At 46.3% G+C, this 59,920-nt stretch overlaps 2 protein-coding genes across 3 annotated transcripts; both read left to right on the forward strand.

The window, feature by feature from the left end:
• Positions 1–1,707: 1,707 nt before the first annotated feature.
• HMOX1 (heme oxygenase 1) lies at positions 1,708–12,385 on the forward strand. Its single transcript, XM_081211034.1, has 5 exons — positions 1,708–1,997; positions 3,057–3,177; positions 7,865–8,356; positions 10,158–10,266; positions 11,576–12,385. Exons 1-5 carry the CDS (start codon positions 1,978–1,980, stop codon positions 11,701–11,703), a joined length of 870 nt encoding a protein of 289 aa, XP_081067160.1. The 5' UTR covers positions 1,708–1,977; the 3' UTR covers positions 11,704–12,385.
• Positions 12,386–20,981: 8,596 nt separating this feature from the next.
• MCM5 (minichromosome maintenance complex component 5) lies at positions 20,982–39,776 on the forward strand. 2 transcript variants are annotated; one of them, XM_081210987.1, is made up of 17 exons: positions 20,982–21,137; positions 21,762–21,954; positions 22,474–22,600; positions 23,579–23,707; positions 24,334–24,506; positions 26,999–27,154; positions 28,496–28,662; positions 29,594–29,765; positions 30,309–30,420; positions 31,152–31,295; positions 32,100–32,165; positions 32,519–32,695; positions 33,304–33,416; positions 34,476–34,604; positions 35,602–35,744; positions 36,501–36,628; positions 39,372–39,776. In XM_081210987.1, the coding sequence occupies exons 2-17, from the start codon at positions 21,788–21,790 to the stop codon at positions 39,471–39,473; spliced, it is 2,205 nt and encodes a 734-aa protein (XP_081067113.1). In that variant the 5' UTR covers positions 20,982–21,137; positions 21,762–21,787; the 3' UTR covers positions 39,474–39,776. The 2 variants fall into 2 exon arrangements, with proteins under 2 accessions (XP_081067113.1, XP_081067114.1); XM_081210988.1 differs by having other exon boundaries at positions 21,047–21,137; positions 21,782–21,954.
• The last annotated feature ends 20,144 nt before the right edge of the window (positions 39,777–59,920 follow it).

The following is a 59,920-nucleotide window of genomic DNA, read 5'->3' on the forward strand; positions in this document are numbered from 1 at the left end:
AGCTGCAGTGTCAACACATTTGCCTTTTCTGAACTTCCAGCCACTTGGCTCAAAATGCCTTCCTCTTAAGCCAAAACAAATGAAAATGCACATCCTCAGCTAGCCATTTTCTACATGTCAATATTGAAGAGGCCCTGCATCTACATTGGACCAATCAGTCAATGAACCACCTTATATTATGATGTTGCTTAGCATTCCATGGTTCCTGTCATTAATTTCTGCGAAGAGTTGCCACCTTTCTTATCTGGCCCTGCTCCTGTACTTTTTTGCAGCATCTCCTACTTATTTTCAAGAGCACAATACCCTTAGTCTTAGTGGAACAGACCAAAGGTCTTCTGCCTATCCCAGAGATGGGGAACCTGTGACCCTTCAGATGTTGTTATCAATTCCCAACTCCCAACAATCTCAGTCAGCATAGCCAGTGGTCAGAGGTGATGGGAGCTGGAGTCTAACAGCATCCAGAGAGCCACACAAGTTCCCCACCTCTGCGTTATCCAGATGCTTCAGGAAAGCCTACAAGCAGGACGAAGACAATGACCCATTGTTCGTCCCCAACATCTGATACGCAGAGGTTGTACTTCTTCTAAACATCATGGCTAATGTCTTATATTTCTATAGATAAAATTGTAGTGAAAGGAACAAGATTGAGTCAGGCTCATTTCCTCCCTGCCCCGCCCCGGCCAGTTGACAATGCACTATTCATTGCCTTTTCTGATTCAATTATACTTTATTTTCTGAAAATGGCTCATCAGCAGTAGTGCAGATTTTAGACTCCGGGGTTACTGGTCTTAAAAAGCAGGCCTCTATATTACCAAATATTTTAGGTTGTTAGTATTTTGTTTAAAAATGAATTTATTTATTTTTTTAAAAACCCTTTGGTTTCTCTATTTGCAAAGCTGAGATACAAGTACAGTGGTACCTCGGGTTAAGTACTTAATTCGTTCCGGAGGTCCGTTCTTAACCTGAAACTGTTCTTAACCTGAAGTACCACTTTAGCTAATGGGGCCTCCTGCTGCCGCTGCGCCGCCGGAGCCCAATTTCTGTTCTTATCCTGAAGCAAAGTTCTTAACCTGAAGCACTATTTCTGGGTTAGCTGAGTGTGTAACCTGAAGTGTATGGAACCCAAGGTATCACTGTATCTCCCCATCCATCTTCCTGGCGGGGTTGGTGTGATAGGAATCATCCCCATTGTACACATGGTCACTCTTGCTCCAAAGTAAACATCAGGGGGTTAATCAGGAAAAACTGAGGATCTCATTGTGTGCTGGAACAAAGAACATGGCATTTCCTGATGCTTCAGGGTTTTTTTTGGGGGGGGGGCATTCCCAGCTGTACCCAGAGATGCCAGGGACTGAACCTGAGGCTCCAAGGCAGATGCTCTGCTACTGAGCTATAGTTCTGAAGGGTGGGGAACACAATTAATAAATGAATCATCATATTGATTAAAAAAAAATACTTAATGCACCGAAAAGCTGTTTCTCCCCAGTGTTTGCATGAAAGCAGTGGCAGATATTCACGAGTCCTTGTACTAGTATTCCATACTTGAGAATATTCCAGGTTAACCTGACTTAGATGGAAGACAAGGAGTTAAAACCAGCCTGGGCAAAATGCCCAGGATTCTTGAGAGAGATGTCTCTCACTTGACATCCTGTTGTTGTGCTTAGTTGTCAAGCTGCGTCAGCTGACTCTCCCTCCTCCCTCCCTTTCCCAGAGGAGGAAGAAGAGGGACGGGTTCAGCTTCCTCATCGAGGGGAGTATGTGCGCGTGCATGTGCGTAGTGAAAGAGAAGTGTACAGTGAGGTCAGATGTTCCCCGGGCTGAGCACGTGACCTCGGAGCAAAAGTATAAAGAAAGATGCGGGGAGACCAGATGCCTAACTCAGTAGCTTCTCAAACTCTGGAGAGAAAGGGAGCAAGGAGCCGAGAGTGAAGAGGAAGGAAAGAAAGAGAGCGGCCGTAGGATAACAAAGCGAGGAGAATGGCACAGCGCTCTGAAAGGTGAGTGGCAATCCTGGGCTGGAGACAACCCTTCGAAGGAATTTACACAGACTCTCTCAGGTGTTACGATTAGCAGGGAGGAAGGGAGGGAGGCTCTTGGTAGGTCCAGCATCCTCGGAAGTGCGGTGTGTGTGTTGCCCAGGAGAGGGCATTCTCTGTGGCAGCACCCAGCACTGTTGGACGCCCTTCTCACCCAGATGTGTGCCGTCTGGCACCTTCATTGGTATGGCTTCCATCACATGCTGAGGATGCACCGCTTTACCTTGGCGTCTGGTTGCATATACACTGTACATCTTACACACATTATTTTTCCCGAGGAATCTCGGGAATCTGTACAGAACTACAGTTCCCAAGCAACAAACTATAGCTCCCAGGATTCTCTGTGGAGCAGTGTGTTTGAAATGTATGTCATTTTGTGGGACCTACCTCTGTTGTCAGATATTTTGATTTTGCTGTGGAATGGCTTCATTTTATTTTTCAAACTGGGACCGTGTGGTGAAGAGCAGAAGAAATCTCACGAATAGAGTACTTTTGCATTTGTACTTTTAGTGTTAAATGGCATCACTGTTTCTCTTGACGCCTGCATGCATGTAACAACTGACAACTGAGGCTAACGTTTAATGTGTATGAAGAATTAGACTACTCATGAAAGCTTATTATATCAATATACATTTCTTATTTGTTAAAGACTTTGTTGTTCAGAGGCATGCCACTTTTGGGGGGTGGTATCTGAATTGCATATTTCTAGTTGCATAGGCACCAAACATTCAGAATAGCTCCGCTCCCAAGAATCCTCGGAACCGTAGCTTGTTATAGATGTTGGGAAGTGTAGTTCTGTGGTGGGTAAACTACAGTTCCCAGGATTCTTGGAGGGGGGAAATGTGCTTTAATTATATGGTGCGTATGCAGCCCCTTGCTGAAGAACAAAGGGGTCCATTTTCTTGTCAGGATGTTAATTTATCCTGCTTTGCCACAGACTGCCAGTTTACTTCTGTGCAAAAGTGCTGGTATGTAAGATGCTTAAGTTAACACTGAATTCCCCCCCCCCTCTCCCACCAGAATGTCTCAGGACCTGTCAGAAGCCCTGAAAGAAAGCACCAAAGAGGTGCATGAGCAGGCAGAGACCACAGATTTCATGATGCGGTTCCAGAAGGGGACGATGTCACTTCATGAATTCAAGGTACTGTGCCTGAGTTTTTATTCCAGAGCGGGGGGTGGGGGGCGGGGAAGACTTTAAACACCTTGAAGAGTTTTGTTTTACAATCAAGTGGGATATACATTTTATGAAATCTGTCAATCAGTGACTTGCTGAACTACAACTCCCATCATCCCTAGCTAGCAAGGCCAGAGCTCAGGGATGATGGGAGTTGTAGTCCAACACTGGTCTAGAGAAAGCAATGGAAGGAAGAGGGGGAGGAGGAGAAAGAGGAACAGAAACCACCAGCAAATGATCCCTTCAGACCTCTGCCATGGCAAGAGCAATCTGAATTTCCCTTAGCAGTCCACTGGGGCAGGGGAAGGAAGTGGGGGGAAAGAGGGGAGAGGGAGAAGAGGAGGGGCAGAAAGAGAACAGAAGAGGGGGGCACACTGAGAGAGAAAAGGGGTGACAAAAAGAGAGAAGATTGGCTGTCCATCCCACTTTTTGCTCTAGCCCCCACTCACTACAGCTTTCCCCACTGCAACAGTGTGAGCCCTGACAGATCACTCCCAAGGGATTGTAGCTCTTGACAGAAAGATTTCCTAGCCCTTCTCTGACCTCACAGAAACTGCACTTTTTTCATTTCCTGGGCGTGTATTGCTGAACTGCTGTATTTTCATTCTGTTTCACGCCGCAGGCAAGGGCATAATTTTCTGGGTTCATTTCGGAACTTGAGCAAAATCTGCCTTCCAAGTGTGCCCATCTGAACTACTGGAACTAGCTTATTAAACAAATGCTAATGAGCTGAACCTTCTAGTATAACCAGTTAGAGGTAATTATTAGGCGTAAGTCCCAAATGAGGTGGCACGAAGCACAAACACAGATTGAGCAAAGCCGGGGGGGGGGGGCAGGAGGTAGCAGCAGCCATGGTGAAATTCTGGAGAGGTGACTTATACATTACCCAGCAAAAACACAGTTATAATTGCCATGAGATTTCCGTTCTTTGTCGATTGGCTGGTTTCTCTTACAACAGACCAATGCAGTGGGCAAGGAGAGCATAAAGATGGCAGGTCATAAAGAGTTGGTTCAACAATCCATTGCTTTCTGAAATTATACAGAGAGAGAGAGAGAGAGAGAGAGAGAGAGAGAGAGAGAGAGAGGTATTGAAGCAGAAGATACTGATCTCAACCATGAAAACCCAACCAATTTTGGTGCTTAGGAACATAGGGATGTGCCTTACACTGGGCCAGACCAAGCGCAGAACTGTTTACATTGACAGGCAGTCGTTCTCTATGGTTTCAGACGGGAAGTCTCTCTCAGCTCTATTTGCAGATGGCAGGGATTGAATCTGGCACTTCCTGTCCACAAGGCAATTCCTCTATCCCAAAGCTATGGCCCTCCATCAAGTTCTGAAAGATAATCAGTCATATAAATCCATGTCAAGGGAAGGCGATCACACAAATGTGGAATGAGAGAGAGAGAGAAACCATTTGACATGTGTCAAATTTTCCTCTTGATCACTTTGTGGAAGCTCACAATGGGCCTCTTAGAAGGCGACCGCTTCTCAGGTGTGTGGAAATCCAGGTCTTCAAGGGCTTTACCCAGTCGCCATCCGGGATGTGCAATAATAGCCTGCACTGCTGGTTGACTAAAGGGAAGTTTTGTGTGAAGGTATTTAGGGTGTGTTCATAAGGCAGTTGTGAACAGGCTCAGATGCACCATCTCTATTTGACCTTAGAATCATAGAATTGTAGAGTTGAAAGGGACCGTGAGAGTTATCTAGTCCAACCCCCTGCAATGCAGGAATCTTTTGCCCAGTGTGGGGCTCGAACTTACGACCTGGAGATTAAGAGTCTCATGCTCTACTGACTGAGCTATCCCAGCTCATACTCGTGGCTGCATCCCATTGTGCTGCTCTTTTGCCCAACTGTGCCATAATCATCACATAGAGTACAGGGATCCAGAATGGGACAGACAGTCCAGACAGCTAAACTAGTGCTTCTCACCCACAGTGCATGTCCTTTGCATTCTCCTTGCCTGCACAGATGCTGAACTGAGGTCAAAAGAAGCTGTAGAAGGGATGTGTTATTAGTCACAGTTACTATTGAGATGAATGGGAATCATGCAGCTATGAAACATAACTTCCATGTGAGAGACCTTTTGAGTGTGGGTCTCAAAATACTTTCCTCTAATGGTTGGCCAATGTGTTGCTGCACTGCCTTGCTTACTGTGTTTAGCTAGGCTAGGGTCACTTCCAGGCAACCTGTTCATCAAGCATTCATCTTGAATTGTTTGCACAAAGTTTGTGGGGTGGTTATATATTGGCTACAGTGAACATCTATTTGTGGAGTCGTTAGATGACCTTGCATCATGCAAATATTACTCCAGAATTTCCAGTTCATTTCTTCCCACCACTTACCTTGTGGCAAAATTATCGGATTTGGAGGAGGGAAGAGAGAGAATGGGCTTTGTTCCATATTGACTGTCATGGTGCAATCTGAATTTACTGGAATGTGTTTGAACCCACAACATATCAACAGTCTGGAAGCACCTCAAATCTTTCATGGAACTTGGTTAATGTTTAAAATGTATTTAGTTGTGTGTGCGTTTTGTATTTGCAACAGGGACAAAAAGTACTTTACCAGAGAGTTTGTAAAGCAGCAACGTAGAAATAAGTCCAATTGCTTCTATAAAAGGAAGGTGCTGGTGGATTTGACAGATTTGCTGTGTTGTATCCAGTGGTGGCTTTTTGCTGATGGAAAATTCACCTGCACAAGGTGGGGCCCTCATAAGAAGAGCCCAAATAGATCTGACCAATCTATTTCTCAACTAGTCCAGCTTCCTGTTCTCACAGTGATCAACTGGATGCCTATGAGACGCCTACAGTAAGGTTACCAGACGTTCCTGTTTCCCAGGGACAGTCCCTGGATTTACAAATCAGTCCCCATTCAAAATCCAATTAAATTGAAAAGTGTCCCTGGATTCATTGAAAAAAATCTGGTAACCTTAGCCTACAGGCAGCATCCAAGTGCAGCAACAACTTAGTTTTTATCATTCCCCCCTACCCACTGCGACCCAAAGTTAAGAGAGATCAGTGGAAACTGGGTGCCCCATCTTGTGCAAATGGAAATGTTTTCTGCTAAGGCAAAGCCAGCATTGGATGCAGTGGCGTAGCGTGGGGGGTGCCAGGAGTGCCGGCCGCACCGGGCACAACATTTGGGGGGGGCGCGTTTGGCTGGCCCTCCTCGAGGAAGCAGGAACCCCACTGTCCTCGGACCTCCTCCGAAGCCTGGCGGTGGGGCGGAGAGCAGTGGCGTAGCGTGGGGGGTGCAGGGGGTGCACGCCGCCTGCCATGCCGCCCTGGCTGCTTCAACCGCGTCCGACAGCCGGCTCGAGGCTCCTTCCGGCCGGGTCTCCCGACGGGGCGCTGCGGGCGGAGGCTCCGGCACCAAGCGCCACGCCGCCCAGGCTCGGGTCGCTGTCTGGACGCGCGCAGCCCGCCAAACGCGCCATCGGCGGCGCTCTAGTGCCTGCGTGCCAAGACCGCCCACCCGCCCCGACGGCCCCCCCCACCCGCGCCGGAGGCCGGCCGACGCACTGGCCCCAGAGCCGCCCCCTCCCCACGCCAGAAAGAAGCCCCCTCCCCGCGCCAGAAAGAAGCCGCGTCGGGACTAGCCGGGCCGGGGAGGGAGACCGAGAAGGCTGCGCCGCGACGCCCAAAGACGCGCGTCTTGGCGCAAAGGGGCCCGCGGCACCCAGACGCGGAAGGGACCCTCTCCCCCTGACCCGCCACTGAACTGCAATTTCCAGCTCCCTTGGCAAATCCCAGTCCCCAATCCCCAAGATGCTTTATTTGAGGCAGGGGTCCTTTAATTGCAAAAACAACACCACGGAGGGCAGTAGTCACCACGACGTTTGCCCCAGAGTAGAGCCGTCAGTATTAATGACCATGGTTAGGGGTTAGGGGGCGCAAATTACTTGCCTTGCCCCGGGTGCTGATAACCCACGCTACGCCACTGATTGGATGGTATGGCCAGCCCTGCACTCCATGTTTAAGCACATGGAACTACTGCCATCCCATCTAATTCACGTCTGAGGTGCCAAGGATTGAACACAATAGGTTCTCTGCATAGAAGTGTATACTCGATTCTGACCAAACTAAGCCTCCTGGAGCACAATATACATCAGAGCACAGTATACATCAGGAGGCTTAATTTGGTCAGAATCTAGTATATGCTTCCAGAGTTAATGCTAAATACATGAGAGCCAGTGTGGTGTAGTGGTTAAGAGCGGTAGGCTCGTAATCTGGGGAACCGGGTTTGCGTCTCCGCTCCTCCCCATGCAGCTGCTGGGTGACCTTGGGCCAGTCACACTTCTTTGAAGTCTCTCAGCCCCACTCACCTCACAGAGTGTTTGTTGTGGGGGAGGAAGGGAAAGGAGAATGTTAGCCGCTTTGAGACTCCTTAAAGGGAGTGAAAGGCGGGATATCAAATCCAAATCCAAACATGACTTCTGGTAAATGAGCCACCATAGCCACTAGAGGGCCGTGAAAATTTGTGTCCTGGGCTTTTTAGACTCTTCTACCCATGTACTATCTGAAACCAAAGGGGCACATTGGTTGCCAGATGCAAAATATATTGGCATTATTTTCAGCTCTCCTACCCCACTCTATGGCAAAAGGAAGACTTTGCAGCTAAGCTTCTCCCCTCCTCTCCATCCTTTGTTTCAGCTGTACCTGGCTTCTCTCTACTACGTCTATGTTGCCCTGGAGAAAGAGTCTGAGCGGAATAAGGACAACCCAGTCTATGCCCCTGTTTATTTCCCAAATGAGCTCAATCGCAGGGCAGCTTTGGAGGAAGACTTGGAGTATTTCTATGGCCCCACGTGGAGGAAGGAGATCCAGTGTCACGAGGCAACTCAGAAATACGTGGACAGGCTACACCACGTGGGCCAGTACGAACCTGAGCTTTTGGTGGCCCATGCTTACACGCGATACTTGGGAGATTTGTCCGGGGGTCAGATTCTGAAGAAGATCGCCCAGAAAATGTTTCATCTGCCCAGCACTGGAGAAGGGCTGTCGTTCTTCAACTTCCCTGGAGTCACCAACATCAGCAAGTTCAAGCAGCTGTATCGAGCGCGGATGAACAGTCTCCCCATGGACTCAGCTACTGAGGAGAGAATACTTGAGGAGGCCAAGAGATCTTTCCTGCTGAATATAGAAGTGAGTAATCAGCTAGCTACACAGTCTTGCCTTGAGGCCCATAACTCTCTTGAAAGTCACAATAACATTTCTGTTGACACTCTTAGGAGATGGTGAACATTTCTAAGAGCTGACCGAGCTTCTTCTGATTAGAGATTTATTTTTGTAAGGTGAATCAGGGTCATTGAAATAAGGCATTTTTTTTAAGTAGGATCAATTACAAAGCAATAAACTAACATTTGACTTATGTACAGCTTTTCCTTAGCCTCAGTGTTGAACAAAAAGAGAAAAAAATAGGAGATGATTATGATATTGGTAATGGGGTTATGGTAGAAGCCAGTCTGAGAACAAAAAATGCAGGCAGCTGTATTGGTCTATTAGAAAAAATCCAAACAGAAACAGTGTCATAAATACCTAATACTTGTTCCAGTCTTAAAATGTTAATTCGGAACATTCTTTGCAGGCTACATCAACTTCCCTGGGAGTTAGCCCCATTAAAATCAGTGTCACTTACATCTAAATAGACATTGATAGGATTGAACTGTAAGGCAGAAATCCTAACTCCACTTACTTGGAAGTAAGCCCCACTAAATTAAGGATAATTGAGTAGACATGGTTGCTGTAAGTTACTTTTACATCCATAGGATCACAGGTTATACGAAGGTTTGCCGGGACAAAAAGTGGTGGGCACAGTACTTTTGAAAATTCTAAAAGGCAGCAGCTATTTAAGTCTGTCCTGATTGGTCTTTGAGTTTGTTGACAGGCTATGATGTATCTTGAGTCCGGCTCTTCCAACCTCCAAATTAATTTTAAACAACAACAGGATCAACATTTGTCAGCGAGCATTTAAAAACTAAGTACATACGCAGGAACGCGGGTGGCGCTGTGGGTTAAACCACAGAGCCTGGGACTTGCCGATCAGAAGGTTGGTGGTTCAAATCCCCGCGACAAGGTGAGCTCTCGTTGCTCGGTCCCAGCTCCTGCCAACCTAGCAGTTCGAAAGCATACCAGTGCAAGTAGATAAATAGGTACCGCTCCAGCCGGAAGGTAAACGATGTTTCTGTGCGCTGCTCTGGTTTGCCAGAAGTGGCTTAGTCATGCTGGCCACATGACCCAGAAGCTGTATGCCAGCTCCATTGGCCAATAAAGCAAGATGAGCGCCACAACCCCAGAGTCAGCCACGACTGGACCTAATGGTCAGGGGTCCCTTTACCTTTACCTTTACATACGCCTGGTTTATTATTTCTTTCCCTCTCCAGAAGGAACTAAGAAGTTCCAATCCCATTAAGATCAAACTTTCTTCAGTCTGGAGGGTTTAAACTAAAGCTAGCTCACTTTTTGTTTGGCTGCACACACACCAACCACTTAAAGAACATCCTTCACAGAGGATCTTAGGAACTGCAGTTTACCCTTCACAATGCTACAATTCTTAACTACACCCTTAACAAACTACAGTTCCCAGGATCCTAGAGGGGAAATGTGTGGTGTGTACACAGCCTACCTTGCTGATGCAACTAGTGCTGTCCCTACATCTTTCTTCATTTGCAACTTACTCACATAGGGATATGGACACACATGTATGCAAGAACCAGGATTCATACCCTTTGTACAGTATATGCACTGGAAGATTTGATAGGTGTTTCTCAGCAGGTTTATAATGAAAGGTAGATGTTCACATGCTCCAATATAAAGATGAAAGCAAGTGAGGAAGACTGGAGGACCTTCAGACTTTATTAAGATGGGTGGTGGTGGTGGTGGTGGTTTGCAAAATCCTACAAAGGGATAAAGTGCTTTTCAGTAATGAAACGGTGATCTATCTCAGGTGTTCAAGGAGTTGCAAAGACTGACAAGCCAAGGGCAAACCACAGAAAACCTCCGCCTTGAGGAACCAAAACTAGACCTCCACACAAGAGGAATCAACAGAACTCACAGTAAGATAACTTCTTAATTTGAGCCATTCCTCATCTTCTAGCCGCACCAATTGCAGCAATCATCCTAGGAAGCTGCCTTATCAGAACACTGATCCATTTAGCTTAGTTCTTCCCATTACAATGCCTGGCAGCAGCCCTCCAGGGTATCAGGTGAGCTACAGCACTTTCCCAAGACAGATATTTGTGCTGGCATGGGCCTCGCCATCAGGGGCAGCCATTTGTGATGCCCATGACAGGCAGTAGTAACTTGGCTTCTGACCCTGCCTACTATGCTCCCAAGGCAAGCTCCCTTCCTTTTAGCTCCGTTTCCCCTTGGATCTTCTAAATACAGTGGTACCTCAGGTTACAGACTCTTGAGGATAGACGCTTCAGGTTACAGACTCCGCTAACCCAGAAATAGTACCTTGGATTAAGAACTTTGCTTCAGGATGAGAACAGAAATCGCGCAGCGGCAGTGGGAGGCCCCATTAGCTAAAGTGGTACCTCAGGTTAAGAACAGTTTCAGGTTAAGAACGGACCTCCAGAACGAATTAAGTTCTTAACCAGAGGAACCACTGTAATGGAAAGAGGAATGATTCCTATCATAGCCACTTTCCATTAGAAAATGTGTATGGACCCTACAGTTATCATTAATAAATTCTTATGAGGTGCTTCAGTGTTGTATATATATTGAAAAATAAGAAAGGCTCACAGCCTCAGAATCTAATATACATGATATAAAAGGAAAAAGGAATGGGGTAGGAAGAGGAAAACAAGCACTGAAGCAACTGCGGCTCCATAGGCTACCAGGTGGGGTCAGATGGATGTCCCCTTTGCCATGATGAACTTCCTAAGAGGCAGGGGGTGCAGCCGCCTAAGGGCCCCAGGACACCTGGTTAGTTGAAGAGGCCAAAGTGTTATTTTAAAAGTCTCTCCTTCTCTCACAATCCCTCCTTCCGCCCAGCTCCCTAGGATTTCTGTGCTGCAGAATGCACAGCACAGTTCTTTAAATGAAATAAGATTCCACCTTGCTGAATGAGATTTATGCCTATAGATGCACATGTAGGGCTGTAAGCCTTACAGTTCTGAAACGCAAAGTCAGAAAAGTCGCTATGCTGGCTCTCCCTTTTGCTTTCTGTAACCCCCCGCTTGCAAGGCTGTGTCCACCCAGCTGGCTCAACTGCATCAGCGCTCTGTAATATTATTTGGTGGCTGCTCTGCTCAGTGTACCTGCCTTGCACCCAATGATGTCATCAGCGTGGCTGGAGCATTGCTGAATGTTCTAGAAACGAAGCTCCCAACCTGACCAATTTCCATTCTCTTAATATAGGTCCAAAGGAAAGTGACCGTGTGCAGATGAGGCATCAGCAGATGCTACCAAGCACGCCGCTCCTGCGTTGGGCTCTCGCCATCTTCTTCTTGGCAACAACAGTCGGTGTGGGCTTGTATGCCATGTGAGCAGAAGGAACCTTAGCCATGTCGTTCACCAGCACCTGCCTCATCCTGAACTAACAGTCCTTTTCCTTGTGGAAGAAAGCCTCCTTAGATGGCCTAGTTTGGTCGACCTAAGCTCAGCTCTTCTCACATCACTAACTTGACAAGTGACACAAAAAGACTCTTAAAAGACTTTAGAAAGTCAAATCAAATGCTGGTGCAGCAAACATTTCTAAAGATATTGAAATGCGAGAGGGAGCCATAAAGACTGATAACTTGCCAGCTGGGACAACTGAGGAATAAATGTTGCTCCTGGTACTTTGCCTAGTGTTATGTTATAGTACTGTCTACTGCAGACTTCAGCAACTTGATGCCCCTTCCCTGATATTTTGAACTACAAATCCCATCAGCCCTAGCTGCCACATGCTGGCTGAGGATGATGGGAGTTGTAGTCCAAAATATCTGATGGGCACAAAGCTGGTCCAATGTTGTGTTGCTTTCTTCTCCTTATCCTGAGACAAAAATGCATTGCTCAAACTATGATTTTATGTAATAATGTTTCTGTTTTATGTAATGTTGTTTGTTTTTGAAATGCATTTGTACCTCGGTCCTGTATTTTTTGGGGGGGAGGAATATATTCTCTTGCATCTGTAACTTGCCTTTTATAAATTATGTGCTCAATCATTAAACCTCCCTGTGAGTAGAATGAACTGTATCCTTCTGATTTTAATGTTTTAGCAAATCGTGAGTAGAGCGTTTTTCTTTTCCTGTGTACTATATTAACTGATGCTGAAAGGATATTGGGCTGATCAGCGCTCAGCCTTAAAACTAACTTACCTTTGTGTCTAAAGACAAAACTGTTGAATCTTTGTTTTTGTTTATTTTATTTCTTTTATTTCTATACTGCCCTTCACCCAAGGATCACAGGGCAGTTTACAATATAAAAACACAAAAATATTTAACATAGTAACAAACAAAATAAAAACCCACAATTTCTTATTTGGAAAAAAAACGCAGGCACGGTGTGCTCAGCACTGGTCAAGTTTGCACGTGACACTAAGCCATTGTTTATTAAATCATGGCTTAGCATTAAGTGCCCAGTGGCTTCACTGGTTTGTTTACTGCCAGCAAACCATGATCTGAATCCATGGTTTGCTGTTAATTTATGAACCTTGGCTGGTTTTAATGATAGTTTGGTATTACATGCAAGCCCATCACCCTTAATTAGCCATAGTTTGTTTAGCCACCCACACCATAGGCACTCATCAAACTACAAAGTCACAAGGCAAGAGCAGCTAGAAACATAACTAAATTTTGGAGAAACAAGTTTGCTTGATAGTCTGTGGGACAATTTGTGGTTAACTTGTAGTTTGTTAAGTCCATCGGTATTATTTGGAAATTAGTTCTTTGTAAAATCCCTGGAAAGCTAGGATTGACATCCAGTGTTTAGGAACAGGGTGATGTGTTGCTTCACAAGCACCTGTATTCAATAAATTTGTTTGGTAACCATAAATGTAATGTTAATGGCTATTGTGTATACTGGTTCATGTCTGTAAAGGAGGATTAGTAATTTGCAATACAGTCAAAACCTCTGCTCCTGAAAGCCTCCGTTTTGGAATGTTTCAGCTCCTGAACACCAAAAACCCGGAAGTAAATGCTCCGGTTTTTGAATGTTTCTCGGAAGCCAAACGTGCGACACGGCTTCTGCTTGAGTGCAGTTGTCAAACATTTCAGAAGCTGAACGGGCTTCCAGAACAGATTACATTCGACAACCGATGTTTGGCAACAGTTACTTTACCATAGTTTGGCCAAGGAAAATGTTTTGTTCTAAAATAAAGGACATAGCTGTCAACTTTCAGATTTGAAAATAAGGGATCAGCAGCCTCACCTGTCCCAGAGATAGTCTATGGGATATCTAACAATCTGGGATAGCAGTGGGAAATGGCGCTGAAATAAGGGAATTTCCCGCAAAAAAAGGGAAGGTTGACAGCTATGATAAAGGAAAGCTGAAGTTAATAAATTTCTAGGTTACCAAAGGAGAATGACAAAACACATAGCCAAGTGATGGTGTCTGATGTACAAACACTGCAGAGCTCAAACAACAGAAATTAGTTTACAAGTATTTGTACAACCAACAAATAATAATCCAGAAATCTTTCATACTGAACTATAGCTGCAATCCTAACATTATTAAATGATTATTCACATGACCATACCAATTGACTCTAATCTAAGTTTAATCACACAAATTAGTATACTCTGCCAGGTATATGACGGACACACAAATCGGAGAAAAACAGCTTGAATTCTTAACTCACTCTGCTACAGTTGCTGAAAGGTGTTGATCTGTCCCAAGTGGTCTTGACTCGAGTACACATCTTGAATTAACTCCTAAAGATATGGGGATTTCAACTTTAGATGCCAATTTTATTTCCCCTGCCCAAAATCTAATTGAAGATTGCATGCCTATTATATGAAACTGAGCAGCAGAAAACCCTAGGGAGTCATACCCTTTAGATTCTGTATTTACATGGATTTATCTAATTAAAGGGATGCGGGTGGCGCTGTGGGTTAAACCACAGAGCCTAGGACTTGCCGATCAGAAGGTCGGCAGTTCGAATCCCCGCGACGGGGTGAGCTCCCGTTGCTCGGTCCCAGCTCCTGCCAACCTAGCAGTTCAAATGCATAGGTACCGCTCCGGCGGGAAGGTAAACGGCGTTTCCGTGCGCTGCTCTGGTTCGCCAGAAGCGGCTTAGTCATGCTGGCCACATGACCTGGAAGCTGTACGCTGGCTCCCTCGGCCAATAAAGCGAGATGAGCACTGCAACCCCAGAGTTGGTCACAACTGGACCTAATGGTCAGGGGTACCTTTACCTTTATCTAATTAAAAAATAGTGGTTTCAGGATGGCGAACAGTAACTTTTGTTATTTTCCTATAAGAGATCATATGAGGAGACAACAATGCCTCAATCTGATTCTTTCCATTAACTCTTTTGTACTAAGTAACAGTACAGACTTGAGGAGGGCTAAGTGGCCACACCACAGTTAATATGCTGGAGAAGAGAATAGCATTTCGCCAGCGGCATGGCATCTTGAATGCTGGTAAAAAGCAATTTCACTGCAAAAGGGAGAACAGGCCATCAGGAAGCCCTGTAACTTCAGCAATCATTGTAAATTCACCCTGCACAGATAATTTCTTTACAAATGTTTTTGCACCTCTTAAGTCTTGTCCTTGCAGTACGTTTCCAGAGAACTAAAATTTGTAAGCACACTTCTTTAAAGCCAGCTCCACCTTCAGACGAGGCCTGAGCACTACATGTACGGAAGAATGAGGACTGTACAATATCAAACACCATTTGCACAGTAACATTTGGATGTTAAAAACACATCACATATTCTGTTGCAGTTTTGACACAATCCTGCCTGGTACACCAGTACAGTATTATTTACTAGGTAGCCTTTTATTAAAAGGTACCCCCTGCCGGTACGGGCCAGTCGTGTCCGACTCTAGGGTTGTGCGCCCATCTCGCTTAAGAGGCCGGGGGCCAGCGCTGTCCGGAGACACTTCCGGGTCACGTGGCCAGCGTGACGAAGCTGCTCTGGCGAGCCAGCACCAGCGCCGCACACGGAAACGCTGTTACCTTCCCGCTATAAAGCGGTACCTATTTATCTACTTGCACTTAGGGGTACTTTCAAACTGCTACGTGGGCAGGAGCTGGGACCGAACGACGGGAGCTCACTCCGCCGCGGGGATTCGAACCGCCGACCTTGTGGTCAGCAAGTCCTAGGCACTGAGGTTTTACCCACAGCGCTACCCGCGTCCCAGCCTTTTATTAGGCATTGTTATTTATTAAGCAGGATCTGGTATGGTTTCAAATTGGTAGGGGGGTGGAGGGTCACGTGTTGAATTTCCTGCATTGCAGGGGGTTGGACTAGATGACCTCCGGGTTGCCGTCGAACTATGATTCCATGAGTTCCATGGCTGACTGGGGGTTTGAACACTTGTAGCACCCTGCTTGTGGTTAACGCTTAGCTGGAATGAAATATTCAACGCAGCAATAGAGAAATTAAAATAATTATTTATTTGTCAGACAAATAAATGAGAGGCACAGTGGTATGTGGTTACCAAGCTCTGGCCTGGCCTCCTGCCATTATGGCCAGCACTTATATTCCCTTAATCCAGCCCCCTTTGCTCCTCCTGTGGCTGCCTCTGTCCAATCAGCCTAGTTGGATTTCCTATTGGCTGATTGCTATATCCAATCCTAAAAGATACACCCACATCCTCCTGTCCTTATATGGAACACAAACAGCTATATATTGTTACATCTATAAATGACAAATAAGCAGTAATATATCTTACATGTGTCTCAACAAGGAATCTTAATTACCAGCTCACCTCTTGCCCTCCCTGCCCTATTGCCTTCTAAAACAAATGGTTAATCTTAAATTTTTATCTTAAACATATGTCAAGGATCTTGAGTTTCACATCAACATTGAAAGATATCCTTCATTTGAAGGTTTCTAAACAAATGTCTGACAGCTAATATATCAGGACAGCATTTGATGGCGTCTTCCTGTCTAGCAGGGGGGGCTAAACTGCTGGCTGACTTAATTCCAGGATAAATACAACTCTTCTAGCATTTGTTAAATCCTTTGCATAATTACATTTAAGCCAATATATTTAATACACAACACAGGTAGCCTCTTAAAAGGAATAAGGTCTTTGTAAAGTAGAAAAGGGAACTCAGTATAAAACAGTTTCAGAAGAAACCTCTTTAGTTTACATCTTCCCCTTTCACCCTCCTTTCCAGCCTCAAAATAAAATAGGAAGAAGCTTCTTTTTCCCCAGCCAAGCCAGTTGCCTTTTCTCTCAGTTTAAGAAAGAAACAGTTTTAAAAAGACTTCCCAAAAAAGCCTCTCTTTCTCTGTCAGCTAGATGCTTCTCCCCATTTGCCTCTGGCCTTAGAAAATACAGCTCAAGGTTTAAGAGAGGCCCATGGTATCATTTTACTATTTGCCCATTCCTAATTATATTTATCTCTGCCTTTGTTATCTTCTGTAACATGTAGGGTCAGTGTCATTACTCAGTCTGTAATTTCAGCTTTTATGACTTTGAGAATTGCTTTCTGCTATCAATCAAAAGGGGCCCCTTGTCTAAGAGGAGGAAAACACTGTTTTCTTAAGCAGCTAGCCTTCTTGCCTGGCATGAAACGTTTGAAAATCTACTTTTGAAAATCTAAGCCCTCTTTAATATACAAGTCCTGATCAAACATTAATAAAATGCAGGCTTATGCCTGATGCCTCACACTCTTGACCTCGCTCACATACGGTAGCTTCATGGGCACAGGGGCAGTAGCGCCCCCCCCACTCAGCTTTGGTGGTCTGCAAGGGGGCAGGCCGCTCAAAGTATGGGACACATGAGGAAGGTGGCAGATTCAGCAGGTGAATCTCCACACAATACAATTTCCTCTATGGAGGGGAAAGCGCTGCCTATTTAGACTTCTGATTTCCCATACAGTTTTTTACAATCAAAAGAAGCCTCTGTGTCAATGTTGTGGGTGAGCATTGGGTGCCTGGGTACCTTCCATGTATACGAAGGGGTCGTGGTGGTGGTGGGAACCAGGGCCAGATTTAGGTTTGATAAGACCCTAAGCTACTGAAGGTAATGGAGCCCTTTATATGTCCAGCTGTCCTTTGTCAACAACAAATTGTTGCTGTTTTTTGTGTTAAATATATTGTATGCATCATCATCATTTATTATTTATACCCCGCCCATCTGGCTGGGTCTTCCAACAAAATACAATAGTCTATTAAACATTAAAAGCTTCCCTAAACAGGGGTGCCTTCATATGGTAATTTATGGACCTACAGTGGTGCCTCGCAAGACGAAATTAATCCGTTCCGCGAGTCTCTTCGTCTTGCAGTTTTTTTCGTCTTGCGAAGCACGGCTATTAGCGGCTATTAACGGCTTAGCGGCTTTAAGAAAAAGGAAACAAACTCGCAAGAACTCGCAAGACGTTTCGTCTTGCAAAGCAAGCCCATAGGGAAATTCGTCTTGCGGAACGACTCAAAAAACGGAAAACTCTTTCGTCTTGCGCGTTTTTCGTCTTGCACAGCATTCGTCTTGCGAGGTACCACTGTAATAGGGATCTAAAGCTATTTGCACATGCTGCCATACAACTAGTCCATGCAGAATGTAGGCACCCTATTTATAGAAATGAGCACACCAGTGAAATTTTAGGGAGCAGGCTAGCAGGCAGAACCCATTACTTACATCATAGGAGCCTACGCAACACCAAACACTGTTGCTGTATGTAGGTTTTTTATATATATATATATATATATATATATATATATATATATATATATATAGAAATCTACATAGGTTTTTTCTTTAATTTTGGGGGGGGGGGCCCAAGAGAGTGAGGCCCTAAGCTATAGTTTGTTTATCTTATACATAAATCCGGCACTGGGTGCATCTCCGCACAATGCAATTTCCTCTATGGAGGGGTTAAGCGCCGCCTATTTAGACTTCTGATTTCCCATGCAGTTTTTCGCAATCAAAAGAAGCCTCTGTGTCACTGTTGTTGGTGAGCATGGGGTGCCTGGGGACCTTCTATGACCCCCTTCTACGAAGGGGTCGTGGTGGTGGGGACAACCATAGGCGCCGACTCCATGGGGCTTGAGGGGGCCCGAGCCCCCTCAAAAATTCGTTTGGGGGGGCTCAGCCCCCCCAATAATCTCGGGCGGCGGTGGGCGCGTCCGCGGCTTTTATAGGGCGCCCGGCGCGCACCAGCTCGATAACGGGCACCGGCGCGGCGGGGGGCGCCGAGCCGGGGAAGGGGGCGGCCGGCCTGTCTCCTTGGCAACCCCATTGAGCAGCGCCGGCTCCCCCGGGAGGGCCATCCCCCCGCGCCGCCGATCGCCAACACCGCCGACGCTGTGGCTGCCCGAGCCCGAGCCTGAGCCTGAGCCCGACCCGGAGCCTGAGCCCGAGCCCGACCCGGAGCCTGAGCCCGAGCCCAAGCCCGTCAGTCAGTCAGTCAGTCAGGAAGGAAGGAGAAATGGGGAGGGAGACGAGGGAGGAAAATTGCGCGCAGGGTGAAGAAAGGAGAAGGGCGAACGAGACGAGCTTCCAACCCAAAAAAGGGCTGGAAGACTGGGAGGATGCAGGATCGGGAAAGAAAGCGACGCCTTCCCCGCCCGCGACGTCGCCCGCTTGTCATTGGCAGCGCAGCGGGCGCCCAGAGGGGCTGGGCACCGGCGCAGGGCCGCTCCGCAGCCGCGGAGGACAGCTGTGCGGCTAGCAAGGTGTGCCGCGTAGAGCGCGGCCCTTGTGTGGCTCGGTGGCCAGGCAAGCTCGGGCGGGGACCCCCATGCGAATCTAAGACGGGAGAAGAGGGCAGAGCAAAGGGGGTCCCTTCCCCAACCTCCGGCTCTGAGACTTCCCTGAGCCCCAGAAAAGCGAAAGGATTTTCTCTTCTTCTTTTTTTATAAATATTTTATTAAGGTTTCAAATACAAAGTTAGAAACATACACTGAAGAAAAAAGTAAAAGAACAAGAAAAAGAAAAAAAGAAAAAGAAGAAAAGAAAACCAACCATTCAACACATTTTTTATATAACTAACTGGACTTCCTCGCATCTCCCTTACCCTGCATTCTTTATAATAAAGATATCAGCAAATTATTACCTTGTTTCGTACCTTATTTTGTACTTTTCAAATACTATACCTCTAAATTTAACATACTTTTCATCAGTTACTTATATCTTAAATTAAACATAGTATTACCTTAGATTTTGACCTTTTCTTACTTAAAATATAATTTCCTGTTTCCCAAATCTAATTGCTGAAGCTATAGTTTCCGAATCGTGTAAATTTTTAACATTCATACAACTTATATTGTTTTTGTAAATAGTCCTTAAATTTTTTCCAGTCCTCTTCCGTTGTTTCTTCTCCCAAATCTCAGATTCTGCCAGTCATTTCAGCCAGTTCCATGTAGTCCATCAATTGCGTCTGCCACTCTTCCAGTGTGGGCAAATCTTGTGTCTTCCAATATTTTGCGATAAGTATTCTTGCTGCTGTAGTTGCATACATAAAGAAAGTTCTATCCTTCTTTAACACTTTCTGGCCAACAATGCCCAAGAGGAAGGCCTCTGGTTTCTTGGGAAAGGTATACTTAAATACCTTTTTTAACTCATTATAGATCATTTCCCAGAAGGCCTTCACTTTTGGACAAGTCCACCAGAGGTGAAAGAATGTCCCTTCAGCCTCCTTACATTTCCAACATTTATTATCAGACAGGTGATATATTTTTGCAAGCTTGACTGGGGTCATGTACCACCTATAAATCATTTTCATAATATTTTCCTTCAAGGCATTACATGCCGTGAATTTCATTCCGGTGGTCCATAACCTTTCCCAGTCCTCAAACATGATGTTATACCCAATATCCTGAGCCCATTTTATCATGGCTGATTTGACTGTCTCATCCTGAGTGATTTTCTCTTCAACCTGCCCTCCATCCTCTTGCAGAAAACTCTTTGCCTGCCCTGCCCGTATCTCGTTTTTGCTTTTTAATTCCACACACGCACCCTTCGGACTTCGTGGCAATCGGGCGCGCGGGTGCGTTTCCTAAGAGAGTGAGGACCCCCGCCTCCTCCCCACCTGCTCCCTCGCCAGCCAGCCAGCCGCGCGCCCTAGCCGGAGAGCCCCGGCCGTCCCCGTCGCGCAATCGGCTGGATCTCCCTTCAGCAGGCCGTGCTCACAACTCGGCCCAGGGACCCCCCAGCAGCGGATCTCCGGCCCAGCTGAAGAATCCGGCAACAAGCCCCCTCCTCCCCAATCGCTCCGCCGAAATACGCTCCAAAACCCCCCAGATAGGCCGCCGGCCGCCAAGTCTAGTGGCACCCTGAGCAAGGGTCTCTCCCCAACACCGCCACCTCGAACTGCGTTCTCCCGGCTACCCGAGCGAACCAGCGGCAGGACCCCGGTATGGGCCCCCCCAATATTTTTTATAAGTCGGCGCCCCTGGGGACAACAACAGGACAGCAGCCCACGCCGCCGTACTGGCAGCCGCCATCTTAAGCCTTTCCGCCTCCTGCATCTTTTCCGCTCCGTTCAAGGCTTTTGGCGCCAAAACCTTCTCCAACGGCGCTTAGTCATTTAATTAAAGAAAAAAAAGCAGACGAAGGGGCGTGGTCTCATTTCTCCTTCCTCCAATCGGCTTCGACGCCTACCGGCGTCGCTTCCTCGCGATCGGAGAAGGCGGGGTTAAGCTGCTTGCGCCTGAAACCAATCACAAAGCTCTTAGGCCCTTTGGCCCAATGGGAGCGAGCGGTGCGAGACAATAGGCGGGTTACTTTTTCTTTTTGCCGCGAAAACGTCTGGCGTTCTCTTCGCGCCAAAGGGGCGGAAGTTTGTTTTTTCCGGGAATCGAGTTTGTTGCTGGAGAAGCAGGTGGGTGTCTTCGGGGTTTGCCAGCCCGGCAGGGCGGGGAGGGGGAAGCGGCTCTCGACTGCTGGTGGGCAAGTAAGTAGCTTTTACCACTGGGATGTCGGGTGCAAGGCCGGGGAAGTGGCCCCTCGCTCCCTAACCGTATTGTCTCCATATCCGGGACCTCTTGTCCTGTTGATGGCCTGGCAATGTCAGAACCTGACTTTTTGAAAGAACACGCAAAAAAGTAAAAGTGCAACTGACTGTTGCACCTTAGCTTTGTACATGCTCAGATGCACTTTTTATCTTTTTGGGCACTCTGCTGTGGTTTGGATTAGGTCAGGGGTCAGCAAACTTTTTCAGCAGGGGGCCGGTCCACTGTCCCTCAGATCTTGTGGGGGCCCGGACTATATATTGAAAAAAAAATATGAACGAATTCCTTTGCCCCACAAATAACCCAGAGATGCATTTTAAGTAAAAGGGCACATTCTACTCATGTAAAAACAGCTGATTCTCGGACCGTCCGCGAGCCGGATTTAGAAGGCGATTGGGCCGAATCCGGCCCCTGGGCCTTAGTTTGCCTACCCATGGATTAGGTATTAGATGCCAACCCATGCCTAGTCTCTTTTCTCTCTTGTTCCTTTACAGATCCTTCCTTTTCTGTACAGGGAATCATGTCTGGTTTTGATGACCCTGGCATCTTCTACAGTGACAGCTTCGGTGGGGACCCAGTAGCTGATGAGGGGCACGTCCGAAAGTCCCAGCTGCAGAAACGTTTCAAAGAGTTTTTAAGACAGTATCGGGTTGGAACAGACCGGACTGGCTTCACCTTCAAATACAGGTGCCTTCTTCCTTTTTTTGTACCCATTTAACTTGAAGGCTAAAATGCTGCATAGTATCTACTTATCTAGGAGTAACCCCCCCCCCCTTTGAACTTAGTAGGACTTAACTCCTGAGTAGATAAGTGTAGCATTGTGCTTTTAATGTATTGTGCTTTGAATATATTACTGGTTTGGATTAGTATGGCTCTGTTTACTGTATTTATAGGCTGTCCTGTGGCAAAGTTCTCAGGGTCTTATGGCACCTTAATGACTAAGAAAAATTAGGGTGGCATGAGCCATCTGACAAATTGTTGCAAGGCTCTTGGATTGTTTTCACTGTAAGAGGCTAACATGGCTACTACCCCTTTGCAAGTTTCTCAAGGCAGCTACCAATCGGGGGGAAATAAGATTAAATAAGGAAAACAAAGGAGCATGAACACAGTAGAATATTAGTGTGTATTAGTGTGTGTGAGCTTGTCACTTTTAGGTCCTGCCAAACTAAACTTGTTTTCTCTCCCCCCCCCCCCCCCAATCTCAAGAGATGAGCTTAAGCGGCATTACAACCTGGGGGAGTACTGGATTGAGGTGGAGATGGAGGACTTGGCAAGCTTTGATGAGGACCTGGCAGACTACCTGTTCAAGCAGCCTGCTGAGCACCTGCAGCTGGTATGTATGGGGCAAGGGTGAGAAGGGCTGGGAGACAGAAATAGTGGGTTGCAGTCAGATGAACATGGACAGCATTGATTTATTATTAGTTATTACATATTATATCCCACCTTTCCTCCAAGGAGACCAAGGTGGCATGCTTTATTCTCCCCTGCCCTTCTCCATATTATCCTCCCAACAACCCTGTGAGGTTGGTTAGGCTGAGAGTTGGGTACTGGCCTGAGGTCACCCAATGAGTCACATGGCCAGGTAGGGATTTGAACCTCAGTCTCTCAGGTCCTAGGGACGCGGGTGGCGCTGTGGGTAAAACCTCAGCGCCTAGGACTTACCGATCGCAAGGTCGGTGGTTCGAATCCCCACAGCGGGGTGAGCTCCCGTCGTTCGGTCCCAGCTCCTGCCCAACTAGCAGTTTGAAAGCACGTCCAAGTGCAAGTAGATAAATAGGGACCGCTTTCTAGTGGGAAGGTAAACGGCGTTTCTGTGTGCTGTGCTGCGCTGGTGCAGGCTCGCTAGAGCAGCTTCGTCACGCTGGCCACGTGACCCGGAAGTGTCTTTGGACAGTGCTGGCCCCCGGCCTCTTAAGCGAGATGGGCGTGCAACCCTAGAGTCGGACACGACTGGCCCGTACGGGCAGGGGTACCTTTACCTTTACCTCTCAGGTCCTAGTCTAACCACTACACCATACTGGCTCTCCCCAAGGGGGACCTGAAACAAAATATTGCTGGCCAGTTATGCCCTACTCTGTTCCATTCCCCCCCCTTTTCTTTTTGCTCATTCAACCATCACTTAGCATGCTCAATTCTTCTTTGGTAGTCTTGGGCTTTTTGCCCCTGCCCAATGTACTTCTGCTTAGCATGCTGATACCTCCCTCATATTTCTTAGCAGCTTCCTTTCTGTTGACACCACCTGAGCTTGCTAACAAAGGGAGTGATAGCCATTGGCTTCTGATGTTCTGAGCAGCAACGTTCTTTTTCTCAGCTAGAGGAAGCAGCAAAGGAGGTGGCTGATGAAATAACACGCCCTCGTCCAACGGGAGAGGAGACTCTTCAAGACATTCAAGTCATGCTGAGGTCGGATGCCAATCCAGCCAATATCCGCAGTCTCAAGGTGAGCTGGGTGGATTCACTATGATAGACTGAAGAGGAGAAGCTACAGGAGAGCATTTAGATGTGGAGAAACCCTTTGGCGGGGGGAGCATGGTCTTGCTTGATGCCTCATAGTGAGTCAGTAAAAGTGGGTGACAAGCAGTAGTTTTTGCAAAGCCAAAACCAATGTGGAGCCCCTCCGCATCCATAAGCCTTGTAAACACAGAAATTGACCCAGGAAGTTTGATGGTTCCCTCTCTCTGTGTTGGCAGGGAGACAACAATCCTTAAGTTCACATGGGAAGCTGCCCCTGGAAATTTTCGTGCCTATGTTCAAATCTTCCACAATTCTCAGCTTTGAAAATAAAATCTTTTAAAAACCATATTCTGTAGTCGAGTACATTAGGCACATTGTACGTTCATTAAATGTTTTGATTTGCATTTTTGGCTTTATTTCCCCATTTACCTAGCTGCATTTAGAAACGGGAACACCTCGAGTTTTTAAAAACTGATTTTGTTAGGTACAGGGGAAGAGAAATTGGGATTTGTGGATTTATTGCATTTGGCTCTGAACACTTTGGAGTGCAATTTGCAGCTGTTTCCTTTGGAGCTCATTCACAGCTGTGTTTCCCTCCTGCTTGCTTTGCAGTCGGAGCAGATGTCTCATCTGGTGAAGATCCCAGGAATCATCATTGCTGCCACTGCTGTGAGAGCCAAAGCCACCAGGATCACCATCCAGTGTCGCACATGCCGAAACATCATCCCCAACATTGCCTTGCGCCCTGGCCTGGAAGGATACGCTCTTCCTCGGAAATGCAGCACGTAAGTCCCTTTCCCAGTGCATCTCCTCTCTTGTTTGTCTGCCCCATCTCACGTGCAAAATCCTCCTGCAGGGCAACCCTGTACACGCCCAGCCAAATTGCATTATTTAGAGCTTGCTCTCAGGGCACTGGAATTTAGTGGACCTTACTTCCAAGAAGCCAGGTACGAGTTTTTGCAGTCTTACAGGGCAATCTAAACTTTGCACTACCAATGCTCTGCAGAGGCACAACCAGACCACCCACAGCAGATGAAAGGTGGAGGGGACCAGGCAGATCAGCTGTGAGAGCAGCTCAGGATCTAGTGCATTTCAGTCTGCCCAGCTCCAGAGTGCCCCACTTTGGGGGTTGGCTGGTTGGGATACTTTTAGGCATTGGGCCGAGCCAGGAGATACAAGCAAAGGGTTGCCTTCACTCAATACATGCATGCCCCAGGGGAGGGTTGGATTGCAGCCCCTGTCATTTGTTTTCTGGGAGAGTATTATGTGTGTTTGCTCAGTTGTTAATCACACTAAGTTAAATGGATCTTGGCTCAGATAGGTAGCCATGTTGGTCTGACGCAGTTGAAATAAATAAATAAATGTCCAGTAGCACCTTAGAGACTAATTAAGTTTGTTCTGGGTGTACACATGAAAGCTTATACCCAGAACAAACTTAATTGGTCTCTAAGGTGCTACTGGACATTTTTTTATTATTATTTTAAATGGATCTTGTTCTCAAGAAGGTTTTGCTTAAGGTTTCCTGCCTTCTTCCTAAGATTTTTGATACCTCCTTTGACAGCATCGCCCTTGAGCCAGTGCCACTAACTGGACTCATCCACTTCAGCCCCGACTGGGATAGGCAAGCTGGGTAGCACTTCCAGAGATCGCCTTCTGCACAGGAACAGGTCAAAGTGCTGTGGACTCACAGCTTAGAGTTGTGAGCACCGGATTCACTCCCACAAGAAGACAGTCGTCGCACAGCAGAGTACAGCAGAGTCTAGCAGAGTACATAAACAACTCGGAGAGCAGCTCTGTAGAATATCTTCTTTATTCTTTATTCTATAACTACAGCTATAATACAACTATATACAGAGCTAAATAGGTCTAAGCATAAATGAATGCTGAACCGCACTGAGTGTCTGCAGCTGCTCTTAGCAGCAACCTTATCTAAACACACAATCTCTCTCTAACAGTCTCTCTCTCCAACACACTGACTGACTCTTTGATGTGGTGCTGGAGCAGAATAAGTAGAGAGCAGAACACGCCTCCTCCTCTCTGGAGAATCAGCAGAGAATCAGGAGATTCTTGGATATGGGAGGGGTGAAATCTCCTCATCCTTCATGAGAAGTGCAATTGTCCCGTGTTCTCAGAAAGAACCTAAGAATTAAGCAGAACCAGCACGGTGATCAGCAGCTTTTAATCAAGAGCAATTGGCTCACTTGGGGGCTGTGGGCGACTTTGGGGCAGAAGTCCAGGGCCTCCAGATGAAGAAGGACTGGCTTACCTTACATTTTGAAGCTGATAGAAAGATGCACAGCACCCACCCACATCAGTTGGTAATATCAGGTGCTGAGCTCAGAGCCTAAAACTAACCTAATTGTACCACCACAGAAGAGCAAGTAGTGCATTGGGTCAATCAAATCCTTTTTACTCAGGTGTGGGGAACCTTTGGCCCTCCAGAGGCTGCTGAAATGCAATTCCCATAAACCCTCAACAAGCACGATTGATGGCCAGAGGTGATGGGGGTTCTGGGTTCAGCAACATCTGCAAAGGTTCTCCATGCCTGCTTTAGCTGACTAAACTAAAGTCTATGTTTACTTTTACTTTTCTCCCAGCAGTGCACAGGTAAAACAACCCTCTATCTTTAGTATGTCCTCTGAAGGCTTTCCCTTAACACTTTTGTAAGTGGGGGTCAGGTGAATATATGGTCCCCACATGAAGCTGACGTCTGTGGGTTCAGCAACCTTCCTTGGGCACAGTAGGTAATCTTGGGGCAAGTTTGGTGTCTCTTGGTTCCATTTCCTTAATTTGCAAAACAGGGATTTTCATGACTTGTCAGACTAGGTGTCTTGGAAGACTTAGACAAAGAAGATAAAAGCACACCACTCCTCCTAATGGAATCAGCAAAGGAAGAATGGATACAAAAACTTATGGAATATGCAGAAATGGCAAAACTCATTGGAAGAATAAGAAATCAAGATAATTATTGAATATTTACAGATGAATTTCAAACAGATAAAAACATTGGCAGGATCATTGTAATAACCTGCAGTTTATATTTAAAGTAGATAATCAAATGAGCAAATTAAATGAATTTGGATATGCAGAAGATGTTAAAAAAATTAAGGAACCGCAGAAAGAGGGGAAAGGAAGTCAAACTTTGGAAAGTTAAAATGATTGTAGAATTAATAAAATGTATAAATTTGAAAAGTATAAATAAAAACTCTAATGTACAACCTGCTCCCATCTTCCCTGCACCCATTTCCCCCCCTCTCTTCCCTCCTCCCCTTTTCAGGGAACAGACAGGCCTAACAAAGTGCCCTTTGGACCCATACTTCATTGTTCCAGACAAGTGCAAATGTGTGGATTTCCAGACCCTGAAGCTGCAGGAGTCACCAGATGCTGTCCCCCATGGGGAGATGCCCAGGCACATGCAGCTCTACTGCGACAGGTGACGACTTCCATCAGCTGATTTAGACAGGGAACTTTGTTGTTAGGAAGAGGGGTTTATTTCTCGGTGGTAGAACAAACACTTTTAAATCAAGAGTTCTCAGGTTAAACTCCCTAGGCACCTCCAGGTAAAAAGTTCAGATAGCAGGTGATGGGGAAAGAGCCCTATCTGAAAGCCTGGAGAGCTGGTGGCAATCAGTGTAGACCAGGGATGGCTAAGCTCTGGTCATCCAGATGTTGGACTACAACTCCCATCAACCCCGACTGGTTCCCATGCTGGCTGGGACTGATGAGAGTTTGTATCGAGCCAGTCATTTTTATGATAATTCTGCATTGTTTTATGGTATATGATGCTTTTTTGTTGTAAATTTTGCTGTGTATTACCCCGGTATATATATGAGGAATGGTCTAGAAATACTTCTAGAAATTTTAAATAAACAGTATCTAGTGGGGTCGCAGGTTCCTAATCCCTGGTGTAGGCAATAATCTAGGTCAGGCATAGGCAAACTCCGACCCTCCAGATGTTTGGGACTACAGTTCCCATCATCTCTAGCTAACAGGACCAGTGGTCAGGAATGATGGGAATTGTAGTCCCAAACATCTGGAAGGCCGGAGTTCGCCTGTGGCTGATCTAGGTGGACCAAATGATCTGATGCTGATGTAAGACAGCTGCCTATGCTGAACCTGTCATAAGAATGGCTACATTGAACATTTGAGTTGGTTGCAGTGTCCTCTGGCTCTACAAAATTGGATACCTTCTGTGTGACACCTTTTGTGTACTTTTGGGGTATGGGTTGTTAGATAATGTTGGTTCCTGGAGACATGTAGGTGGGCCACAGGAATGGCCCTGTTGATACTTATTTAAAACTGCAATCCTACGCACACATATCTGGGAGTAAGTTTCAGTGAACTTGCTGGGTCTTACTTCTGAGTAGGCATGAAATAAGACTGCACTATAAAGCTATTTAGCAAATTTGGAAGGAACCCAAAGACTTATTTTCTAGTCCAATTCCAAGCTGGTACATGGGGTCAACCACCCGCCAGCTGAATAATGCAGGAACACAGCAATTGCCATCTTGCTTGCATGTGTTGAAAAGAGTTAGAGCATTCTTGGCTTGTTGTTAACCACTGTGAGCATTCTAAAGATAAAGATGTACAATGGAAAAGCAGCATAAAAATACCTGATAGTAAATAAAATGACAAAATTTTGTCTCCTGGGCCAACTCTGCAATATTTGAGGCATTTGTACTTGGTAAGCTTTTTGTCATTCAAGAGGAAACAAAAAGCAATCTTATAGTTCCACTTTTCTTTCCCTTCTTGCTTATGCTAATTGTTTTTCCAGGTATTTATGTGACAAGGTTGTCCCTGGGAACAGAGTGACCATCATGGGCATCTACTCCATCAAGAAGTCTGGCCTCACGAAGAACAAGGGCCGGGACAATGTTGGTGTGGGCATACGAAGCTCTTACATCCGTGTGGTGGGAATCCAAGTGGACACTGAAGGCTCGGGTAAAGCTGCTTTTGGAAAACTCTGCTCCTTTGTTTCTGGTTCTAAATATTGTCCTTCCTCTTTTGTATTCTTGTGAACTTGAACCACCTGCTCGGGAATGCTTTGATTTGAAGAGCAGTCGTTTGGTATTGTGGCTGAGAGGCAACATAACCTCACGTTAACCCCAGGCAATTCCTGTCTCACACTCAAACTTTGGCCCACTGTGCTAATTTCTTAATATGGCACATAGAGGTGCTATCAGTTTGATTTGTAAATTCACTATCTGTGGTTATTGAATGCAAATAACTTGATAGAATAAACAGGAGCAGACATGTATATGCCTAATCGAACACATTCATCTGTGGAACTGACACTTTTAAAAGTGCCACATCATCATTCTGCACTTGTAGGGAATCTGCCTTTTAGTGTGGCAACTCGCACTTCTGGAACTCCCTGCCAATTGAGATTAAGTAGGTATCTTTGCAGTTCTCTTTCTGGGTCCTGCTAAAAAATTTTTTTGACTAGGCAAGCCTAATCAAACGTGAAGTTACCATGTATTTTAATCTACTTTTTGCTTGCAATGTATACGTTTAACTGTGGATTGTATTTATATTTTGATTAAAAAACAAAAACAAAACCCACTTCATTTTAGTCTTTGACTTCCATTGACATTTTTAATGTGTATTTTAGATACTTTGTGAACCACTTAGAGGTTTTATTTACAACTAAGTCATATAAAAATGTTAAATAAATAAACCTCCACCCATATTCTTCTGGGGATGTGTCCTCTCTGTTGTAAAATAGGGATGAAGTTATTCTAAGTGTACACAAAGAAATGGTAATGTTTGGGATGGGGAAAATATAAAAAATGGGGGCTACTGTGACATTGCAGTGAATGCTTGAAATAATTAAAATTGAGTGTCCTGAGTGTTTCTGTATTCTCTCCTCTAGGACGTAGTGTCAGTAGTTCTGTGACTCCTCAGGAAGAAGAGGACTTTCGACGACTCGCTTCCATGCCCAATATTTACGAGACGATTGCCAAGAGTATTGCTCCCTCCATCTATGGAAGCAGTGATATCAAGAAGGCTATTGCCTGCATGCTCTTTGGAGGCTCTCGGAAGAGGTATTGGCAATTGGCATGAAGGAAGAACAAAACAGGGGAATACAGTTAGAAGAAAGTGTCCTGAGTGTCCCCCTCCTTCCATGTTGAAGGAGAGCAGCCCATTTAACAGTTTCATTTGTGTCCAGTGTGTGTCATGACTATTCCTGTCGAGTAGAGTCGAGACATACCAGAAGTATATTAAAATGAAATAAAGGTCATGCTGGCCACATGCCTTCTTCACTGAGGATGTCTCTAGTTGACCTGGGCAGTTCCTGGCTCGCTTCTCAAAACTTCCACTCACTAACTTGGGACATAATGCATTAACAAGCCAATCAAATGATAGCACGAGCATCTGTGCTTAATTTAATGCCAATAACTTGGTAAGGTGGAATGGAAGAAAGTGCCAGTGGCCTTGAAGCTCTTGGCAGCTACTTTTCGACAGGCTGGTTTGAAATACATCAACTCTGTTCACTCAGGTGGTGAGTGCTGACAGGTGGAGCCAAAATGGGGCTACTAAGAAATGAGCTCACCTTCTCTCCTCCTCTCTCTGGCTTTACTCTACAGGCTTCCAGATGGGTTGACCCGCAGAGGAGATATTAATCTGCTCATGTTGGGAGACCCAGGCACAGCCAAGTCCCAGCTGCTGAAGTTTGTAGAAAGATGTTCACCCATTGGGGTAAGTGTCCTGCATATTGCCTCTTCGGGATTAAAAATAGAAAAATCTGTACTGCTTTATTGCACCAAAAAGAAATAGCCATACAATGCATCAGAACTACCCAACTGAATTCACAAGAATATAACCTATGGATATATCAAAAATGCATTCAAACTGATATTTGATGGGCGTGGGTTACTGCTGTCAGTAATCTCTGCTCTACAGACCTCGTTTGGATTGTTGCAATACACTCTTTGCAGGCTGCCCTCGAAAACAGAAGCTATAGCAAGTGCAGAATCTGGCTGCCAGGTTTATTAACTGGGGAAGTTATATGGGATGATGGACCACCTATCTTAATAGTTGTACACAGTTGCCTGTATTCTGCTGGGCTTGATTATAAAGCCTTGTACAACCCAGAGCCCAAATATCTGCAGATGAAGCTTCCTGACCCCATAATGGACAATTCAAAAATTTCATTGGGGGTGGGGTCTTTCCTTGTAGTTCTTGCCAGGATTCGGAGTGGGGTGTACATAGAAGGCCTATCTCCATGATAAGGCCTTGACTCAGGATGATCTCCCCCTTTGAGATGTATCTGTTTCCCACATTATTGGGTTACACCAGGTTTTCCATAAACTGACTGGGCTGCAGAGTGTATACATCTGACATGACATGCATTTCTCTCTCTCTCTCTCTCTCTCTCTCTCTCTCTCTCTCTCTCTCTCTCCCCCCCCCCCCCTCTCTCCCTCTTTCAGGTGTACACCTCTGGGAAAGGCAGCAGTGCAGCTGGCCTGACAGCTTCTGTGATCAGAGACCCATCTTCACGGAGTTTCTTCATGGAAGGAGGAGCCATGGTGCTGGCTGATGGGGGAGTGGTTTGCATTGATGAGTTTGACAAGGTACGAATGGGATTTGCCAGCAAAATTTTGCATTACAATATGTTCAATGGTTGAAGCAGGTCTCCTAGTACACCTACTTTCTCCAACGTAGAGCCTTCCAAATGCTGTGGATCACATCTCCCATCATCTCTGGCCATTGAACGTGTTGGCTGGGGCTGATAGGAATTTTAGTCCAAAGCAACCGGCAACTGGTTAGCTTTGGGGATGCCACAAAAAGATGAGGTCAGGACAGTGTATTGATATATATTAAGTAATGCATAATATAAGCAGATGCTACGAGGCCAACTGGCCCTAAAAAAACAACACCCATTAGGACTGTGGGCAAATGGTTACAATCCTGAGGTAAAAGTTTTTCAAAATGTTGATCATATGCTGTCTAGATTCATTTGTTACATGAAGCGTTTACATTCTGAAGTTTAAAAGTTGGTAGTTTGCCTCCAGCCACTAGTTAATGGATAAATAAAAATATTGTAGTGCAGCCCTCAGGGAGGGGGAGATGGGGTAGCATCTTGCATCAGTTACCCATGCCTGAAAAAGCAGGAAATAGTGTAGATCAGGCATGGCCAAACTCGACCTTTAGCTGTTTTGGGACTACAATTCCATCATCCCTAGCTAACAGGACCAGTGGTCAGGGTTGATGGGAATTGTAGTCCCAAAACAGCTGGAGGGCCAAGTTTGACCATGCCTGGTGTAGGCTGTTTGATGCTCTCTTCCATTCCTATGAGAAACCTGACTATACTTTTTCTGGATTCTGTTTCTCCTCTCTCCTCCCCCTCCCCGCCCCCCCTTTTTTTGTTTCTATAGATGCGTGAGGATGACAGAGTGGCTATCCATGAAGCGATGGAGCAGCAAACCATCTCCATCGCCAAGGTGAGCTCTGTTGCCGTGGCAGCACCAAACTTTTAGGCATGGTGTCCCACCTGCTTGCTTTAAGTATCTTCAGCTTGTGAGTCTTGCGCTTAAACTTGCATCTCTTATTGGGCTTTTAAATGGTAAGGGCCCAATTAAGTGGGGTTAATTTCTTCCCACTGGCATGCAAAAGGAAAAAGAGCTGATGAGTTTCCAAAGTGGCTTCGAGCATTAACCTTCACCCTATGGGCCTGGTCTGCGTACAGCACTTGCATGTGGGTTTACGTGCCCATTGATTTTGCATTATTTACTGTCATGCTTCAGATTCTAGCTGATGTGACTTTTTTCCTTTTCACCTTGGTGCGCTCACACAGGCCGGTATCACGACCACCCTCAACTCGCGCTGCTCCGTGTTGGCAGCTGCCAACTCCGTCTTCGGTCGCTGGGATGAAACTAAAGGCGAGGAGAACATAGACTTCATGCCCACCATCCTTTCCCGATTTGACATGATCTTCATTGTCAAGGATGAGCACAATGAGGAAAGAGATATGGTAGGTGGGCTGGGTAGCTCTGTGTACAGGGAAGGCACTGTAGGGCTGCCTGCCGGGGAGACCAACTACCTTGTGATAGCAGAAGAGGGACTGTATCTTGACCCTGCTTTTCATGCATTTGCCATGGAAGAGCACTTCTGGAGGATGGAATAGGCCCTTGGCCCCAACAGTGTATGTTTTCTGATCAGCTTGTCCTCCTAGGTAGCATAACATCCTTGATAGGATTTAGCATTTCCCCAGGCTGGGAAGCTGAAATCCAAAGGCCAATCTGAACTAATCTTGTGCTCCAAGTCCCATATCTGCCCCAGAATGCTTTGCTGCTCGATGAGGTCACACAACCTCTCAGCCTTTGGCATGGGAATATTGTGCAGCCTGCCTGCACAAGATGATTTTATTTGCAAGTCTGCAGAGCACGCTGTAAACTGAGACTGCTTCCTAAAGGATAGATTATAACTGAGGACTAAGGCAGGGCAGAGCCACTGTTAGAGCCTAGCCTGCACTTGTTTAAATGAATTCTTTGCCGGCCATATGTTTCCTGCATGTTGAAAAGACTCCTGTTTGGTGTGCTTCGTGCTTCCAACCCCTCCTGCTCTGCGCTGTATCCACAGATACTGGCCAAGCACGTGATGTCTCTGCATGTGAGCGCTCTGACCCAGACCCAAGCTGTGGAGGGGGAGATTGAGCTGAACAAACTGAAGAAGATGATCGCCTACTGCCGAGCGTGAGTCAATTGAGAAATTGTAGCACCGTCACCTGGGAAGGATGGCAGGCACTTCTAAACAAGCTGTATGGTGGGCTGAGACATAGCTAGTTCCCCTTTCTTGCTCTCCATGCCCCCTTTAACTGAAAGCAGCCTGAATAGTTGTGAATGTCACAATGCTAAAAAGCCTTGTCCACCTTAGCTTTTAAAAGCTCAGAGTGAATTCTTTTGTTGCCCTAAAGCAAATGGAGGGGTGCCATTGAACAAATATTGATACCACCACTGTCCCCCATTCATATACATACACACACACACACACATATACACACACATACACATATACACACACACATTTTATTGGTTTTTTTATATATCGTTTTCAACAATCATTTAACATATAACAATATTTTAGACTTCTGTCAACCACCTCTGATGATTTTCCGTTCTTTATCGCTTATTCTTCATTTCTTAATTTCTCTATTGCTCTTAATTATCATTAACTAATAATTCTCTTCACAGTCTTTCTTGCAATATTTCAAATAGTCCTCCTTACAGAACTTCTTGCAGTCCTACTAGCGTAATCTGTTCATTTCAATTGCTTTTCAAATAGTTCATATATTTACCACTGTCCCCCATTCCTAACCCTCCCAACATTTTCACTGTCATTCCTCATCACACTGCATTCTACTGTCAAGGGCCATATCCCACAAACCACAAGGCCAAGTCTTCCAGAACTATGTGATGGCATATTGCTCCAGTATAACCTTTATAACTTGCCATTAAACTTCAGTTTCTGCAATTTGAGCCTCCGCTTAGCTGTTTTGGGTAGTGCTTCTGAGTTTAATGACAGTGCTGAGTCGTTGGGGATGCTGTAGGGAAAGCTGGATTAGATCTCCAAAAATCTGCTCTCAAAAGTATAAAGCTGTTTCTGGCTCGGGGTTTGAATAGGATGGAGACTCTTCCAGATGGGTGAGACAGGGGAAGATCTGTGGCGGAGCCAGTTGGTAGGGAAGCCTCTGGTAGAATTGTGCGAATTCGGTGCTCCCTCTGATTTATTAAGCCCTGTAATGTCCTTTGCAGGAAGTGCGGCCCTCGTCTTTCTGCAGAGGCTGCAGAGAAGCTGAAGAACCGCTACATCCTCATGCGCAGCGGAGCCCGCCAGCACGAGAGGGAAAGCGACCGCCGATCCAGCATTCCCATTACGGTCAGGTGAGGTGGCAGCAGGTGTCTGTGAGGGATGGGGAGGAATGTAAAGGACGGTGCCTAGGAGGATGGCCTAGGCAGGCTCCCTTGTGTGAGGCCAAGACAGATGCACTGTTGAGACAAGATGGTCAGATCTTTCTCAGGGAAGTTGCGTTAGATGATGGATGTGTGTCCTTCTGCTGGCTGCTTGGATCAAGTGGGGGCACAGATGCTGGATGAAGGTTCTTTTCAGGAATCTTGCCTGACTGGTTGGGCTTGGCCTGGGCCATGAAATGGGACTGTGTGCTGATGAGAAGGGAGACTTGGCTATTTGAGGCTTTGTTCTCTGCCTGGCCTAGTTTTTGCTGCACTTCTCCAGACCTCAAGTGTAGAAAGTGTTTCATGACTGAAAGTTTTTGGCACAGGTATGGGAAACCTGTAGCCTTCCCATACGTTGCTGCGTTAACTGCTCCCATAATCTCTTGACGCAGTTGCAATGCAGGTCCTCTACAATTAAATAAATAAATAAATCCCTGCACATAGAAATCTGTATCTCAATGGAAAGCATAGGTTTGGGTCCCTTCTTCCTTGTCATATACCTGCTTTATTTTCCTACTTCGTATAGATGTGCATTCTGTGTTGAAGTGCAACATATCTAGGCTTATGGGCAATTTTTACCTGCAATTTCTAGCAAGTGTTTCTTCTATTCCCAGCAATTTGATTGAGGTTTTGCCTCCATATGTTTCCAGTTCCCTTGCTGTGATAACCTTCATTTCTTTCCCCTTCGAGATATATACAGTGGTGCCTCGGAAGTCGAATGGAATCCATTCCGGAAGTCTGTTTGACTTCAAAAAATGTTTGGAAGCCGCAGAAGTCACATTGGACGTTCGGGTTCCAAAGAACGTTCGCAAACCGGAACCACTCACTTTTGGGTTTGCGGCATTCGGGAGCCAAAACGTTCAATTCGCAAGGTGTTCGGGATCCAAGGTACGACTGTATATGATGTTTCATTTCTGCCATGCAGGCAGCTGGAGGCCATTGTGCGGATTGCAGAGTCCCTCAGCAAGATGAAGCTCCAGCCTTTTGCCACGGACGCAGATGTTGAGGAAGCCCTGCGGCTCTTCCAGGTGTCTACGCTCGATGCTGCCATGTCAGGCAGCCTCTCAGGTGAGACAACAAAACGGCCGCACACTTGCACAACACCCGTGTCCTCTGGAAGTATTTGGGTATACATAGCCTTGTTGGAAAGATACAAAATGTGCTCTTTCCAGTGGAAAAGGCAGTCGATACCCTGTGCCATTGATTTACAAGGTGTGTTTAGGCTAGGCCACTTTCCCTTTTGGACAGCGTTCCAGAGGCCACAGGCAAGGGACATTCCCAGCCTTATTTGGAGACTCTGAGGATTGCACCTGGTATATTTTGCATGTAGATGCACTATACCCCTAACCCACCCACCCCATTGTACTGTGTTAACTAGGTGGTGCAGTGGTGCCCACATATTTTTGCATTTAAGCTTCTGTAAAGAGAACTGCAGGGATGCAGGGGGCGCTGTGATCTAAACCACAGAGCCTAGGGCTTGCCAATCAGAAGGTTCGGCGGTTCGAATCCCCGCGATGGGGTGAGCTCCTGTTGCTCGGTCCCAGCTCCTGCCCATCTAGCAGATCGAAAGCACATCAAGTGCAAGTAGATAAATAGGTACTGCTCTGCCGGGAAGGTAAACAACGTCTCCGTGCACTGCTCTGGTTTGCCAGAAGCCGCTTAGTCATGCTGGCTTCATGACCCAGAAGCTGTCTCAGACAAATGCCGGCTCCCTTGGCCTATAGAGCGAGATGAACGCGCAACCCCAGAGTCATCCATGACTGGACCTAATGGTCAGGGGTACCTTTACCCTTAAAGAGAACTGCATTTAAATCTCTTCTCTAGGTGTGGAGGGTTTCACTACGCAGGAGGACCAGGAGATGCTGTCGCGCATTGAAAAGCAGCTCAAGCGTCGCTTTGCCATTGGCTCCCAAGTCTCCGAACACAGCATCATCCAGGATTTCGTGAAGCAAGTGAGTTCAGTGGGTCAGGCAATTCATGGCATGCTTGGGAGAGGCTGGCAGAATTTGCGACCTATGAAGCCACACGCGAGCTGCCAAACACTGATAATCCATCTCTGTTTGTGGTCCTTCAAAGGCAGTAACAAAATTTTTAAGAGGCTTACACAAGCCAAGGGTTGCAGTATCATGAGATGCTATCCACCCCTGGTGTGCAGAAATTTGGCTTTGTTCAGGTTACAAGTTGCGCAGGCCTGAGCTAGAGCCCTTGTGGACTACTACTTCCATTGAAGAGAAACTTTTGTACTGCTCTTAATGGTTTTACAGTGCTATACAACTGCCCTGGTATTTTATGACAGGATATTTATAATCTATAAATAGAAATAAGTACACACACCTGATCTCCTTACCCACATTTGTTGAAGAGCAACAGACTGGGGGATATTTATTTTAAAAACAAACACTTCTAGCTTCTTTCACAATTTCTTCATGATGCTGAAAGATCTGAAGTACCTGTTTTCTGAAACAATAACACTTTACATAAGGATTTTCTCCCTGACCTACCCACCTGCTTGAGGTTTACTATAACCAAGCCTAGAATTGACTCCCTTTTTTTGGTTAACACAAGACATTTAACACACTTAACATAGTTGAGGGCTCTTCACTCGCTCCTGCTATGCTTGTGCCCTGCTTGTGAGATTCGCAGAGGAATCTGATTGGCCGCTAAGAGAACAAGACGTTAAATTAAATCAGCCTGATCCAAAAGCTTTTCTTAAGTTCTCACCTTGCTTCCGACGCTGCAAGTCATCTCTGAAGCAAGTTAAGAGGGGTCTGTTCACTTCATCTCCATGGGAACAAGCAAACATTTCTGCTTTTGGAAGCCAAAGTTCCCACACCCCCTAAACGGATTGTATAACGTCTACTTGCAGGCTCACAATGCCATGTATCATTGCCCAGTAAGGAAAGGTTCTGGAAAAGCTGCTATGGCACCCATGGGGGCCATAGGGCAGCTTTCTCATGAGCTGTTCACCCACAGCAAGCCCTGGGGTGATGTTGAACAGCTGGCCACAGTCGCCACAGATTTGGCTCTGAGCATGCCATTTTCGGCAAGCTGTTGAGGATAATGCTCTGAAGGGCAGACGAGGGATGCAATTCTGCTGCTGAAGTGAAGCAGGGGTAGCCCTGTAAGCTGCCTGCATAGGAGACGAACTAGGAAGCGCATAAAGGGGCTCTGTGCTCTTTTGAAGGAAGGAAGAGGGGGAATAAGGTTTGACTGTCCCCACACGAGGATGTGGCTTCTATGTGCAAGAGCTATCACTGGAGCCCTGCTTCTCGTCATTGAGGATGCAACCCTGCACACCTACCACTGCCACATCCAGCTCTGACCCTTCTCTGGTCTCTCAAGTTACTTGAGCTGGATGGACCACACTGGGAATGACCATAGACCCATAATACATAGCATAGAGTGAAAATGGAAAAAAGCAGTGTTTGACCTTCTCTGCCTCACCCACTCCACTTTCCCCTTCAAACCGAGCACTGTGTTCTTGTTGCATCTCAGAAGCAAAGCTTCTCTGCTAGAGCAGACACTCATCTAGACACCCTGAATGATAAATTTACCCAGGAGCTGGCTTCTTAACTCACCCAACATCCCCACCTCCAACCCAGCTCAGCGATTGTTTTTCAGCTTGGGTCCAGTCTACCTGCGAGATCTCCTCATTCCATATATGTCCACCTGACTGCTTTGACCTATGGAACTGTCACAGGTTCCACTCTCACCACATTTGTAAGTACAGTGGTACCTTTGTTCTCAAACTTAATCCATTCCGGGAGTCCGTTCGACTCCCAGAACGGTTCGAAAACCAAGGCACGGCTTCCGATTGGCTATAGGAGCTTCCTGCACTCAAGAGGAAGCTGCATCGGATGTTCAGCTTCCGAAGAACATTCGCAAACTGGAACACTTACTCTTGGGTTTGCAGCATTTGGGAGCTGATTTGTTTGGGAGCCAAGCCGTTCGAGTACCAAGGTACCACTGTAATTGATATTTTAGTGTGGCAGCACTTACACTTTGGAACTCCCTGCCTGTTGACATCAGGCAGGTGCCTTCACTGTGTGCTTTTTGGCGCCCATATAGGCGAGCGTAGGGACGCGGGTGGCGCTGTGGTCTAAACCACTGAGCCTAGGGCTTGCCGATCAGAAGGTCGGCAGTTCAAATCCCCTTGATGGGGTGAGCTCCCATTGCTCGGTCCCTGCTCCTTCCCACCTAGCAGTTCTAAAGCATGCCAGTGCAAGTAGATAAATAGGTACCACTCTGGTGGGAAGGTAAACGGCATTTCCGTGTGCCGCTCTGGTTCACCAGAAGTGGCTTAGTCATGCTGGCCACATGACCCGGAAGCTGTCTGCAGACAAATGCCGGCTCCCTTGGCCAATAAAGCAAGATGAGTGCCGCAACCCCAGAGTCTGCCACGACTGGACCTAATGGTCAGGGGTCCCTTTACCTTTTTATAGGCAAGTGTATGCAGACATGTAGAATATTGACAAGTGGTTTTTTAAAAAATTTTAAAATCCTACAATTGATTTTAAATAGTTCTTTTTAAAATTTATTTATAATTTCATTGTTTCCTCCTTTTCGTAAAACACTTTGAAGGTGGTGAGTTTTTTTAAAAAAAACAACAACAACTGAGCGGCAAATGCCTTTTTGTAAATAAAATAAACAGTGGGCCTCACAGACTTTCTTCCTGCTCTCTCGCCTCCTTCCCAGAAATACCCTGAGCATTCCATCTACAAAGTGCTGCAACTCATGATGCGCCGTGGTGAGATCCAGCATCGCATGCAGCGCAAGGTCCTCTACCGCATCAAGTAGAACGCCACTTCCTTCCGTGAGCTTCAGGAGCCGATTGGCTTTCCCCTCACTTGGCACAAAAGTTCTGTGAGTCCCCTCAGGCTGTTTGCTTCCTGTCCCTACCAGAAAGGTCCTTCAGAGACTGGCCCATCTATGTCTTGTGGATGGAAACTCTTCATGGCACAGAGGCTGATAAGAAGAGCTGCTGCTGCTGCTGCTGTTATTTTGTCCCAGCTTTCCCATTAAAGTGTCGCCTTGATGTTTTGCTAGAACATCAAAAGCTTTTTAGCTGCATTAAAACTTAATAAATGAAATATAGTCGTGTTTGTTGTGGGCGTGTGAGTGTTTGGTGGGCTGCCCGGCATACATGCAAGAGGGTCACCTTCCCGGCTTGTTTCTGCTAGATCTTGTTCACACAAGGCCTGGAAGCTTAGTCCAGGAAATCAATACCACGATCTGAATACCACATTGCACGGTGATCTAGGTGGGCCTGCATTGAGGTCGCTGAGACGGCTCCGGGAGCGAAGCATTTGCAGAAAATAAAAATCCTTCCCTTGAGTGTTGGTTCCAAGGCATGTTTATGCCACCTGATTCTTGTGCACAGCGGTGACACATCGGTAATGAATTAATTGCCAGTTAGTAACTGAAGTCATTTCTGTGTGTGTCATTCAGTGGTAGAGGCAAGGAAGCAAGCGTTCTGAGGGTTGCAGAGAGGAGATGCTAGGATAAACCCCCCCTTTTTTTGCAGAAACAGATATAGCAGGTCCAGATGTTGGCCCTCCAGATGTTGAACCACAACTCCCATCAGCACTGGCAAGAATGGCAGTGGTAGACAGGGATGGTGGGAGTTATCATTTGGCAACATTTGGAGAGCCAACACCTGACAGAGGTAAACTTTGGGATTTGTTCCCACGGGATATGGGGGTGGCCACCAACTTTGAAAGGGTGTTAGACCGTTTCATGCAGGATAAGTCATGATGGCCATTTGCTACCTTTGCCTAGTGGAGGCAAAATGCCTCTAAATACCAGCTGTCTAAGGGACGCAGGTGGCGCTGTGGATTAAACCACAGAGCCTATGACTTGCCGATCAGAAGGTTGGCGGTTCGAATCCCTGTGACAGGGTGAGCTCCCATTGCTCGGTCCCTGCTCCTGCCTACCTAGCAGTTCGAAAGCATGTCAAAGTGCAAGTAGATAAATAGGTACCGCTCCGGCGGGAAGGTAAATGGTGTTTCTGTGCACTGCTCTGGTTCACCAGAAGCAGCTTAGTCATGCTGGCCACATAACCCAGAAGCTGTACGCTGGCTCCCTCAGCCAATAAAGCGAGATGAGTGCCGCAACCCCAGAGTCGGCCACGACTGGACCTAATGGTCAGGGGTCCCTTTACCTTTACCAGCTGTCTACAGACACGAGGAGGAAAGGGCCATTGCCCTTGTATTCAGTTTCTGGCTTCTCACATTCCTACACTGCAGGGGGTTGGACTAATGGCCCCTTGGGGCCTCTTCCAGCTCTAAGATTCCATGATCTACATCTCATTGGCTGCTGTGGAAAACAGGATGCTGGACTAAATAGGCCTTGGTGATATTTTTGCAGGGCACTTAAGAGTTACTTCTAGATGACCATTAATGCCAGAGCAGAGGCAGCAGAGAGTTCAGCCTTATACTTGCAAGTAGGGAATGGTTTTAACCAGAAAGGAGCCAAGACACTTGGGCCAGGTAGCAAATGCTCGCAGGTGAGTGGGGTGCACACCTGCACAGCTTTCCTGCATGCGCTTATATTCTCTTTTAGGGAAGTGTCCGTTTCTGCACATAGTGCTGCCCCCAAAGTGCAAAGGTTCTCTTGTACTTGCTCTGAGGGAATATGTCCTTATTACATTTTTTTTTGTGCTGTTCGCCCCCCCCCCCCAGTGTTGCACAAAGGAGCACCTCAATAAGAAATTCACTAAGGCCATCCTAAGAAAATCCTCTGCTACCATTAAAGCCAAATAACAGGACCAACGTAACAGGGATAGTTAGAAGAGCAGTGCTAAGTTATCCCCCAAAGCCTTGGCAATAAAGTGACCTCTTTACTTGCCCAGTATATTAACACAAGTAGGTGGTATATGCACAGGGAACAGCTTTACACAAACCATCTTCCTAGATGGTTAGATTGGGCTGTATACAGGGGTAGGACTACTCAGAGGAGAACCTTTAAAATTAATGGGCATGGCTAACGTAGATTAATTCATTTCAGTGGGTCTGCTCTGAGTTTAACTCAGTTGCCTACAACATATAGTAAATCTTAAGTGCAATGCCTGGCTTTTAACTTTTGGGTAGTGTATTGTGGTTTGAACTGGACACGGGTGGAGCTGTGGTCTAAACCACTGAGCCTCTTGGGCTTTCCGATCAGAAGGTCTGTGGTTTGAATCCTGTTTCTCTGTCCCAGCTTTTGCCAACCTAGCAGTTCGAAAGCACGGCAGTGCAGGTAGGTAAGTAGGCGGGAAGGTAAACTGTCACAGTGTTCAGTTGCACCAGAAGCAGTTTAGTCATGCTGGCCACATTCCCTGGAAAGCTGTCTGTGGACAAACACTGGCCCCCTCGGCCTGAAATAGAGATGAGTGCCATAACCCCATAGTTGCCTTTGACTGGATTTAACCATCCAGGGGTCCTTTACCTTTACCTTTTTACCTGTGGTTTGAGGCATTTTAGTAATGGTTATTAATGTTCCGGTGGTAACAACATTGCTGTCGTGATGTGGGGAAGTTTGACCTGTGACTTAGCGATTTGGAGACGATGGCAGGAGGTCCAAATTATGAACCTGTCATTTTCTCAAACTGCCTCCGTGCCTTCTAAAAATGACAATAACATGGAATTTTGGCGATTGATAAGTTCACTTGAGTGCTACATAGATAATGGTCAGTAGAGGGCACTAGCGCTTTGAGAACAAAGTGCAGGGACTCAATGAGCCCTTGGTTGAGATGTTAAAAGTTGGTTTACCAAAATTAAAAGGAAGAGACAAAGGAAGAGGCTTGTGATGAGAGAGTGACTAAGCCATCTGCTTCTGCTGCCCTCAGCTGGAAGGGCACTACATGAGATCCGCATGCAGATTCATGTCTATTCTTGAACATGTGGACTCATACTTGTAATAGGCAGATCCATTTAAATGTGACAAGTGGGGGTTCTCCATGACAAGCAATAGCTAGCTGCTTTTTCTGGATGAATTTGCTGCAGCACGATCCAGCTTTTGCCAAAAAAACCAGTTTCTTTTGGCCTGTGTTGCAGTCAACCAAAGGCATTGCTAAATCATGTAACGGTTGCAGTTTATGGCAAGTTAATAGGTTTGCCCCACTGAGGTAATGGATTTTGGGTTTCCCCCTCTCATCCGTTTGTTACATTTTAAGTTAGTGTAGTTTTGCATCCTGGTTTAGAAAGCATTGACCTCTTCCCGCCTCTATTGCATCTGCGGAAAACAGCAGCAGGAGACTCTTTCAGGTGGTTCGCAATTTAGCGGAACCACCTGCTCCATCAGGGCCCAGTAGGGGCCACATGTTCTCCTACAATGACTTTGCAAAGTTTTTTGCAGATAAAGTCGCTCAGATTCGAGAAGAGGTAAACTCCACCGTGGGAGCAAGGCCGGGGCGGGAGAGTGCTAGAGTCCTGTCTAGTCAAGTTGTGTGGGATCAATTCCAATCTGTTACCCCCGAGGATGTGGACAGGCTGCTTGGACGAGTGAAACCAACCACCTGTCTCCTGGATCCTTGCCCATCCTGGCTTATAAAAGCTAGCCGGGAAGGACTGGGCGATGGGCTTCGTGGGGTGGTGAATGCTTCCCTCCATGAGGGAGCCTTTCCAGACTCGCTGAAAGAGGCGGTTATTAAACTGCTTCTTAAAAAAACATCTTTAGATGCGGCCACGATGGCCAATTATCGCCCAGACTCAAATTTTCCATTCTTGGGCAAGGTGATTGAGCGAGTGGTTGCTGAACAACTCCAGGCACGCCTGGAAGAAGCGGACCATTTGGATCCCTTCCAGTCGGGATTCAGGCCTCATCATGGGACTGAAACTGCCTTGGTCGCACTGGTTGATGATCTCCGGCGGGCTAGGGACAAAGGTGAGAGCTGTTTCCTAGTTCTGCTGGATCTCTCAGTGGCGTTTGATACCATCGACCATAACATCCTTCTGGACCGTCTTGAGGGGCTGGGAGCTGGGGGGCACTGTTATACAGTGGTTCCGCTCCTTCCTCCTGGGCCGTGTTCAGAAAGTGGTGGTGGGGGATGAGTGTTCAGACCCCTGGGCCCTCACTTGTGGGGTGCCTTAGGGTTCTGTCCTCTCCCCCATGCTTTTCAACATCTACATGCAGCCGCTGGGAGAGATCATCAGGGGATTTGGGCTGGGTGTTCATCAGTATGCGGATGATACCCAGCTCTACCTCTCTTTCAAATCAAAGGCAGTGAAGGTCCTGTGTGAGTGTCTGGAGGCGGTTGGAGGTTGGATGGCGGCTAACAGATTGAGGTTGAATCCTGACAAGACAGAAGTACTGTTTTGGGGGGACAGGAGGTGGGCAGGTGTGGAGGATTCCCTGGTCCTGAATGGGGTAACTGTGCCCCTGAAGGACCAAGTGCGCAGCCTGGGAGTCATTTTGAACTCACAGCTGTCCATGGAGGCACAGGTCAAATCTGTGTCCAGGGCAGCTGTTTACCAGCTCCATCTGGTACGCAGGCTGAGACCCTATCTGCCTGCGGACTGCCTCGCCAGAGTGGTGCATGCTCTGGTTATCTCCCGCTTGGATTACTGCAATGCGCTCTACATGGGGCTACCTTTGAAGGTGACCCGGAAACTACAACTAATCCAGAACGCGGCAGCTAGACTGGTGACTGGGAGCGGCCGCAGAGACCACATAACACCGGTCTTGAAAGACCTACATTGGCTCCCAGTACGTTTCCGAGCACAATTCAAAGTGTTGGTGCTGACGTTTAAAGCCCTAAACGGCCTTGGTCCAGTATATCTGAAGGAGCGTCTCCACCCCCATCGTTCTACCCAGACACTGAGGTCCAGCACCGAGGGCCTTCTGGTGGTTCCCTCACTGCGAGAAGCCAAGTTACAGGGAACCAGGCAGAGGGCCTTCTCGGTAGTGGCGCCTTCCCTATGGAACACCCTCCCACCAGATGTCAAAGAGAACAACAACTACCAGGCTTTTAGAAGATATCTAAAGGCAGCCCTGTTTCGGGAAGCTTTTAATGTTTGATGTATTATAGTATTTTAATATTCTTTTGGAAGCCCCCCAGAGTGGCTGGGAAAGCCCAGCCAGATGGGCGGGGTATAAATAATATATTATTATTATTATTATTATTATTATTATTATTATTATTATTATTCCCTCCAAAGCTGCTATGGGTCCCTAGAGATTGCTGGAACCTTGGCCAGCTAGTCAGGGACAAGTGATGCCATTTTGGCTCTTGGGCTGGAGTCTGACAAGGCCCAGAGAGGAACCTTTGACCCTCTAGACGCTGCTGAGCTACAACGTCCATCGATCCATGGCTCTTGGCTATGCTTGCGGGGGCTGATGAAAGTTGTGGTTCAGTGGCATCTGGAGTGCCAAAGGTTCCCCACGCCTGCCCTAGGTCAAGTGGCAGTGAGTTCCAGAGCCCATTACAGGGGTGTAAGGACCTCTGAGCTTTCCTTTCAGTTTAGTACCACTGTCAATACCTCAAGACCCTCTGTGTAAAATATAAATGAGTCTCAGAGTGCATTTCTCTCCCACGTCTGCATACTCCTCTCAAATTAAGGGCCAATCTTTGTGATTATTTCCCAGAAGCTAATGGCAGTGCAGCCTGCTGCTACGTCCAAGCTTCGTACCCTGTTCTCCATTAGCTAGTCTGGTGGATCTGTTTGCTAATTAGCAGCAGAACTGACAACATCGCCCGCAGCAGAGAATTGGCAAGCTCTGTGACCTTAGTATGTGCTAGGGACTATTCATCCTCTCAAAAGCCATTGTGCGTTTCCACACCCAAATGAAACCCCTGTGGCAAGAATCTAAAAAAAACCCTGGGCAGCAGGGAGGCTGGTGACACTCATTAAGAGCACTTGGTCTCCTATTGTCCTAATGCAATGGTTCTCAAACTTTTCCTTCTGGGCCACAGTTTCAGAACAAACATTTGCCACACCAGTTTTTTTTTTTATTGATAAGAAACACATTGGAAAACAAAAAGAAGCAACTCCTAGCAGTCCTTGATTTATAACACGGAACGTGACTACTTTATAATATGATCATGAGACATCCAGGAAGTATGAAACAATGCAGAACATGAATCACTCCCTAAATATAAAATGGATTGTCCTTGAATATTCCTGCCATGCTTGCCATCCTCTCCTGCCACACCCTTGGAGAACCACTGCCCTAATAGTTTTGTCCTGCTGCTAACTTTCAAACAGGACTTCTATGCAGGAGGCGCCTTGCGGTGGAATGGTGGATGTGAGGGAAGAAGGGGAATCTTTTATAAAAGGCTCAGTTGTCGCACTTGCATCAGTATGCATACAGGCATGCACTGTACATGTTTTTTAAAAACAAAACCACAAAACGATGCCATGTGCTGGGGCGGGAGGGTTTGAGGAGTAACCAGGTTTAAAGGGACCCCTGACCATTAGGTCCAGTTGTGGACGACTCTGGGGTTGCAGCACTCATCTCACTTTTTTTTACCAAGGGAGCCGGCGTACAGCTTCCGGGTCATTGAGAGCCAGTGTGGTGTAGTGGTTAAGAGCGGTACTCTCATAATCTGGGGAACCGGGTTCACGTCTCCACTCCTCCACATGCAGCTGCTGGGTGACCTTGGGCCAGTCACACTTCTTTGAAGTCTTTCAGCCCCACTCACCTCACAGAGTGTTTGTTGTGGGGGAGGAAGGGAAAGGAGAATGTTAGCCGCTTTGAGACTCCTTAAAGGGACTGAAAGGTGGGGTATCAAATCCAAACTCTTCTTCTTCTTCATGTGGCCAGCATGACTAAGCTGCTTCTGGCGCAACGGAACACTGAAACCAGAGCAGCACATGGAAACAGCGTTTACAATCCCGCCAGAGCAGTACCTATTTATCTACTTGCACCATGTGCTTTCAAACTGCTAGGTTGGCAGGAGCAGGGACGGAGCAACAGGAGCTCACCCCGTCGCAGGGATTCGAACCGCTGACCTGATCGGCAAGCCCTAGGCTCTGTGGTTTAACCCACAGTGCCACCCACGTCCCTAACCAGCTTTAGCTTTTGCTAAAAGGAAACATGGCACAGCCAGCTGAATATTATGGTGAGCAAAACCCACTGTGTTCAATGGCATCTACTCACAGGAAGTGAATAGTAGGATTGCTGCCTAAGGGAAAGAACACAAGGCTGAAAGAATGCAAGTGTTAGAACTCCTTTTGTTTTATGAAGTAATGAGAGAGAGAGAGAAAGAGAGGCGGGGGGGGGGAATGGAGATGTAACAGCCCAAGGCTCCTTTTTAATGGGCCAGAAGCTTTTTGTGGCAGGAAACACCCATGCAGTGATGGGGACAGATGCGAGGAGGTGGTACAGAAAGTGCAGCCTCCTTTGGTAAATATCAGTACCGGATTACATTGGAATAAACACTGATGAGCACGTGCACCTAATGAGAGTCAGCAGCTTGCAAACTGAAGATTTGATTTGATAACAGGGCCAATTAATGTGGGGTGGTCTTGCCTATCACGTCGCAGGAGGTGGCATTCTTTCTCTGCAGGAACAGGCGGCAGCTCCGCCAATAGCCTTGGGAGTCAGTGCACATGCCACTTCGCCCAAGTACACATGCTTGAGCCTTGCTGACATTTCCCAACGGCAGGCTGTGGTGGTTCTTTTTGGTCCCGTGGAGGGGAAAGAGAGCCCATTAATTGGCCTGACATTCACAGAGCGTGTGTGCGAGCGATACAATTAAAGAGCACTTAACTGCATCCCCTCTCCCAATTCTGCGCAGGGACCAAGGGGTCAAGTGTAGTCAAAGCTCAGGTCCGGCTTCTGCCATTTGCCTTCCAACAATTCTAATGACTTCCGACGTGCTTACAGGGGGAGCGTAAAATGCCAGAAGGTAGCAAATGGAGCAGAGGCACAGGGCTGAGAATGGGGCAGTGCTAAAGAAGGGAGTGTTTAGGCAACATAGAAGCAGCCGACTTTTGTTTTCTTAGTCTCTCCAGCATCCAAATCTTTTAAGATCTAAATGCTCAGCGGCTGCACTCCTTTGGCATGCAAGTCGCGTGTCTAATTTTATCAGAGCTGCTCGGAGCAGTGATTTTTGTATGCTGATGGCATGCACAACTTTATTTCTCCATAACATCCGAATCAGGAGAGGCCTTAATGCAGTGGTGGACCGGATGAGTGCCAGTAAACTGAGTTTGAAGATGGAGGCTCTGTGGTTCCTGTGCCCAGAAGATATGCAAGTGAGGAGAGTACTGTTGCGCTCAGGCCCCGCTGGCCACGGTGAGAACAGTGGTGGATCAGATGGGCCTTTGAGCTCACTGAGCAGCAGGCGATATGCCTTATGATGCTGTGTTAACCACTGGTGGGAAGTTAATCTACACAGGTTTGGTGTGTGACTGTCCTGCATTGCAAGAGGCTAGATGGCCCTTTCTTGGTATCGCTGCTCTTGTTGCTCCTTTAGTCGGTTGCACCAATATTGTGAATAAGGAAGCAATCGGTCAGAATTGCAAGCATCACACTCCATCTGGGTGGGCTGCATGAGTCATGGATATGAATTTGAACAGCCCATTCCAACCAGCGGCACGTGCTTGAGAGTGACAGCACCCCATGCAGCGCCAGGAGTTCAACTGCACAAGAGAGCACTCTGTGCCAGTTCAGAGGTTGCCATGGAGACCCAGAAGCGCTTTCACTCTTGCATTCTCTCCTTTTCCCTTCCCTTATTGTCAAACTTCAGGTGTAGAAAAGTCTCCCGTCTGGCCTGCTCGTCACCCCTTGGTTGTTTTGCACCCTTCTCTTGCTTTTCAAAGCCCTCCCCCGCCCCCCAGTTTGGTCTTTTAACTACAGGGCACAATCAGGACAGTGAGTGCTTCGTGCAGGATAAGAAATAATAATAAAAATTAGAAACAAATTGCTTTTTAAAAAGTCCCCATGAAAATCTATCAGCATTTTAGTGCAAATTTCTCCTTATACACACACATCCGTTTTCCCTATTATACACCTCTTTGCAAAGCAATTTCCCCAAATTTAATGTGGGTTTTTAAAATGTTATTTTCATTGACATGTATGCCTTCCAAATAACACTTTAGCCCAGTATAAGACTTATGGTACGCGTTACTTGACTGGGGGACTAAATCGCAAAATTCAGAGAGTGTGAATGTTGAAGGACAGCTGTGTTTTGGTTTTCATGTTGCTTTGCGAAGTGCAGGTTTGATAGAGTCACCTTTAAATACAAACAGAATCAAATTTCTCTCCCCCTCCCTAAGAGATGTATTGACGTAGCACATAGGCTGCAAGAAGCCATCTTCAAGTCACTGTGAAGGGACCTGTGCCTTGCCCTTGTTCAGTCTAGCTTGCTTCTGGTGGCTGAGAGCTTTGAATTAGAAAGTCCCTGGTTTCAAACTGTTGTAGTCCCACAAGATCTGGGCCCCCAAGATTGAGGAACAGTGTTGTAGCCCAATGGCGTATCAGAAGCATGGCCCAACGACAAAATGATGCCCTGTTACAGATCAACCAATTTTCACACATGTAGCAAAACACCACTTTCCAGCTCAGCCCACAGGGAAGCCCAAAGCATGCCTGCCTGCTGAAGAATGCACATTCTTCTCTGGAGCATCTTTTTAGGAGTTTGCCTTGATAACAGAGATACTATGGTCATAGGTAGAAGCTTGTCTAAGACTTCAGACACTCCGTGCAAACTTCTCACCTTTTGTTGCTGGAGGCTGTCCAAGCCCCCATCTAGGGGTGTGTGTCGAGTTTGTGCTGTTCCTTTGTTCCTTTGTGCCCTGGCTCTGGCCGGACGTGGCAGCATTAAGCACAGGGAACGCTCCGTGGGGGGGAGCTGGAGAGTGCAACGTGCCACCTGCTTGCTGACGTGGGTTGCACGGAATGTAGCATCACCTTTCTTCTTTGCGAAAGGGCTCCAGGGAGTACACGAGGGGCAAAATTGGGGGCGGAAGCCTAATGCACTCGATCGCTTTGCTCTCTTGCTACTTTAGCCGTGAGTTAAATACGATGAGTCGTAATGTACCCTGTGCCGAGTGTTTCTTCTCCTTTTCCCCGCTGCTTTTTATGGCAGGCTTGGCGACGTCAGTACTGTCCAAAGAGGGGAAGGAGAAAGGAGAATGAATGTTCTGCTCAGAAATAAATAGCTGGAGGGAAGGAAACAGCAACACTCATTTGTATCCACGTTAGAGCCTTACCTTAGCATCACTGAGACATTGCTTCCCCATAAGCTAGAGGCAGAATTTAAGAGGTGGTTCTGCCTGGCTTTGAGTATATAGTATTATATGATCAGCCACTGCCTTTCCCTCCTGGCTTATTTGTTCTTTAATGGTTACCCACACATATGTCCTGCTTAGCAAAGCTCCCCTGCAATGTTAATTAAAATGCTCCCCCTTGCAGGTTCAGCCCACTGCATTGCTTCCCGTTGAGCCCAGCTGGGATCATTGAGGGATTGCCCTGTAATGAGTCTGCTTCTGTTTGCTATGGAGGGGGCAATTACCTGGTGTTTTGCTTTAAGCATTGCTGGGTTCCCCCCCAACTCGCTCCTGCCATAGCTGCATTTCCATTTAAAAAAGAAAACTGTGGAAGAGCTCTTTGTGGATCACCTGCTGCCTTGCCTAGTTGCTCTCCAAACCAGAGTGAGCTCCTTTGCTATATGGCAATTATTTGAAAGTGCATATCTCACCCTCTGCGCTGATTTTCAGCAGGATTGTGACATGGGAGGGGTGAGGCGGGAGAATTAAACCCACACTCCCCATGTGCACAGTCCTGATCCTGCTCAACTCGTTCCTCACCACCCCACACCTATCATTGTTAAGGTGGCGGGGGGCAGGGACAGATTCTGTAATTATTATCATCATCATCATCATCATCATCATCATCATCATCATCATCATTATTATATCTGTTCCCCAGCCACTTCCAACAGAGATTAAAAATACATTAAAACATCATTCATTAAAAACTTCCCTAAACAGGGCTGCCTTCAGATGCCTTCTAAATGTCAGGTAGTTGTTTATCTCTTTGACATCTGATGGGAGGGCGTTCCACAGGGTGGGTGCCACTGCCGAGAAGGCCCTCTGCCTGGTTCCCTGTAACTTCACTTCTCACAGTGAGGGAACCGTCAGAAGGCCCTCGGTGCTGGACCTCAGTGTCCGGGCAGAACGATGGGGGAGGAGATGCTCCTTCAGGTATACTGGGCGTCTGAAATGCATTCAGTTTCATGCAATTTAAGGCTGCATCTGTTTTGGCCCTAACAAGAAACTTTAGCGAAAGAGGCTATGTGCTCTTTGTCCATCCAGCTGTTAACCATCCTAAACTGACTGCTCTCAGAGGCAAGATTCTGAGGCAGATTAACACTTTGCCTTACCAAATAAGGTTGTGCTTATAGGCACTTTATGAGGTCCCTACAAACTCAGTCTTTTGTTCCGTATCCTCCAATCACTCCCTGCTCCATCTCACATTCACCCGCATTTTCTTCTTTTGTGTGTGTTGTGAAAGAGAGGTGCGTGGTTGTTTGGTGTGTAGAGAATGCAGGGCTGGGGAGAGGGACTGTAAGTTTCATCAGAATTTCCTTATGTTCTAAGTGCAGTGATGTGTTGGCAAAGGACACGTGACAATTACAGGCGGGCTGACTGACAGCTTTTGGCATTGCAAAATACAATGATTATATGGTACAGTAGGTTATGCAAGCTTGTGTAAGACTTAGAAACGAATGCTATTGTCTATCAGCTAATATATGTGGTTGAGCTGTATCTAAAGAGATTTTGGTATTATATGTGTGAAAGAATGAATCTTGGAAGCCAATCAGAATAATCCAGCAATTTGTTCACTGTACCCTACAGTTTGCCAATAATAGGGGACTCGCATTTGGGTTGTGAGATCAGCAGCAGTTAGGAGAGATGGCATTTAGTACATTAACACAGTATGTCTCTAAAAAGGAATTAAAGCCAAACTTTTAAAGTGTTTAAGCTCAACTGGCACGTTTTTTGAGCATTGGAAATGGTGGGGCAAGCTTAGATTTAATTCTGCGAAACAGGAGAACTGTTGGCGAGTGGACCATGTAACTCAAGTTTCGATTACTACCTGTTCTGGATGAGGCCATACTCCCTCAAAAAGGTCAATTTTGTCCTTGAGGGAGGCGCTCCTTGAAACTGCAGTTTTGCTAGGATTGATGGGGGAGGTGCTGCTCCCCCCAATTTAGCTGGTTTGCCAACTATGGTCACAGCCACCTCATGCATTTAAAGTACATGGATTCTCTCCAAGAATTTTGGGAAGTGTAGTTTTGTGAGCCGGACCAGCCCAAGGGGTTTTGCTATCTGAACACGGGCAAGTAGTTACTTCCTTCCAGTCCTGCTCCACATACAAAATCTCAGCAGACTACTAAATCGTATTCTAACATTCTCCACTGGGCCTCAAGGCCTCCTTTAATGGGTGCCGGACAGGCTGTATAGTGCGCACACCCACACAGAGCTTTCTCTATTCACTGCCCCTCAATATTTGTCACCTGAGGCAGCTAAACATATGGTGTGGGTATGAATGGAATTTCCCACAGCCAACTGGGCTCACTCAAGACATATTGCTGCCTAAGGCAGAGGATGACATGATGACCCTACCATTCCTTGAACAGTAGCTGATTGGTCTGGCAGTGAAAATACTGGCAATGAAATAATGTCCACCACCACACCCAAGGGAAGCAGGCCAGATATGATGCATACACAGTCATGTCCTCCAACTGAAGGCAGCAGCAAGGGACTGCTACCTCTGCTGCCCCCACCAGCACGTGCCGCCTGAGGTAATCACCCCACTTTGCTTAACAATAGGGCGGGCCCTAACCAACAACCATGCTGCAGTGACACCCAGACCAGATTATTTACTAGTTAATTTAGTTAATTGTATTGAACACCCCAAGGTTTGGGCTCAGAGAGGGGGAAAGAACACTTAGTTTTATGAGGGTGGGTTGGGTAGGGTTAAACATGACATGGGCAAAATGTTTTGAAGTGCAAGTTATTTTATTGTATGGCTACATCTCAAAAAAAAAAAAATGTGGAGAGGAAGCCCCACAAGTGTATGATTTTCTATTGAGTATCCGTATCAGAGTGCAAGGCATATTGCATAAAGCCTGTTTTAAATGAGAAAAATTCGCAAGGCTTTTATTGTCCCTATGCTCATAAAAATAAGGTTGAATATATGATGACAACAACACTGTAACACCAGAGGAAATAGTGCAAATGAAGAGAAACTCATTATTTTTGTTTTCCCCAGCCAGTCTTATGACTCCTAAGTCCATTTGCTGACATTTGACGAGAGACATTTTTTTGCCTTTCATCTATGCCTCTGTTTTAAATCATTGCAACCAGCGATGGTAAATTACACACAACTAAAATATGCTCATTAGCTCTAGCCCTCTGGATCCTAATATATTTCCTATGCAAGTCATAGTACAGAAATTGTGTTGACGTCGTTCTTCCGGAAACCACCATGGCAGGATTGAACTCAGGGTTTTCACCATAAGAGGAGCTATTGGTCAAAGGCAGAGCATCTGTTTTGCACAGAGAATCCCCAGTATGGAGAATCTCAGGGTTCAATCCCCAGCATCTCTGGGTAGCTCTAGGAATGTATTCTTCAGCCACCAAATGCCTGGGTATACAGGAATGTTTTCGCATTCCACCCGAAAGTTAATAGTGATGGAGACAGGTGCACCTCACCAAGGAGGGCATTCCACAGCCAATGAAAAGGCCCTGTCACAGGTCAGTACCAACTGGGCAGGCCCCAGGAGATGGCTATTGTGTTCATGTTCTACTTTTGGGCTTCTCAGAGGAATCTGGTTGGCCACTGTGATAAGAGAATGCAGGAATAGATGGGCCTTTGACCTGGCCAGGTTCTACTTATGGTGTGGGAAGAGATATGGTGAAGGAGAGAGAATTCACGCTTGCAGGTGAAAAGCAGTTTGAGGGGGCCATTTTCAGATGAACACTGGTGTGAGAGGAAAGGTTTAAGAAGCCCCTCTCTCCATCTATGTGATGGTGTTCTGGTTCAAACTGCTGCCTCAGAGACTGAATGTGTGTAAAGACCAACTAACCCGAAAGGGAATCGTAACATGTTGTTCCACCCTGAGCCTTCTTCACATGAACAGCAGATGACATGGTTCATTCCACAAGTGGTTTCACCATGTGCAAAACCATTATGGGAATGTACCACTTGCAAACTGCAGGCAGGGGTGAATCACATGCAGATGAATATGTCTGAAAGGGCAAAACAATTCTACACATAAAAAAACAACAACCATATTGGGGAGAAGACTAAGATGGAACATCACCATGACTCATTCTCTATATAAGCCAGAGAGGGAAATGGAGGCACAGAGAGGAAGTAACCTGCCAAAGGTTCCCCCTAAAATCATTAGCAGAGCAAAGCAGTGGGGGCCGGTCCATTAGGACATGTGGGGCAGTGCCCCATATCCTCAGTCTGCATTCAGCCAGCCTCCACCCACCTTCTTTATTACAAGCAGTCCAGGGGATGGCATTGTTAGCTTTTTCCTCCTCCTCTGTCTCAGTATTGCCCTTGTAGAACTCAGCAAGGAGGAAGATGAGGACAAACCCAGAATTAGTTGGCTCCACCTGTCATTGGCCACATATACATCTTAAATTTAAAGCAGTGTGATCCCATTTTAAACAAAGAATTTTGGTAGCTGTAGCTTGTTAAGGGTGCTGAGAAGAATAGGAGCCTCCATACAACTCTTATTACCCTTAAGAAAGCGCAGCTCCTAGGAGTCTTTGGCGGGTAGCCATGAGTGTTTAAAGTGACCTGTATGTTCAGTGTAAATGTGGCCATTGACTCTGGCTCCATCTACTGTTTGGGCTCCCTGAATTCTGTCCTACAAGCCCTGATGGACCCCATCCACCACTGGAGCAGAGTCAGGAAGACAAGCGTGCTGGTTCTCGGCCTGCTCATCTTTGTTGTGAAGTTCATGTTGCTGTGGAAAGCATAAAGATAAATTTTCTTGAGTTCTCTTGTGCATATAATTTCTGAAGCTGGGCAATTCAGACCTCATGGTTTCCACAGCAACATTCGCATCAACACGCTGCACCCTCTAGTAACCTACTGTTCTGCACTGAGGCGCAAACAGAGTGCTATATATACAGTAACCTGGAAACAAGGGGCTAGCTCCCCGCCAAGCAATGGCTCAACTCTCCTAATTGACTTTTAGGACAGGATGATAAATTGGAAACCAAGAAGGGCCAAAGAGCCTGAGCAAGCCAAGAAGCCACAGGCATCTCAGCCACTGTAGTTTTGGAGGGTCTTTGGGTAAGACACTCTCTGTGGAGCCTCCCTTGGTTATTCTACCTCCTCTCTGCCATTATCACCAGCTGTTTCTACTCCTCTACATGACCATTGCTTCTCCGTACTTCCTTGCCGGGTAGAAAACCAGTGAGCAAGCAAGTAGTAGCATCTACTACACTTCTATACCACCATCACTGTTGCCTGGGCCAAGGCTAGAGATGGGTTAGTGTAAAGATCAGCTATAGGGGGCTTTTGTCACGGAGTTAGGTGAACAGAGGGCAGCTGTCCAGGGGTCAGCCAATGAACTTCATGACTGAGTGTGGATTTGAAGCCTGGTCTTTCTGGCTATTGTTCAGCAAACTGGCCAATATAATGAATGCATTTACTTCCACAAGTGTATCTAGATGGGAAAACACTGCTTTGCTTGTTTTAATACCAACTTTAACAGCATAAATAAAGTTTTACAATGCTAATTCCTGTATCTCATAGTTAATTGTGCATGGCAAATATAAAATGTGCAGGAAAATGTCTGGTTGTTTGGGTACATTCCCTTTACATTCACCCCAAACTTTAGAAATAGAGGCAGCAATAAGGGACTTAATATTTTGAAGTTCCCGAAACTTTGGGTTGGTTCCTGTGTAAACAACTTGTTCCCACTAACTCTATGAACAGCTCCTCTTGCTTATTATAAACTCTGCACGCATTTTCTCTTCTGGAGAATGTTGAATGGTATGGGAATGTACACGTGCAATACCCTTTTTAGTTTAGATCCATGACTGGTAAGAAAAACACCACGTATATTCGGTTCACATTGCATGGGGAAAGTCTGAATAACTGACTTCTTAACCCCTTTGCTCCTCAGAAAATAAGGAGGGCAAATGTTGTCCCTATTTTCAAAAAGGGGAAAAGAGAGGACCCAAATAATTACCGCCCAGTCAGTCTGACATCAATACCAGGGAAGATTCTGGAGCACATCATTAAGCAAACAGTCTGTGAGCACCTAGAAAGGAATGCTGTGATCACCAATAGTCAGCATGGATTTCTGAAAAATAAGTCATGTCAGACTAACCTGATCTCGTTTTTTGACAGAATTACAAGCCTGGTAGATGAAGGGAATGCAGTGGATGTAGACTACCTTGATTTCAGCAAGGCATTTGACAAGGTGCCCCATGATATTCTTGTAAAGAAGCTGGTAAAATGCGGTCTTGACTATGCTACCACTCAGTGGATTTGTAACTGGCTGACTGACCGAACCCAAAGGGTGCTCATCAATGGTTCCTCTTCATCCTGGAGAAGAGTGACTAGTGGGGTGCCACAGGGTTCTGTCTTGGGCCCGGTCTTATTCAACATCTTTATCAACGACTTGGATGATGGACTCAAGGGCATCCTGATCAAATTTGCAGATGACACCAAAGTGGGAGGGGTGGCTAACACCCCAGAGGACAGGGTCACACTTCAAAACGACCTTGACAGATTAGAGAACTGGGCAAAAACAAACAAGATGAATTTTAACAGGGAGAAACGTAAAGTATTGCACTTGGGCAAAAAAAATGAGAGGCACAAATACAAGATGGGTGATACCTGGCTTGAGAGCAGTACATGTGAAAAGGATCTAGGATTCTTGGTTGACCACAAACTTGACATGAGCCAACAGTGTGACACGGCAGCTAAAAAAGCCAATGCAATTCTGGGCTGCATCAATAGGAGTATAGCATCTAGATCAAGGGAAGTAATAGTGCCACTGTATTCTGCTCTGGTCAGACCTCACCTGGAGTACTGTGTCCAGTTCTGGGCACCACAATTCAAGAAGGACACTGACAAACTGGAACGTGTCCAGAGGAGGGCAACCAAAATGGTCAAAGGCCTGGAAACGATGCCTTATGAGGAACGGCTAAGGGAGCTGGGCATGTTTAGCCTGGAGAAGAGGAGGTTAAGGGGTGATATGATAGCCATGTTCAAATATATAAAAGGATATCACATAGAGGAGGGAGAAAGGTTGTTTTCTGCTGCTCCAGAGAAGCGGACACGGAGCAATGGATCCAAACTACAAGAAAGAAGATTCCACCTAAACATTAGGAAGAACTTCCTGACAGTAAGAGCTGTTCGACAGTGGAATTTGCTGCCAAGGAGTGTGGTGGAGTCTCCTACTTTGGAGGTCTTTAAGCAGAGGCTTGACAACCATATGTCAGGAGTGCTCTGATGGTGTTTCCTGCTTGGCAGGGGGTTGGACTCAATGGCCCTTGTGGTCTCTTCCAACTCTATGATTCTATGATTCTATGATTCCTGTTTATTCTGTTCTTGACCAAATAGAACTGCTGCTGCTCTCATTGGTCAATACTTTAATATTGTTTGCATGCAACAAGAGAGTTTCTATTATGATTTGAGGTGTTCTTAAAACACAACACATCTACCTGTGCATTTACTAGCTAGTCAGATCCATGAATTTGGCAATGTGTGTCATTCTGTCATCGCTGTGAAACTGCCTGCTGGGAAAGGTTGCTCCCTCAATTAGTCATTTTCTCTAGAATTAATGTTGTGGAAAGTTAACAGGTGAATCTGTCCCCAGGGCTGTCCCACCTTTGCTATTTATAGTGGTATAGTTGCTGGGGGTGAGGTTTGTTTTTTGGCATGCTTCCACACAACATCATCATTATTCAGACAATGTACTGGAATAATGTACTAAAAATTGCTTTTTCTCCTACCACAAAAATCCTAACTTTTGTGAAAGATCCTCAATATTTTGATGATGACGGAAGCTACAGGTTCCCCAAAGTAAAGGTTCCCCCCACCTGAAACAGAAGATGACTTCAAATAAAGGACTGCTTCTGACAGCCCTTCAGCTGCCCTCTATAAAGTAGGACACATGGCAACCCTCCTGCCAGCCCTGTTTGGTGCTGATTCAAATAGTTATAGCTTCATGTGGTGGCTTTGGCAAAATGGGCTGAGTTTGGAATGTAGATTAGCTTTGCACAATCTTACCACTGACATTCTAAATGTACCATCCATAGCATACAGAACATCTCCTATGCTATCTCAGATGCATCATAAGAGGTGCTACTGTGGCAACATTTAGGAAGCCAAGACAGAAATTCTACTGTTTATGATTCCACACACCTGCCTCAGTCCACATTGCTTTTGAGCATAGTGTCTCTTATTTGACCAAATCTGCATATCTGCAAACTAGATGAGGCTTGGCATGCCACAAGTCAACTCAGCTTTGTAACATAGGCTGAAATCCGATTTTTGCACATGATCAAAGCAATGGGGCAAGCATCTTTGCTCAAGCTGAGTGAAATCTAGGTACAATGTGCTGAAGTGTTTGTGCTTGTTTTATTTATGTTACTATTTACATGCTACTTTTCAACAAGAAGGCAGGGAAGGGGCTACTAATGAGAAGGTCCTGTCATGGGTTCCCACTGATAATTCCTGGAAGTGAGATGCAGAGCAGAAAGTTGCTTGGTGTGCAGGATCATGTGGGTAGGTTGTGTGTTCTGTTAGCTCTCCTAGAATATGTGACCTCTGATTTAAATGCAAGCAATGAACTTGATACATCAATGTGCTTGCTTGGAGCTAGAAGTCAGAGGAGGAGAAGGCCAGCCAAGCCTGTATCTTCAACTGAGCGACTAGACCAGACTCTTGATGCTAGTGTTCCAGAGCCAAAGGAGCCCAAGACTGATAGTTCTGAGTGCAAGCAACCAGAAGCTGGTTGTTTGGAGCCTGCAAAACCCAAGCCCAGAACTTTACTCATGCTATCTCCTGAGTCTGATTAGCCAGAGCAATGAAGTTCTTCCCACATAACCACATCTACCAAATGACACAAGAAGTGTGCAAGGCAGAAGGTTCCAGAAGGGCAAAGAAATGCTCATCTGCTGGCTGGGGTGTTATCTCTTTAAGAGTCATTGTCTGGAGACAATGAGGGTGAAGCATTGGAGAGGTGGATTGGACAAAGAGCCTTTCAAGACCTCAGCTCAGCTCCACCCATTTTCAGAGTAAGTCTCTCAGCTGGAGCTGTCCAGGGTACCGCAAACATCTGTCTCACCTTTGAGGGTATTTGTAACAGATGTGTAAAACACTTCCAATGGGAACCCTACAAAAGGCAAATTCCCCAGTGACATGTATATGGTCCACATAAGTACAGTTGTATCCATTCACAAATGGGTTCTGTTCATGTCTTCTACTGAATGGACAAGGTAGAGCCCAACAGTCCCACACTTCTTCTCGACCCATTCAGTGAATGTGTTTGGAAGGTGTGGACATAACAGGGTGTTGGTCTCCAAACTATCCCATCCATAATCTTTGGAGAAACACTAATGCCTAGGGCAGCTGAAGAAGAAGGAGAAGAACCCTGCTCATCTGACGGGGTTTCTCCGGCTACTCCGGGCAACGTCCAACTGAATGTAAAAATACAATGAAACTTCCCAATAGTAAAAACTTCCCAATACAGGGCTGCCCTCAGATGCCTCCGGAAAGTTGTGTTGTTGTTTATCTCTCTGACATCTGATGGGAGGGTGTTTCACATGGCGGGCACGACTACTGAGAATACCCCTTGTCTGGTTCCCTGTAACTTCACTTTTCGTAATGAGGGAACTGCCAGAAGGCTCTCAGAACTGGACCTCAGGCTGAACAATGGGGATGGAGATTCTCCTTCAGGTATACAGGTATACATTCTTCCTATACCTCTGCACTAATTCAGGAGGAGTTTAGTGGTGTTTTGTCCATTCTGTAGCCTTGTCAGGAAGACGCAAGGCCTTTTATGCTCTAGTGCCTTTTATTTCAATGGTGTTTCCTTGCTTGTCAGGATGTTACAGAGAAGAACCTATAGAGAAGAACCAATTTTTTTCAGCAATGTTCTTCATATTCGAAATGTTTCTCTGGAAATATTCACATCGACACACTTTATTATCCTTTCTCACCAGAGAGCGCAAGCGAGATACAGAGAGATACGCTCTTTCATGATCACATTCAAAGATCTAACTACAAGGTGAGAAAATCCTGCAAGGGCTGGTCTGAGTCATTTTGCT

Source organism: Podarcis bocagei, assembly GCF_964188305.1.
Source record: "Podarcis bocagei genome assembly, chromosome: 10".
Taxonomy (NCBI): Eukaryota; Metazoa; Chordata; class Lepidosauria; order Squamata; family Lacertidae; genus Podarcis; species Podarcis bocagei.

Coding starts and splice junctions, on each gene's coding strand:
- MCM5 (XM_081210987.1), top strand. CDS start 21,788: ATGTCTGGTTTTGATGACCCTGGCATCTTCTACAGTGACAGCTTCGGT. Junction 23,708..24,333: donor CCAATATCCGCAGTCTCAAG/GTGAGCTGGGTG, acceptor CTTGCTTTGCAG/TCGGAGCAGATGTCTCATCT. Junction 27,155..28,495: donor ATGCAGCTCTACTGCGACAG/GTGACGACTTCC, acceptor TTGTTTTTCCAG/GTATTTATGTGACAAGGTTG.
- HMOX1 (XM_081211034.1), top strand. CDS start 1,978: ATGGCACAGCGCTCTGAAAG. Junction 3,178..7,864: donor TGTCACTTCATGAATTCAAG/GTACTGTGCCTG, acceptor CCTTTGTTTCAG/CTGTACCTGGCTTCTCTCTA. Junction 10,267..11,575: donor AGGAATCAACAGAACTCACA/GTAAGATAACTT, acceptor CTCTTAATATAG/GTCCAAAGGAAAGTGACCGT.